The sequence below is a fragment of the Manis pentadactyla genome, chromosome 4, assembly GCF_030020395.1.
Source record: "Manis pentadactyla isolate mManPen7 chromosome 4, mManPen7.hap1, whole genome shotgun sequence".
Taxonomy (NCBI): domain Eukaryota; kingdom Metazoa; phylum Chordata; class Mammalia; order Pholidota; family Manidae; genus Manis; species Manis pentadactyla.
In genome coordinates, this window is record NC_080022.1 from 180,495,635 (window position 1) to 180,567,723 (window position 72,089).

General features: G+C 39.6%; 1 protein-coding gene across 2 annotated transcripts; it reads left to right on the plus strand.

Annotated features, from left to right (window-relative positions):
• The first annotated feature begins 2,868 nt into the window (after positions 1-2,868).
• On the plus strand, positions 2,869-58,838 carry KCNJ16 (potassium inwardly rectifying channel subfamily J member 16). 2 transcript variants are annotated; one of them, XM_036900138.2, is made up of 3 exons: positions 2,869-3,170; positions 51,314-52,598; positions 56,378-58,838. In XM_036900138.2, exons 2-3 carry the CDS (start codon positions 51,407-51,409, stop codon positions 56,392-56,394), a joined length of 1,209 nt encoding a protein of 402 aa, XP_036756033.2. In that variant the 5' UTR covers positions 2,869-3,170; positions 51,314-51,406; the 3' UTR covers positions 56,395-58,838. The 2 variants fall into 2 exon arrangements, with proteins under 2 accessions (XP_036756033.2, XP_036756030.2); XM_036900135.2 differs by lacking the exon at positions 56,378-58,838 and having other exon boundaries at positions 2,912-3,170; positions 51,314-53,562.
• The last annotated feature ends 13,251 nt before the right edge of the window (positions 58,839-72,089 follow it).

Genomic DNA, 72,089 nt, shown 5'->3' on the forward strand with positions numbered 1-72,089 from the left:
TGCTCTGCTTATCCCACTCACCACCCTCCCATCCAATCCCTCCCTCCAATCTTTTCACTCTCTCCATAGTTTTGCCTTTTTCAGAATGTCATATAGTTGGAATGATACAATATATAGCCAGGCTTTTCAGACTGTCTTCAATCACTTAGTTAGTAGCATGCATTTAAGGTTCCCACGTGTCTTTTTGTGGCTTGACCACTCATCTCCTTTCAGCACTGATCCCGTTGTCTAGGTGGACCACAGTTTACTTAATTCATTTACCAACCAAAAAACATCTTGGTTGCTTCCAGGTTTCAGCAATTATGCCTACAGCTGTTCTAAACTCCCATGTGCAGGTTTCTGTGTGGACATAAGTTTTTAACTCTTTTGGGTAAAGAACAAGGGATGTGCTTGCTGGATCACAGCATAGAAAGATAGCATTTTAAATTGTAGAAGTGCAGTTGACTTGGAGTTAACCATGTGTGAATCATTAATCGGAAAAGAGGAACATTGTCTTTGGAGAATGAATTGTATGGTTTAGCTAGCTCGAGGATTGGCAAACATTTTTTTCTGTAAAAGGCCAGATTCTGTATATTTTAGGCTCTGCAGAGCCACATGGTCTCTGGGGAGGCTGTGAAATCCACTGACCTCTGCTGCTGTAGATGAAAACAGCCATTGACAATATCTAAATGAGGGAATGTAGCCGGTCCCCTGATCAGACTTGTTTATGGACACTGCAGTTTGAATTTCATATAATTTTCCAATGTCACAAAAATATTCTTCTTTTTTAAATTTTCCCCACCATTTAAAATTCTTTGCTCAGGGGCCTCGCCAAACCAGTTTGCCAGGGACAGAGCCACAGTAGTAATTCTTCACTTCTATATCATAGGTGGTCCCTTTGTAGTCTCTTTTATAGACCAGTACTAAAATCATTAAACAGCAAGAAAGTACATGCTATTGAAAGAGCAAATTATGTATCACTTAAAGTATTTCTACATTTTATTAATGAATTCTTTCACCATCTTGTAATGTGACAAATCTTCAAACAAACTTGCCCTTTCTCTCTGCCCTTCAACTGCAGTTTCTCTCTCTGTTTCAGGGAGGATTACAGTTCACCACGGCTGAACTTCAATAAAGTTAGTTTTCTTAAGGTAGATTTAGGAGGCATAGGCACGCAAGAGAAAAGCCAATCCAGATATCATTTTTATTTGGCTTTAGAAAGTGTTTTTCTACTTACATGTCAGTATGGGTGTGTCTGGTGTTCTGGGAATTTACTTCAAACAAAGGAATGAAGCCACGCTGTGATGATCTGACTCCACTGGAATTGGGAAGCCATCCAATTTCACCATCTTGCCTCCTGTCCTGCTCTTCTTTGTGGGATTTGAAAGCTTGGTTTAGGTGTCTGTTATTTTCAGACCAGTCCCAACATTCACCCCAAAACCATCTTTCCTGAAATTGTCCTTGCAGAGCACAGGGAGGTATGTGTGTCATTGTGTGTTTTGAAAAGTCCTTTAATGTGGAACACTACTAAAGGGAGCTCAGCTTTCAAACAGGCAGTAAGCAAGCGGAGGAAGTGATAATTGCTCACTGAACTACCAAGTCAGACTTACTACCGATAAACCACAACAAAAATTGCCTTGTTCGTGGGGAAATGTAGACAGTTCTCTAGTCTTCAAATTTCTACACATAAAAGCCAAACTTTGGGTCCACTGCTTCCTTCACATTTACTTTGGAAATATGATTGACAAGATAGGTCCCTGGAAGGGTGCAGCCTTCTCTACCTGTTACTGTGTAACAGATTGCAAATCGTGTGCTTCTGTCAGAATGTCCAAGCCTTAATGAGAGCTGACGGGTTTGGGACACTAATTATCAGCCTGAGGTAGGAGTTGTTTTCTGCTTATTATTCCCATCTTACAGATGAGGAAACTGGGGTGCAGAGAGGTTAAGTAGCTCCCAGTGTCACAAAGCTAGCAGGCGACAGCACCAACACTGAAATCCAATCTTGCTTCCTCACGTATTCATGCTTTTAAAAATGGAAACAAAAACCAAACACCCCCAAATAGCAACTGTGGTGGGAATTAGAAATGGCCCCTTAAATCTGGGGGGGTCAACAAAGCCAGATGGGGCCACCTACATCCCTGGCTCCTGACGCTCTTCGGAGTAAAGGAATCTCTTAGCTCCTTGCCAGCACAAGATTCCCTTTGAGCTCTCCTGGGTGCAGCTCCCTCGTGCTCCGAAGAGCTTGGGGCTGTTACTTCTGTCGTGTCTTGTGGCTGCCTTTCACATTGGCAGGCACTTCCTCTTGGCTTTACCATTTTAAAGCCCCCTCCTTCACTTATCATTCAATTTTCTGACTCCTCTTCAGCCAGCTTAACCTCATGTCCACTTTGACATTTCATTTAGCCCCTGGGGACCTCTTGATGGGGCAGAGAAACTATCTGAATTCATTCTGGATGTGGCCCACAGCTTGTATTTTATTATTATCTTTATCTTAAGCTCTGATTTTGGGGGCTAGAGGATGGAGGATCCCGCCTCAATTTCCATCTTCCTCTTATCAGGGCTTATTCAGCTGTGGATGTAGATCTTTGGAATGCGCTGCCTCGGGTATATAATCATTAAGCGCATGTTGAATAAAGGAGTGGAAGGATGCTTACCTATTTCTGGCTGCCTTGTCTCAGTTTTCATTGGCATGTAATCTCCACCCTTACCTGCTAAGGTGTAGACAAAGAATTCTGGTAAAAAGGGTTTCTTTGCATTGCTCAAAGTCTGAAAACCAAGGAGTGTTTCCATAGGTTAGCTCTTGACAACCCTGTTTGTAAATATTTGAGTACCTTGCTGGCATTGTTGAGCATGTTTCTGGCCCGGGAAATCTTCCTCCTTTGTATCCCTGACCTAGTGAGAGTGTAGTCGGGGTGTGCTGAATGACCTTCACACTGAACCTCCTCTGGAGGCAGAGAAGCGGTGAGGTAACCTCAGTCTCGGCTGACTGGCTATCGCCTGCTTTATAAGATGCCAAGGGCTACCTATGTAGATTCCCAGGTGGACCTGTAGGAACAAACGTGTCAATGGTTAACTCAGGTACTTGGTGTCTGGAGCTTTTCTCTCCTTTATTATTAACTAAAGAACATTTTTACCATGGCCTGGCTGTGAGCACCCAGCTCTTAGGTCTTCTATGGGGAGAGTGAATAAAGGTAAGCATTGCTCTATTTTTTCATTATGCAAAGTCATCCAGCCTATGTTTTGTCTCGTGTAGGCTTTTGTTTAGGGAGCAGCAGTGCTCTGTGTCCAGTAGATAGCAATGTTGAATTAAATGTAATTAAGTTAATATCTTATCCAAGTGCTATAAGGAGTCAGTGATCATATCCCATGATTTCTTCTGAAGCTTTGGTCAAAATAGTCTCAAACTGGTCTTTACAGAGTTTATTTAATAGCTCTTACATGCCTCTATATAAGTAGATATCCAAGAGTGACTTAATCATATTTTATATTGACTACCAGATAGAGTGTTCTATAATTCCTTTCAAAAGCAAATTATTGCATCCTATATGTGAATATATACACAGATTTATGAATGTATAGCTCTAAGCATTGAAATGTGCATTTATATATCCCTATAAAAACTTCAAGAAAAATAGATTAATTTTTTCTGAGAATTGTATGTAATGACATGAGGGGAAATAAAAACATGCCATTTGTAGACTTACTTTAACATAAATAAAAAGTAGAGAATTTCCCCTATTGAGTTCACCTTTCTCTCTAAGGCTTTTTTCTTGACCATTAAAATCTTAGAAATTTTGTCCTTTAGTATTTACTCAGGAAAGTATGGACTTGTCGATCTTTACTCTCTGGATACTATGAATTCTCTAACATATAAAATTGAACTGTTTCCCTTATCAGCAGACATACATAGTAAATAAGAATTTTTCTATAAGCCAGATGGATTTTGATCATGTACATTATACCTTCAGGTAGTTATATGAATGGAAAAGTCCTTAGGAAATTAGCACTGGAGTATTTCTGCTGAATATGACCATTATAGCTGGGCAAGAATCAGATCTTTAGGAAGAAAGAGTGTGTTAATGTATATTTGCCACTTGAATTTGGAAGACATAGGCCAATTACTCTTTATGTCAGATTTTAATCAATAGAGTGGCATCAAGTGCCTAAACCACAGTATTTTGTACAATACCATTTAAGGAGTTCCTGAAATTAAGCCAAAAAGAAGTTTAAAAGTGAACAAGGTCCATAGTTCAATTCACATCAGCAGAGAGAGAGAGAAAGAGGGAGAAAGGGAGTCACAGAGACAAAAACAGCCAGTGAGGGAATTAGAGTAACTGAGAGATGTCATTCTCTGTTTTTAGAACCTGAGAATTATGATAAATCCAAGACATTTGTCTCATACAAAACAAGGCCATAACAACATTTGAAACTGGAAGGCAAGATTTGAGTAGGAGGGGCACTTCAATACATTATTTTAATTTATTTTCCTAAATAAGTGTATTTTTGGCTTACAGGAGAACAAGGGTTTTCATTATACATATTAGCAGTGAGTCTGAGTTAAGACTTGGATAAAAATTAGTTGGAAAGTAGGAACTGGCAAAAAGTGTAGTTTGGGGGAAAATATTAGATATGTAAGGGGTATTTAGAGTAAATGTTTGGTACTAAAGCAACCTACATACTTCGTTGAACTTTCCCTTTTTTGATTTTGTAAAACCCATCATTTGAAGAAATTGTTCAGCTTTTATCCCAGATGAGTTTATCCTTGAATATTCTCTGTCACTTACTCATTCTAGGAAAGGTGGCCCCAAATCTAACTTTAGGAATAGCAGATCAAAATCTCATTAATTCAAGCAACACTGGGACTATAAATATTTCCATGGTAGTGTGGGGAGATAGTCATTTCAGTGCTTACTATGTCCTGAGTGATTAAATACTATGTTCATTGGATCTTCACCTCAACTTTGAAATTTATAGATGAAGCTTAGATTTTCCACTTTCTTAAAGTCTAATCTTGGGAAAGTCACGTAACTTCTTTGAGTTTGAAATGGAACTCAGTCTTGTCTGCATTTCACACTGTGTGTGCTTCCAAGTATCACATGATACCTTTTCTAATATGGTACTACTGAGAGTTACTGGGCTTGCTACAAAGGGCAAAGAGAAAATATCCACAAGATATCTCTCATGAGGGTGTGGCTGAGAATGCAGATATGTTACAAATACCCTCTTCCTATGAATCTAGGAGTGATGTTTCTCCATGGTTACTGGTTTCAACAATCCAATCGGCTGTCTGTCGTTGTAGTTCTATCACTCTACATGGCTGAAGGCTTCACCCTCAAGAATCTACCCTGATTCCTTTTATAAACTTATGACTGCTGCAGGTCTTCTTTTCTAGGCCAATATAATTAAGTCACATTGATAAAAGCAGTTCTTCCAGAATGGAGGAAATTCTGTTGAATGTGTTTCCTACTAGTATCATTTTTTGAATAATGAGAAAGAAATAAGTTAATTTTCTTAGGAGGGCAATGACCTACAGTTTGTTTGTGAAAAAATAAAATCTAGAATTTTATTCTTTTTTCTTTTCTTTTTTTGGAGCCATCGTAGTCTCAAGTCCTTGACCCCTGTAAGAATACCGACAGTTGAGATATTGGATCATCTAGTCACTTGTTTGATTTGATGGGCACTGCATTTAGCAAGAGACATTTTCCTCTGATTTATCTATTAATTGATCCTGTCAGCAAATATTTCTTAAATGACAAAAAAGTCCTAAAGCCTGAGGGTTGAGTGGGAGATTATTATAATAAAACCATTTTCTTTAAGAATTTAAGACTAGTGAAGTAGTTAAAACAGATGATTTGCCATTGAGTAATATAATATATCATGGATTCAACAAATATTTATTGATTGACTACTCTGTCCCAGGCATTGATTAGACATTAAGGATATATTGGTGAAAAGAAAAAGACAAAAACTCCTGCCTTTATGAATTTTACACTTTAGTAGATGTTAAAGTAGACTATAAATAAGTGAAATAAATATTTGATGGTGATAAGTAGTGTGGAGGAAAATTCAATGAGAGCAGGATCTACATTGGGGGTATGGAGGAGCAAGAGCATTGTATTAGTTACCTATTACTGTGTAACAAATCACCCCAAAATTGTTTCTTAGAACAAGAAACATTTGTTATCTAACAGTTTTTGTGGATCAGGAATCCGGTTTATCTGGGTCTCTGACATGCTGCAGTCAAGTGTCCACTAGGACCACAGTCATCTCAAGCCTTGCCTGGGGAAGGATTCTCTTCTAAGCTCAGTTGCACAGTCCTCGGAAGGATTTGGTTCCTTTGGAGCAGTTGAGTGGGTGGAACTCTCTTCTCCACTAGTTGGCTGGGGTCCTCCCTCAGCTCCTTGCCATGAGGGCCTTTCCATAATACATCTTAGAACATGGCAGCTGGTTTCCAATAGAGCAAATAAGCAAGTAGGCAAGACTGAAGATGGGGTCTTTTTCTAACCTAATCTTGAAAGTGACATCCTCTCAATTTGACTGTATTCTGTTCATTAGAAGCAAGTCACTTATTCCAGCCAACACTCAAGGGGAGGGGATTGCACAAGAGCATGAACAGCAGGAGGCAGGGATCACAGAAGCCATCGTTAAAGCTGTCTACATTTTTAAAATGGTTTACACTTTTTAGTAGGATTGTCAGAGAGCTTCTCTAAGGAGGTGATATTTGGTCAAAGACCTGGAGGTGGTGAGGAAGTGAGCAATGTGGCTACCTTGGAGAAGAGCAGTTCAGGGGCTGGAACAGCTGTGCCTGGCATGTTCTAGTAATAGCAAGGAGCCCAGTGTGGCTGAAGCAAAGGGAAAGTTGCAGAGGGAAATGCAGGAGTAGTAGGTGAGGTTGTGTAGGTGTGCCAGAAATTTTTCCAAGACAGTTAAGATTCAGCAAACCAGATGTTTTTGAGATGTTATAAAAGAACAGAGGGAGGTGTAGATTTGAACAGGTGGATGAGTATTGTAGATGGTAGGAGAGTGATGTGGATGAACAGAATACAGAAGTGGGGTTGTGAGTACATGAAGACATATCTCCTCTAGCTTGACCAATGGAATAATGAAAAAGTGTCTTAATACCATGACTGTGCTGAGGCTAATGACCTGCTCACCAAATGAGTTATAAGGAACACACACATCTCATCAACACAAAAACCAGGCCCTCTGGCTCATCCAGCTTTTGCCAACACAGAGGGAACTACGAAGCAAAAATAGATTTCTCCAGCAGTAAACAGTATTAGAAGTTCTCCAAATGCCTGTCTTCTCTCAGATTTTAGCAAGTAATAATCAGCAAGCCACCCGCTGATCTTCCATCTGCAAAAGGTCCCTTTGTTGGAGACCATGGGAATAAGGGATCTGAACAAATAGTTCTGAGATGCATATTGTCTTGGTCTATTCCCATTGTTGTACCAAAATGCCATTGACTCGGTGGCTCAAACAACAAACAGTTATTTCTCACAGTTCTGGAGGCTGGAAGTCCAAGATCAAGGTTCCAGCACATTCAGTATCTGTTGAGAGCCCAGTTCTTGGTTCTTAAAGGATTCCCTAACATTTAGGATGTGATGAGGTCATGAGGGTGCAGCCTTCATGAACGGGATTAGTGCCTTTATAAAAGGGACCCCAGAGGACGTTCTCACCTCTTCTGCCACATGAGGACCCAGAGAGAAGAAGCCTTCACAAACTTCAATCCCTAGCATCGATTAATATTGAAATAAATTCAGTCTGTTTTTGGTTTAAGTCTCTAAGCCCAAGAGCTCAGCTATGGGGGGAAAAAAACGGCTTATCTGCACTCTGAAATGCATTGCACTGAGGGATTCCTATGTGGGGATAGTTGCATCCTGCTTTCTAAGCTGACCAGTTTCAGCAGACTTCGAGGAGAATTATTTTTCATCATCATTCATTAAGCCATATGTACCCTAGACTTTGTAGTTACTTAAATTTAAAGCATGCTCGACTTTATTTATTTATTTTTTATAGCTGATCTTAAGTGAAAAAGTGGGATCAATTTTTTTCCCCTGTCTCTCCAGGGTTTTCTGCTCTAAAATTATGGGTTCAGATGCAAAGAGTATCTTTTTCACTTTCAAATAGGGCCTTTTTGAGTCACTTTCTCTCCATGTTCACGCTTTCCCAAAAGTAGACCTGAAACTGTCCACATGGGCAAAAGAAAATTGAAAAAGTCAATCATTTAAATAAGAAACAGCCTCCAATTAGATTTACCCAACAATTCCATAAAGAAGGTGATTTTTACCTTAACATGCTCCAGAACTATCACCTCCATTCCTAATGTAATCTTACTTCAATGAGTATAGTTTTAAAGACTTCAAATGGTTGCATGGATTTAGATTATATTCCATAAGATTTGCTCTTTAAGCTTAAAAACAAACATTCAGTTATTCCTTTTTTTAAAAAAAGGAAGGAAATATGTTATAACAAAACTTGACCCAAGTCATATTTCATTATGGTGAATTTTGATATTTTGTTATATTCCATTTTAAATTAGAACCATGTACCCATGCAATCAATAATTATTTATTGAGTCTGGTTGCAAAGATGATGAAGACCTGGTTCCTGCCCTCAATCTGGTAGAAAAAGAAAGATCTGTAAATAACAAAGGGCAATTTAATGGCCTAATACCACGATAACATAAAACATGATTAGCTCACCAACCAATTGAATACTTTTTTTTTTTTAGGAAAGCAATAGGGTGTTAGCCAAATTTTTGGCATGCTGGTATTGTCTTGGGTGTGCTTTTGGAAGTCAGTACTTTTAGACACAGAAATATTGTTTTCACTGTGAACTCTTTTACAAGATTTTCCATTGCCAGAGGTTGAGTCTGACAGTTACCTCACAATTGTCTCCTTCCCCCTAAAGTTTGGTAACTGTATTAGTCAGCATTCTCCAGAGAAGCAAAACCAATAGGACATACAGAGAAGCAGAGAGAGAAAGAGATTTACTCTAAGGAGTGGGTCATGTAATGGGGCGCTGGCAAATCTGAAATCTATAGGGTAAGCTCGCAGGTCAAAATGAAAGGTAAGAATCAACATTGCAGTCTTGAGCCCAAAATTTGTACGTCAGGCCAGCAGGCAGGAAATTCAGGCAGAGTTTCTGTGTTGCAGTCTTGAGACAGAATTGCTTTTTCTTGCTTCTTCTTTGAAAAACCTGTCTTTGCTCTTAATACCTTCAACTGATTGGATGAGGCCCATCCACATTATGGAGAGTCATCTGCTTTACTCAAAATCTACATATTGTAAATGTTAATCACATCTAAAAAGTATCTTCACAATAACATCCAAACTGTAGCTTAGTCCAGTTGATATTAAAATTAACCATTAAGTAACATAGGGCATTTTCACCCTGATTGTATTTTGCTATCAGTTATTAGGCATCATAAATTTGAAGCTTCGGTTTATATATATATATGTCCTGAATTATTTTGAGCTTGGGCCAAGTAATTTGTGTTATATGCTCAGATCCCCTAGGACTTTGGGTAGGAATAAAGGAAATATACTCATTCCTCTTCAGTTTTTTTCAGGGCTTTTTTAATGGAAAATTTTGAGAAGCACTATTAAAGGATGATTTTCATGAGACCAAATTCTTGGGTTAGGTTACTACTTGATTAGTTAGTTGGCTTTGACCCAGAAAAATATCTACTCACCCACAAACTTGGCCAGTCTTTTCCCAGCTATGTACTCATCTCATGTGAGACTGTTCCAAACAATGGGTAATTCAGGACATTCTGTCTCTACTTTAGGAAAATAATCCAAAGTAACCTCACAAAACAAGGCACCTGGCATAATGGCTGGACCACAAAAATTGTTCAGTAGATCCCTGATTCAGGCTTCTCCTGTACAGAAACCAGCACACTGAGTTTGCTGAACAAGAGCTTAAGAGCCCTCACCAACTAGCTCTTAACGGAAAGACACACTGAGCCGTCCCTGATGAGCTATTAGGCTATTAATTGAACTATTGAGTTCTATTTATAGATAGCACAGAAAACTCTTTCCCCAGACTTGCCACTAAAATTTGAGAAAGGGCCAGAATATTAGTGACTATGAGCTGGACACATTAAGAGCCTGTTCCTTTTGTAGGTTTAGTCTGCCTTTTGTTTGGGTCAGATTTGCGTCAACTTGGATGCGGTTAGATAACACTCAAGGAGAAAGTAGTGTGGCTAATTTGAGCAAATTATCTAAGGCTTATGAATTGCACATATTTAAATTTAGGCTTTGTGGGAACAGAAGGCGGTTTCACTTCCTTATGACTAAAACTTATTCAGCTGTATGAGATAACAATAATGAGCTGAAGATAAGATTACACCATTTGCATTAAGAATTTAAAAGTGAAAGAAACATTCAGAGAAATAAAAATGAACACAGCAAAATCACAAACACCCAAACAAAACCAAACAGAAGGAAAATATTGTGCTTTACACTCCCAGGAGTTAACTACAGTATAAATGAGGACAGGGTTCCCAAGCATTATACTGCTACAGGCAGAATATTTCTGTGTGCTTCTCCAGCACAACTGTGTCAAGTCAGTCCTGTTCTTTGCTGGTATGAAGAGTGGACACCATCCCTCCAGTTGTGCATGGAATTTGGTTATGATCTGTTGGAGCAGTTTGTGTGGCGGAAGCACAGAGGTAGAGCGAGTAGATCTAGGAGGGGAGGAGAAATCCAAAATTGTGTCCTGTAGACATTAGCTTTACATGACACCCATGGCTGTTTTTGCATGAAAGTGACTGCATATAATTATGTACAAAGTAACAGCATAGTAATCACTATATATTAGTACATTATGGTGGACCTGGTTATTTTAGTCATCAGAATAGTAGTATTTGGTAACCCCATTGCCATTCAATAGACAGAATTGTGTCATCTTTTACACTTTGGTTTTATAAATTAAACAAATGGCACATCCATTCTTCTAAGTAGGTGTACTATACCCATTCCATTGGGGCAGTAGACTATATAGTTCTAAGACTGAACAAGTTCCCCATTATCTAGGACTGATTCTGGGAAGGGAGGAGGATTTAAGACAAAATCTGGAGAACAGAGAAGGAATAGAAGCTAATTAGTCATGTTTTCTTACTTGGTACAGGATTCTTTGGTTCTGATGTGAAGTAAGTTTTTCAAATAAATAGAACTATCTCTAACATAAAGAATGTGGTAATTTCTTACTAGGGTCCTAATTTCTTTAGAAGTTGTCCAGCCCCTCTGCTTTATGGTCCTAAACTGCACAGATGTTATCTGGATGCCACTCTGTTAATGGAGAGAGTGGTCAGAATATCGTTTCACACTTGAATGGAGCACTTAAGGAGGCATTAGGAATTCACCTACGGAAATCCAGTTCCTCTATATTTACCAAGGGTGAGAAGATAGACTAAAAGAGAGCTTCTGATGGAAAGAACTCTGGGCTCAATATGGGAAGTCTTCAGTCTTACTATCATTACACCTTTATTATTATTTGACAGTAAGTAGTTCTCCAACATCAGTTATCTCATCTATGAAATAAGTATGAATTTTCCTAGTGGTTCTGGTTTTCTAATCAAACCCTGGGAACTGAGCCTATTAAATAAATATATATATATATATTATTACAGCCTTTCAGCCTCCACTGAGATAATGAGGGTTGCCAGCAGGAGAAGCTAATGCCCCCTTTCATGTCACCTGGATGGTCTCACTTGCTGTCCTGGGCCAACACAAGCCAGAGGATCAGTGACAACCTGAGTTGCCACAGTGCCTTGTGCCCTATGCTGACATCCTGATGTAAAAAGAATATGGCTACTGGTTACCTTCTGCCTTGCAAATGTCACGTAAAATATCTCCTATGGTCCAGGCTAACCTGGAACTATGAAGGGACTGGAATTTTGGGACATGTAGTATTGGCTTAGCTAAATTAAATACAGTCCAGATCTACCCTCTCTGGCAACCTGCCATTGAGAATATTAAACAAATGACTGAGACACAGTTCCTGCCTCCAAATAGTTAACTGTATGGTGGGAGAGAGTCTTAATTCACTCTGATATGTGTAATAATAGAACTACTTCGTCTCTTTTACAAGTATAAAGTGAGATCAATACATGTGAGCAAGCTTTGGGAGTCTTTAATTTTTAGTGGATTTTCAGATTCTTACTTTGGCTATTGAACATTAGATTACATCTATTTTAAAAAGTAAATACTGGGAATAAATTCATTCTAGATATTTTAATAAGTTTAGACCCCCTGGTTTTCGCCATTTCACTTGGTAGAGTGGTGGTGCTGAACGGATAGCAACCAAATCATGCCTTCACCCAGATTCTTTCATTCATGTAATTATGGCTGCTTATTTAAGTCACCAAACATGTGTCCACAGAGATATTGCCTTTTCTGTGTTAGTATTTATCCACCTTTTAAGCTATGAAAAGTAAAAGACACATTAAAAACTGGGAGCAAAATTCCTTGGCTACTCATTTTTAAAAAGCCTCGAAATGTGATGCCAACCCTGCATTCTGAAAGCTCTTTTTTATCAGCACAGTCTCCAAAGATTTTCCCTACTATTTCTTTATTACATTATGGTTGACTAGCTCTTTCACTTTTAATCATCTACCTCAGTTTCTCCTCTTCAGATATTATCCAGTTGGGGAGATTTTTCAAAGACTTCATGTTTTTTCTCTGTATTGTGAAGATAGTGTCACAATGATAGGTAGCCTCATCTTTTCATTGAAGGGTTTGACTCCACATCCCAAATGTTCTGTTACCAAAGTCATAGGAAGAAGATATTTCTGCTGAACCTTCAATGAATGATATGAGACTACATGGAGAAACTAATGAGACCTTTCACCCACCCAACAGCAAAGGAACATGTGTTACATCACAGCAAGAATAAAATTTTCAATATACTGATCAATACTTATTTAATAACTACATGCTAGGCATCATTCTAACTGCTTTACAAATATCAATCTTTCCATTCCATGATGAAGTTCATGTTTATGGATCAGGAAACAAGGGGCACAGAGACGGTTCCCAAGGTCACACAGCTAGTAAATGACATAGTTGATTTTGGACCAGGCAGTCTTCCTCAACAATATGTGCTTCTTAACCACTAATCCATGCCCTCTAAAGATCCTCATTTCCCCTTCAACTCATATCAGTGTGGTTATAAGGGATGTTAAATTATATTAACACATAATTTGGATTATACACTCAGCATGCAAGGAATCTTTATACACAGCTCACAGGGAAAGGCTGAGAAGTGCTCAGGCATTGAAATGATAACATGGAATCAAATGCTACCACCTGAACCCTGCCCTCTGCTCTCTGATTACTGATGTCTGTGAAGTATTGTATTTTGCACACCAGCCATTCAATTGCACCTTCTCCAAGGCATTTAAAGAAAACAAGCAAATCATAAACAAAAAGAAGATATCTGCTCTTTATTTAATGGGTAGAAGCCCAGCTACACCAACATGGGGATTTGTCATTTTTATCAAAAGCTGATAAGCACAAACAGAACTTTAAGGATTTCACTTCATGGAGCAAGTATAATATACAATGGGGCGTTGCTCTTTATAGTCCTAATGACATGGAAGTCTGTTGGCTTTAATACCAAACAATGAACTGATACCAAATAAGCTATTTGTTTGAGGGGAAAATGTAGTTAAAAGTAGAGCCCAGTGGGCCTTGACAGATATCTTAGGAAAATGTCTCTCATTAATTAAACCAATACAAAACAACCCCATTCTTTGTTCCAGGGATTATCAACTTAATTAGAAAACACTGCTCTTGATATGCAAATATTTACAATGAGCATTTTCATGGAGAAAGTAGAAGCAGCCTTAGTTTTTACTCTTGTATTAAAATTGCCTAATGAATATTAACAGCGATCGGAAGTCACCTGTGTTTACCATTTGTTGCATAGCAAACCCTGTATTTCATTGGTTCAGCCATGTATTACAAGTGAAGTCGAACTAACATGTTCAGAAAGAGTATCAGACAAAAAAAGCCAATGATCAGCATGATAAAATTGTATTTCTAAAAGTAAAATAGTTCCACTATTCTGTGAAAGAAAAGTACACTACCTAAGAAAGCTGTTAGCATAAAATTTTTACTCTTCAAAAATAACTACATCAAAATAATTGTTTCTTAATTATCTGTCAGTATTCATTAAAAGAATGTCTCTTGAAAAAATTAAACAGGATGTGTATTTTTTAAGTTAAAAAAAAAAGCTTTTGGAAAAAAATTGGCAGTCACCCTACCCTTAAGACTGTTAGTGCATTCATTTTAAAGATCACCAGCTCCTTACAGGTCCAATAAACTTTGCTGTTGTGTTTGGCATTTCCTTTTACGTAGTCTTAGCTTTTAAACTAAGGACCAGATCGTTCACAGGCATATTTTTGTTGTACTTGTTTAGTTTGTCTGAACTTTTTTCTGATGGGATCCCTAATGAAAAGAACAAACGACATTTGTGGTAGTATTTCAAAACTTAGAAAATTCCTTTATGGCTATTATCACATTTAATCTTCAAAACAACTCCGTGAGAGTGGTGAGAGTAATCGTAGAGGAATTTTTATTATAAGTGTTGGAAATACTAAGGATCAGGTAAATTAAGTGATATGCTGCGACAGGGCAGACAGGGTTTGGACTCCAGACCCATTCGTCTTTCACACGGCAGGCAGCCCCTGCTATATGAGTGCCTCCTTTCCTCTTCCATCACCGCGGTACAGAAATCTTGAGGGTGACAAGTGTCTTCTCAGTGTGCCATTGTTTGCATCTCAGAATCAGACACACCTCGGTTTTAATATAGGCTCTGCCGTGTATGACTTACATGATTTAGGCTAGTGGTTGTCAAACTATGGCCCAGGACAAACAGCATTAAGAACCACGTGGGAACTTGGGGAAAAAAATGCACATTCTCAGGTTCCACCTCAGACCTACTGAATAAGCCAGCTCTTGGGATGGGAGCCCCTCCTATCTGTTTTATTAAACTTAAAAATAAAAGTAAGTTATTTCACCAGCAAAAACAGGTTTATTCAGGAATAGGAATGCAAGCTGCAGCAGAACCATAGGGATATCTGGAGGACACAAGAGAGGAATGCTCTTTTTATAGGGGAAGGGGCCAAGTTGGAGGGCTGTTCTAAGCAAATCATCCACTGGAGATAATTGGGAGTCCCACGTGTGGTGGCTTCTCATTGGCTGAGCTGTGGCGGTCTCTCCTTGGCAGTTGAGGGGCGGTGGAGGTGGGAGCCTTTTTAATTCCTGCTCATCCAGTAGCTAAAATAGTGTGGTGACCATCTCGTATGATAGGGTCTGAGATTTACGAGGAGTGGTGGGCGTGAGCATGAGAGCTCCCCTGCCGACCTCCAACACCAGGTCAGTGAGGTTTCCCTTAATTACACAGTGTCTAACCAACCTTCCAGCCGATTCTGATAGACCTTCAGGCTTGAAAACCAGCGGTCTAGAGGCAAGCCCTTCGCCACTGTCACAGTTGCGTTTTCTCTGTCAGTTGGCTCAGTGACAGCTATGGTGCAGAGCTCTTCGGAGATTTGGGGCAATGAGTGTGGGAATGAACACGTAGTACATTCGCGCTTTAGAAAACGCATTCCCAGGGGATAGCATTTAATTGCAGTTTTTTAAAGGCAACTTAAAACAACTGGGTTCTCTGTAAGAACAGAAGTGATGGCCTTTCTTGAATGCAGCACTATTTTTAAACCTGGAAGAGAGGATCAGTGCTAATAACGTAGGGGCAAACTGGACGGTATGCGTTGGCTGTAGTCGAAGTGGTTAGTGGCTGCCTTTGGAAAGCAATCAGATGAAGCCAATGATTTTTTTCTCTACCTAGGAATTTCAGTACAAAATCAGAGAAGGGGCATGACTGCTGTCTATGTCACCACTATTTTATTTGTTCTTTATGTGAGTCTGGTAGCTGTGACATAACGCCTTCGTCCAACAGCCAGTTTTAGTCCCATGGCTTGATTTACTTAAAATTTGTATACCTAACTAGGGCTCAGTGATTTAAAACCCCTCAGTTTAAAAAAAAAAAAATCTACACATTCAGTTTAAAAATTCAATGAAAAAAATTTTTCAGCCTGTGTCCTCTAAAATATGTGGATGCTGGTCTTAGGTAGCTATGTGGAGTACAAAGATCGGAACAAGCAAATTCAGACAGTTCCTTTTTGAGCCCCCTGTTGCTCCTCTTCCTAGACCTGCAAAAGTAAGGGACACTTGTTAAAATTTTGCTGCGTGCCACGCACTGTGCCATATGCTCTGGATCCCCCATCCTCATTTATTTGGCTTTTTTTATTGGGGGGATCGAGATGGGAAGTGGTCTGTAGCAGGAATTAAAGAATTTAACCCACATCAGTGGGCCACCTAAGTTTTTGGTTTTAGGCAGAGTTAAGAAGTCTTGCATAATTTGTACACGAGTTTTAACTACCCAGAGAACAGTGGTATGCCAGCTTTCTTTTAACTGTCAGCACGTTCAGATTCCTAAAGTTTGGACAGAAACAACCCCCCCAAAGTCATGTTTTGTGTTTTTTTGTCTCAGCGGTTCCCAAAGGTAGGATTCCTGACCTGGGATAGACAGTGAGGAAAAAAAAAAAAAAGAAAAGAAAAAAGCCTTATGTTACTAAAGTGTAAAATTACCGGATTTCCATAATTATGGTAGTCTATAACCAGAGGGCTCACAAGTAAATTAGCTTAACTCACTAGGAAGAAGGGAAAATATTTAGCTGTAAGCTAGACTTGCAACCGCATGTAACATTTTTGTTTTGAAAGTTTACCATATCTCTGTTTACCAAATCTATATGCAGATAAAAAGATTGAAAGTTACTACTTCAGTGTTTACAGAGAACACAGGGCTCTGACTAACTCCGTCTAGGATCTCTGGCTCCTTAACACCCAAGATAAAGGCCGAAGGTGATATGCTAACACTTCAGAAACCTGGCAATAACTGCTCGTCACCTTGGGTCTAGCAAGGATGCTCTGGGGCTTTAAGCAAGGAGATCCTGACAGGGAAACCGGTGGTATCCACTTCAGTTCAGCCTCAGCCATCTCATTGCACCACAGGAAAGCGGTTCAATCATTTGCTCAAGCATTTATTTTTTTAGGCTCCACCTTTGATTTAATCACTTGCTTATCTTCCTGCCAAAGTATTTGTGCTGGTAAAACAGGGCAACCCGATCTAGGCAGAACCTGCTCTTTCTGCTTCTGTCCAAAAGGTCAGTGGTAGAAAGGCTGATCACAGTGATTTTATAATTGAATGGGATCATTGTTTCAGCGTTTTTGTTTTTCCCATAAAAGAAAATTCTGCAGACTTGAGAGCTCTCAGATAAGGGGAGAAGTCTGCCTACAAACACTGTGTGCCTTCTCACAAACCTTTAGCCTGTAGAAAAGAGATCATCTTTGTTACACTTTGCTGGATAAAATTGCACACATTGTATCAGTAATTGAGGTCAATGAAAACACTAGGACTTCTTTCCCCAGGTACTTTTCTTTTCTGTGCTGAGTTATGGACCTAATTAAGGCACGTAGCCCTACTCACAGACTGAGTTTAATTCATTGAGTGCGCTTTGCATAATCATATGCTATAAACACTTAGAAGTACATAGCTGTCATTTTGAGTGATCAAATTCTATATGTTCTCTTCAGTAACCTATGATTTATCTACTTAGGTGACCAGGAATGTATAAAGTAGTATATAATCTTGCTAACTCTGCCATTTTTATTTCCCTTGACTGCCAGAGATGTAACCCAAGCCTTGTCCAGAAATATTCTTTAGAAGATTCATGGCTACTAAAGAAAGATTCTAAGGCCATAGGTAGGCAGGTAAAAACTTTGCCATTCTGTGCCCAACTTAATGTTTTGGCCTTCTCTGTCACCGTATGAATCCTGCTTTCCTGCTTTATAAAAATGCTGTGTACTTTCCTCCCACCTGGAGAATAGATGTCCTCTCGCACTTGACTCTTATCCTTCTAAGCACATTTCTCAAAGTGATAGCCAAAACCACCTTACACACCACCTTTCCAGATGAGTGAAACCAACAAAGAGCATGGCCTCCTTTGAATTCATTCATGGTTTCTATTTCCCCTTATATTTACTTGACCATAAACCATATGACCATTTCCCTCTCTGTTAACCAAAATAAAACTGAAATAAAAATACAATATAAATGATAATTTCCTGTTTGTTGTATCTTGCCTTCTAAATAGTTTACAGATTTACTGTGGACCAGCATTGTGTCCTACAGATCATAAATTTGCAAATCGTCTATTACCCCCTTTGCACAGTCAGCAGGGGAAGACCTACTAAATAGCATTTGTTTCTTTGGGGCAAAGAATCAAAACTTAGGCTTACAAATGATGTGTGACAGTATGTGCGCTTTGGTGGGATATGCTGTCAGCAAGTAAAAATATGCAGTATTTATTTGGGGCCCTCCTCCCCCTTAGTCCCCAACTCTGTCCCCCAGTACACACACACACACACACACACACACACACACACACACACACACACACACACACACACTGAAGTGGAGTAGATCGTCCTAATTTCAAAATCTGGCATCAGAAATAAATCAGTAGTAAGTTGGTTAGCTGGACTTCCTGTCAAATTAACAATTATTCAATTTTTAAATTGAACAACTTACAAGAGGCTTCATAAGAGTTTCTGTTTGGGTCTTTTTTCTTTCCTGAATCTGAAGGAATTGTTTTTCTGGCTGGTTGTTGTATCCAGTTCCCAAAAAGCACATGTTACAAAGATCCTCTAACAATTGCTTCATGAGACACTTGGGGACCACTTTGTTTGCTTTTAGCCTGTACCCTTGAACCATCCTCACCCCCCGCTCTTATGAAGAGTCACTTCTCTTTCATTTTACCTTCTCATGTGATATTTACATTTAATTTGAGACTCTTGGGTGCACAGACCTACAGTGAATAATGCTTATATGTCAAGTACTATGATGGCCTTTCAGGGTTGGGGAGGTGGATTAATTTGGGGCAGGTGGAAGGGGTGGTTACTTGCACATTTTAGACAGAGACTCATAAACAGGCCAGGAAAACAGGTGTTATACAATACCAAAAAGTCTAAAATTTAGACTGCATCACAAATAATGGAATCCTAAAATACCTATTTAAAAGCATATTTGGAAGAACCAGAGCAGACTTTTAATTTTTTTTTTTTTTAGTTTTAATTGTTTTTTGAGTCTGTCTCCATGTGGGATTAAAATAACTGAAACACCTTCCAAAGATGGCTAAAGGCTGCCGTTTAGCTTGTCTATTCAGAATAATGGAATAAATTATATATACAGATTTACCGTTCAGGAAATAGATATCTAGGGATCTATAGATACCACATAAAATGCAGAGCAGCGCTTTTCTATAACCTGTTGATAATGTGATATGTCACCACCTAAAAGCAAGCTTACTATCTAGAAGGGTATGACAAAGTCAGAACCTGACTTGTGTTGGACAGCTGGTTTTTCTGGTCGGAAATAATTGAACTCTTCTTAGTGCCTCAATTTGCAAAGGCCCAAAAGGTAGTAGAAGATTCGTCAGAGAGGAAGAAAATTCTAAAAGATGTAAAATAACCTTTCAAATGCAACTATGAATGTTGCGTTAGTTTCCTAAGGCTGCCATAACTGGGTGGTTTAAAACAGAAATGTTTTCTCTCACCGTTTGGGAGGCTGGCAGTCTGAAATCAAGGCTGCTTTACTGCTAAGGCCTTTAGGGGCAGATCCTTTCTTGCCTCGTCCAGCTTCTGGTGGTCCCAGATGTTCCTTGGTCTGTGGCAGCTTCACTCCAATCCCTGCCTTTATCACGGGGTATTCTTCTCTGTGTATCTACATTCCTTCTCATTGTAAGGACACTGGCCATAGTGGATTAGGGCCAGTACTCACACCATAACTTGAATACATCTTTAAAGACCCTATTTCCAAATAAGGTCCCATTCACGGGTACCAGGGGGTTAGGATTTCAAAATATCTTTTTTGGAGGACACAATTCAACCTATAACCAATGATGATGGCAAAGAAATGGGGGACTCCACACTTTCCTCAGAAAAGAGCAGAAAATACAATAATATGAAGAAAAACGTTCCTTTTCTGAATAATTCTTTCCGCTGTTGTGCTTCTGGTTTATGTTGGCCATTGCGGACTGATAAGATAATACTAGATGCAAGCATTTATTTTTCCACTTACTGTTTGGAACCTTTATCGCAGCCTGACGGGTCTTAAGTAATTTGCCAGGACTATTGGAGTTTGACCAGTTGTCGGTAAGCAGGCAACTTTAATGCTGATCATCAACAAATGGAAAGACATTTTTCACAAAGAGGAAGGGAAAGACCAAATAAAAAGGGGAAATAAAAGGAATAATTAGCTAGACTGAGGAAAGGTGAAAGACATGAAGTATTCTCAGAAATAGTTACCCTATAAACATGGAGAAAATAGGGACTTGGTATTGACGCAACGGCTCATGACTCAGATTTTCTCCCCTAACTTCTCTTGTGCCCCAGACAGCCGCGTGTTCTGAGGCTTCCTCTGTATTTTCCACACTTTGGAGCCTAAAGAGAAATAACAATAGTAACATTTGCATTTACTTAAGGCTTTGGAAAAAAGCAAAGTGAAAATAAAAGTAACCTTCCAGGGGACCCTGCGTGGAATAATTGAGTCAGCTCTTTTGGCCAAGGCTGTCTTTTTGGACCTTATTTCCATGGCAGTAATCGCCATGTTTTCAAGCAGTGGGGGATGGAGGAGGGTGGAATGGTGAGAATATCAAGTGAGTCTTTCTATGAAAGAAAACATCCACATGCTGAAAACACTATTGATTAGTTAGTGTTGTGTTTGTGGCTTTGAGTAAGTTGCAGAACACTGAAAAACCTCGAGCTGTTAACAATTAGTGAAAATATGTATTGTGTACACCATTTAGATTTAAAGAATGGGCTGGCAAAATATTTAAATTACCACACCCATCCACTGCACTTTACTAGCTAGAGGGGTCAATAACAACCCAGAGATAATAAGCTAGAGAAATACGAATGGCAGAAAAAGTGGGAAAGAAGGTTAAATACAGTACACTTTACTTTTGTTTGCTAAAACAAATTTGGATGGGTGGTTTTGACAAGGCTACCAATGTATTATACATTATCCCACCCAAGGTTTAAAATACGGTTAACCCTTAAACAACACGGATTTGAACTGTGTGGGTTCACTTATATGCAGATGTGTTTCGGTACATACTGAATGGTACTGTAAATGTATTTTCTCTTCCTCATGATTTTCTTCATAATTTTTTTTTGTCTAGCTTACTTTGTTGTAAAAATACAGCCTATAATCCATATAACACACAAATATGTGTTAATTGATTGTTTATGTTATCAGTAAGGCTTCTGTTCAATGGTAGCCTATTACAGTTAAGTTTTGAGGGACTCAGAAGTTGTACATGGAGTTTTGATGCTGGGGGGTTGACACCACTAACCTCTCTGTTGTTGAAGGGTCAACTGTAATTTTGGGTGGTTAAAATAGAGTCGCCCTTGAAAGTAAATGCAAAGTGTGTTTCCAAGTACATGATATACCCAGCTCACTGAGTTTACCAGTCTGGGGAGATGGCAGGAACTGTTGTTCTCAAGATCCTACACTACCAGGAAATTTCTCCACAGGAAAACCGTTACCATTGCATGTTTTTTCCAATAGTTTTCATTAAGATCAGAGAGACTCAATTACAGTTAAATCAAAGCCAGCTACTCTATTGGCTGATAAATAATTAGATTTCTAAGAAACCCAAGTTGCCCTGAAAAACAGTGATTAAATGCATTTTTTGACTCACATAGCAAAAGAGTCTGAATGCTTTGTTTCAGGGATTTTATTCACGTATGATCCAATTTATACTATGGATGTGGAGTCTATAGGTTCATGAAGCACGTTTGTTAAAGTTGCTGTCCCATATTTCATGTACTATCATATTACATTGTTTATTTGGGGAGGCTGAATGTATAGACAATGGCCAAGACCATGTATAACACTACAACTCTGACCCACAAACTCTATAGCAAACATCTGGGGAGACAAACCACAACCTTTGTAGCAGTGGACCCCAAATGGTCAAGACTTGGTCACTGACTTTCAAATTCTCTAATATTTTTCCTTACTTCTAATTTAGAACCAGCCAGAGAAAACAAAAATGCTTCCCAGACCAATCACAGAGGATGTGTTTCTAGGTAACCTGAGTCAGGCTTCCCCAGCAAATAGCCTCTGATCAAACCATACCTGAAGCCTTCGTTTCTTCATTATAAAGCTTTCCCACTCTTCTGGGAAAAGTGGAGTCTCTTGCCAAACACAAGTTTGAGTCTCAGCTAAACACAAGTGATGAAGGCTGACTCCCTTATAATAATTTCTATACAGAAACCTTTTAAGTGGAAAGATGAGCCCTGTCAAGCTTAGAAAATTATTTATGGCCATTAGATATTAAGCACAGTGCCAGTAATTTTGAAGACCAGAAAAACTGTTAGAATTGGCTCAACCTTGGGTCACGAGTCCTTTGACCCAGCTCAGATCTGTGAAAATTTGGCATTTGTATTACTCAGTCCTCCTTCCAAGTCATTGCAGTAAAGGTCTCACTGCTTGTGAGTCACCTGCATAGTCTAGATTGGGTGGTTTTTTTTTTTTTTTGAGGGATTACTGAGGTGTAATGAGACATTTCCCTATGCTTCTCTTCCTTTGAGAAGTTCTGTTTTGCCCTTATTAACTGAAGTATGTGTGGTCTTTGATATTAGAAGCTTTCAAATCTAGACCTGCTGATAACTTTTATTTATCATGTGACTTTGGGGAGAGTCTATTAACACATTTAAGTCTCAGTGCACTTATTTAAAAATTGCTAGTGACATTAGTACCTACCTTAGGAGGCTGCTTAAGAATTAAAACAATTTCTGTAAAACAGTTACTAAACTCCTATTGTCTATTATGTATTCAATAAGTAATAGCTATTATTATGACATCAAAATAGATGCTCATATTTCCAAATGAACAGTCTTTTTTGTTCCTGATGTGACAGCACAAAAGTTTTGGAGCTGGAAGGATTTGGAAATTGCTGGTAATTTAATAATTTTTCATATTGTATTAGGGATCAGATAAACACTGCTGGAGACAATGTATGCATTACATCCTAAGGGGAATGAAGGCAGTTGTCCTCACAATGCAGAAGGTGATATTTACCTTCTGTTCTACTTAACACCAAGCCTGCCAGAACTCAGATGATCCGTATGAGGCAATCAAGAGTATGTTCTAACTCTCAATGGCCTCTGCTGGTGGAGCTTTGTCAGGTCCCTTGCCTGTCTCTGACCCGCAGATGAGGGAAGAGACGCGATTGGTCGTCAAAGACCTGAAAGGACCAGCCAGGGGACTCAAGGCGTGACAGCGCAAGAGTGGTGCCAAGAAGGCATCTCTCATATTTATTGATTAAATGGTTGTTAACCACAGTAAGATTCTGTATAGGGGTCTCCATGCACAATCATTAATCAAGTCCAGCTCTCAACAGTTTCCAGCTTTCTGAAATGTAACAAACAAGTCCTCACGGTGAACAATACAAGAGCACTCGTGTCACAGAAACTGTCTCTATCTTGGCTACTAGTTTCTGTCTTGACTATGAATCATCAACTATAAACCAACAATCAAGTCAGATATGATTATACATATGATTTTTATAGTTTATATATAAATTCCCACAAGCATTACTACAGCTAGTAACTCGGTTAAGGTTTTTGGTTGTAAACTTTCCTTTTGTAGAGTGTAGACAGTAAACAAAACTTTCCTTTTGTAGAGTGTGAATCTGCCTTTAAAACATGTGACTCCAGAGGTGCAGTGAGGTACATGACATGGCCAGCTGAAGAAGGTAGAATGTTCTCGACTCTTTTACATCCTATTACAATCAAAGAAAGCATCAGACATGCTGAAATGCTCATTTTGCAGATGTGACGTATGCGTGTTTAATTTCTGAATCAAACAAAGGAAAAATTCCTGGGCATTTTATATGCATTTTTCTTCATATGATCACAGAATCAGAGTTAGCCGTTTAATCCCAAATGAGACATGACCTCACTGGGGTTTGTTCCTTGACTAAATTTCGGACTTCCACACAAGGACAGCGTCAATCGTGCTGCCTGAACGCTCCTGTCTCCTCACTGATGTCAGGGATATTTTTGGGGGCGGGGGAGGCCCCCAGAAAATGTTTTCAGACCAAGTATCTGTGGGAATGTCACTGTTTTTGTCACAAAGGCCATTTAGTGGTCAATCCGGAAACCAAGAGCGGAATAAGTTACCTTGTTAAAATTCTTAATTCAACAAACGTTTTTGTTATGTTTGGTGGGTTTCATTGGAAATTATAGGGAAGTGGGAAGACCTGTCGGGAGCATCTGGAACACTTTTTTGAAATACGCATATGCTATTAGGTTCTTGAGGAAATGTTGCTAAGTATGGGCACTCCATGCGGCCCCACATAACATGTTTTTCAACTTCCCTACAGTGACTACTTCAGATGTTTTCCGTTCTCTTTAAATCTCCCATCTTGTCACTTCTATCCACCATCCCTTTATTTAACCAGGAAATAAAATCACAAACATCTTGTCCCCCAACGTGGAGACTTGATGGTAGCTGTGCCCATTTTCGGAATCATCAGTGCTCTTCCCCATCCCTCCACCATGCACCTCCTCCTTTCCCTTCTCCACTCCCTCCCTGATGGGCTTCTGATTATCTTGAATTCAGATCCTCAAGTATCTCTTGAATCATTCCCTTTACGTTATTCCCCAAGGTTATAGAATACCGTCGTTACTGCCCTCCCTCCTTGTTGTCTCGAGGACCCTTTCTCACCACCAACTGCCAGAATACAGTCCAGCGAATACCCATCAGATTGTCTTACTCCCTTCATCAAAGTCCTTTAATGCTGCCTTAGAATAATCTAAATTCTTTAACCTGATTTACCAGGTGCTGCTCCTCACCCAGGCTCTATCTCATACCTCTCCGCCTCCTAGATCCCATGATCAAGCCAAATAAACATTGTTATTTTTCCTGCTAACTCCTCTTCAGTGGTAACACAGTTTGTGTCAACCAGTTGCATTCAGTATGAATAAAGTGAAGGTGTAAATTACACCCTTGGGGCAATGTGACTCACAAATTAACTCCTGCAGAATGGATTCACTGAAGAACGAAAACAAGCGTATCCACCGCTTTGAAGAAAGTCGGAGCCTATCCAAGCGTGAAAAAGGCTAACCATGAAACCAAGTTAATTCATTAGCAGAGTTTTAAGTTTGAATGTAGAGTTTCCTTAATGCATGGTAAGGACGTAACAAACACTTACTTAATTATATGGAAATATTTAAAACCTTAAATCATTTTTTTTGCAGTATCCCTCTTAACAAGCCAGCAATTTAAAGTAAAACAAAACCAGAAAAACCACAACTTTAATTAAGGCTTAGAGGTATATAATAATTGTGTAGTGGTATATATAATTTAACGAGACTCCCTAATATATTAGCTTTGTAATTGATTTTATCTTCAATTTTATTTTCAGCATTTAATTTTATTTCCAGTAGAGACACTAAAGACTAATTATTTTTTCTCACCCAAATATTAGAAGCTAGAAGCTTTCTCTGTGACATGGCATATACTGCCTCCCAATTCTTAGAAACTTTGACATGGAATTCTGAGTGACAGCTGGACTGATTCTGGGCTGGCCAGACACCTCAGCCATTATGAATGGAAGTATATCATATATTACAAGAAACATTCAGGGAAAACAACCAGGACATTGAGCAAAGAATAAAACATGGCTTTTCACGCAGCACTGTTCTGCAGCAAGTTAGTACCAGCTCTCAGGGTCCAGTCATGCACACCTCTCACCCACTCCATGCACTGAGACATCACACCTGTAACTTGAAATCCGCCACGGTTACAGTATTTGCACCACAGCATTTGGCAAACTTTACCAATCCGTCCTATTTGTCCTCAGAGGGCCCATTATTAAAATTTGCCAGCCCTCCACTGCCCGTACCCAAGTTGAGGGAATGTCCCTGCGGTCCTTTTCGACACTGTTGTCATCCTTTTAGCTTCTGTCCCTACCTTTTTCACTCTCAAAAGCGACAAGTTCAGTAATTACCGTGTACATCAGGGATAATAGGAGGCTTTGGAAATTTTTCACTGGAAGAAGTGAAGGCTGAGTTAGGAGGTAAGAAGCAACTGTAAGCTTCTTTTTTTGTCTGCAGAACTGGCTGTCGGAAGTAGTACGAGACTTGTTTTGCAGAGGGACAGCACGAGGACAGGAAAGTCTTACGAAAGCTGTGGGGAGACACGTTCTTATCTGCACTGACGGAAGGACTTCCTTATTCGTGGAGCTGAGTCATCATAAAATGGGAACAGAGCACGTGATGGGTCAGTGAGGTCCTTGTCAATGAAAAGGCTCACTCAGAGACTGAGAGCCCCTTGAGGAGCATGGGAGAGGGACTCCGGCCATGGCTGCTTGTGTTAATGACCTTCTGAGGAGTCATAGTTTGAGTTGAATCCTCCCCTGACAGCACCGGACTCAGACATTTTGGCAATTGGCACAGGATGCTTGCTTGTTAATATGTGTGTTTGGGAGTTGGAGCAACAACCAGCCAGAAAAATAATTCCTGCAAATTCAGAAAGAAGAAAAGAAGTCCCAAACAGAAACATTTATTAAGCCTCTTATAAGTTGTTCAATTTTAAAATTAAATAATTCTCATTAATTTGACAGGAAGTCCAAATTACCAACTTAACTACTGATTTATTTCTGATTCTAGATTTTGAAATCTATTAGGATAATCTACTCCACTTGAGCACAGTTTGGCCAGAGAAGAAAATAAATAGGCCAGTTTTAAAAAACTTCAGGATTCTAAGTGGTGGGAGAGGAACACACTGTTTAGCTATGAGCACGACAGCCACTTCCTCTGTATCCTACAGTAGCCAGGCCGTGAGAATAACAGGAAGACCTCAGGCCAGCAGAAATGGCACCTGTGAAGTTGTTTGAGTCTCTCTGAAGGCACAGTTTCATCGGGCGCTGAGGCTGTAGGAAACAACTGAAATATTTCACTGGGTGCAGAAAATCAAGTTCAAATAAATAATTCTTTCCATTCCCTAAAGTCAGATATTTGATCCCTTTTTCAAATCACATTGCTGATCTGGGCAGTTTCGCTAGCATATAGCATGGTTTGCATGGTTTTTCTCCAAGACCATTTGCCTTTCATTTGCATGCCATTAATCTCACCCAACACTGGGTTGGGTATAAAAGTCATCTAAGAGCTGTATGTATATAATACTGTATATAATCTGCCCTTTCCTCCAGCCAAGCTTTCCACCTTCTGTTGGACTTTTCACCACCCAGAAACCTTGAGTCTCATCCACCAGCTCATATGCATCTCTCTTCAAATTCTACCAATCAGGCTGTTACTGACCAATGCGGAGATAACAAATATTATTGCCTTGATACTTTCTAAGTGCATTATAGATATTAATTCCTTTCCTTCTGCGGAGAGCTATATAAAATAGGTATTTTTAACATCTTTGTTTAACAGATGAGGGGATTAAGGCACAGTCTGGCTAAATAAAGGAGAGACAAGATTCTAATCGACGGAGTGTTCTGCATCTCAGCTCTTAATCACTGTGCTGTCTCTCACTTTAAAGATAAGATATTGAGCCAATCTGAACACGATTCTCTGAAAAATCAGTGTTTGTATTTATCCCTCCATCGAAATGTGCTTTATCCCTGCATATCTTGCTGAAGTGTGGCTTTCTTCTCATGAATATATATTTTCACAAGTTTTGCCATAGGCCGTATTAAGGTTGATGTTACAAACACTGCATCCTTTCACGCACACTTTACATATATGCATATGTTCTCCTTAAATAATCCATATTTATTGCATTTTATGAAAGAAATCACACTTACATATTTTGTGACTCCATATTCTATTGCAGATTCCACTAACCAAGAATAAGACTAATTTACTTGGTTCTTTGCGTCAAGGGCAGTGGTTCTCAACTGGGGGTGACCTTGTCCCCCAGAGGACATTTGACTATGTCTGGACAAACTTTTGGCTTGTCATACTGAGGGTTGGGGTCATATAGACGTCTAGTGAGAAGAGTTTAGGGGTGTTGCTAAACACCCTATAAGCATACAACATTCACCCACAACAAAGAATTATCTGGCCTAAAATGTCTATCAAGGCTGAGAAACCTAGTACTCAAATATCCTGTTCATATTAAAATGATTCTGTTGAGGACAATTTATGCACCTTCTCCACAGTACTGTAAAAGTTATATAAGAACTGTATGTCTGTAATACTAATCTATCCATCATCATTAATACATCAGACTGTCAGATTAAGTAGCCGCAATTTAAATGTCGTATTTTGTTTTCTCTTCTCAGAGGTTTGCATTCAGACTTGGATTCAGAGCCTAGTCTCAAAACAAACAGAACTCTTAAGAAAAAATGATTATAACAACAGGTCTCTTTTGTGTTGTGTTACTCACTCATTCATGCATTCATTTTTTTCAGGAAAGAAGTATTCAGCATGAACTGTGTACCAAACAATGTTCTACGTGAACAAGTAGTTTAGGAGCAGGCAAATATTCATTTGTAGATTAATGTTAGGATTATTTTGGTTGATGTTTATGGAAAAGTTATTCATATGGGTTGTACATATTCTATAGTTTATTTGCATTGCTCTGTGCAATTGTAAAAACAATGTTTTATTTAAGATGAAATCAAGTGAAGTATTCTACATAATGTAGGGGGAAAGATAGGGGAGAAAAAGATTGAAAGAATATAGTTAATTAAACGATAACCTTTTCACCCAAATAGTTGGTGGTTCATACGGTAATATACACAAAGCAGATCCAGTTGTTGGTCCAGTAACAGTATTCTGTGCTCTCCCCAGGATTTTGTAATGAAACCATGAGACCAAACAGGACACCTCCTTCAAGTCTCTCAAAAGTACTTATTTTTTTTTTTTTATTGAAGGGTAGTTGACAACAGTATTACATTACATTAGTTTCAGGTGTACAACACAGTGATTCAACATTTATATACATGATAATTCTAGGTACCAGCTATCACCATACCAAGTTGTTACAATATTTTGACTATATTCCTTATGCTATACATTACATCCCGGTTACTTATTTATTTTATAATTGGAAGTGTGTTTATATATATATATATATTTTGTGAGGGCATCTCTCATATTTATTGATCAAATAGTTGTTAACAATAATAAATTTCTGTATAGGGGGGTCAATACTCAATGCACTATCATTAATCCACCCCAAGCCTAATTTTCGTCAGTCTCCAATCTTCTGATGCATAACGAACAAATTCTTACATGGAGTACAAATTCTTACATAGTGAATAAGTTACATGGTGAACAGTGCAAGGGCAGTCATCACAGAAGCTGTCGGTTTTGTTCATGCATTATGAACTATACACAGTCAGTTCAAATATGAATATTCATTTGATTTTTAAACTTGATTTATATGTGGATACCACATTTCTCTATTATTATTATTTTTAATAAAATGCTGAAGTGGTAGGTAGATACGAGATAAAGGTAGAAAACAGAGTTTAGTGTTGTAAGAGAGCAAATGTAGATGATCAGGTGTGTGCCTGTAGACTATGTGTTAATCCAAGCTAGACAAGGGCAATAAAACATCCACGTATGCAGAAGATTTCTCTCAGAACATGAGGGGGGAGGTTCTAAGCCTCACCTCTGCTGCTCCCCATTTTCTCACCAGATGGCCCCCCTGCGACTGTGCCTGTCTTAGGTTGTTCCTCCCTTGAGGAATCTTACCCGTCTCTGGCTAACCAGTCATCTTCCGGGGCCATACAGGGAAATGTAAAGTTGATAAGTGAGAGAGAAGCCTTATTGTTTGAAAAGGTTAGCTTTTTACTTCTTTGCATATTTATGCCCTGTGGCTTCTATGCCCAGCATTTGTCTTGAGGTGTCTTTACCACTTGGAAGAATTATGATACTCGGTAAATTCGACATGTGGCACGAGTTTCAAAAGTGCTTATTTTTTAACAGAAATCACACTCAGGAGTGATTGCAGGACATTTACTTAATTAAAAAAATGATAAGTTGGTGATTTCTTATGTGAAAAATCTCCCATATTAAAACAAAACAAAAAAACTCTCTTCCTAGAAAATAAACCCCTCTTGAGTCCCATATTCCTTTCCAACCGTCATCACATTTTTCTGCTCATTTGACAGCAGAAGTCCCTCCACATGGGACACATAGCATCTTCCCTTCCTCTGCCCCTGTTCCCACGTGTTCCCAGTCTCATCAGTGAGGCATGTGACTCCACAACTCTACCAGGACATCTTTCCTCGGTCACCAGTGAGCTCACATTGCCAAATCCAATGGCCAATTCTTAGTCCTTGTCCTGACCTACCATTCGTCTCTGAAACAGACGATCACCCCCTTTTCCTTGTCACTTTATATCACATCTCACAATTTTCCTTCTACTTCACACGATTCTCCTTCCCGCTCTCCTTTCCCCTTTCTCACCTCTCCTTTGTCGGTTATCATCATCTTCCCAACTTCATATTGGGTGGCAAATCCACGGGCATCCTTCTCTCTAACCATGCTCACTTCTGTATGGTCTCATCCATGTTCATGGCTTTAATTGCCATATGTGCATGTACTGATGACTTGCAATCATATACCTCCATTTCCGGACCTCTCCCCTCAACTCCAGAGTAATACACTGACTACCTGACTGACATCTTCCTTTGGGTATCAGAGAGCATAGTCAATGACTGCAAAACCTCGGCTACCCAGTCTCCCACTTCCGCCTTCCTTCTCCCTCTGTTCCATCCCCCTAGTAAATGTTCTCTCTATTTCCTATAAATGTTCACATTTTCACGACTAATGTATTCCAAATTAGAAGACTTCCCAATAGACAAATGGACGTCAAGGAAGAACCTTCTTCCCTCCCTTATCCCAAACTTAGAAGATGCTAACAAACAAGCCAGAAAACCAAACCGGTTTCTCAGAAAAAGAATATTTAAGCTTTGTCTGTGGAACCACTACTGTGGTTGCCAGTGGTTTCCTATAAGGGCACACACTTGAGTGGAATCGAAATGAGACAATGTTGGGCAAGAGGCTGTGTGCCTTGGGTGTAGGATTACAGTCAGACAGGGTGTGCGTTTGCCCAGAGAAATCTTTACAACTGATGGAGCACCCACACTGAAGAAGATCACATGGGGAAGAAGTGGTACAAGTCCTGGAGGTGTTAGTAAGAGAAAAAATTGCAGCCTTCTGGGACAGGGAGAACTTTTAGCTATTTTATGCTTTGAGGAGATCCTCTTTGTCAAATAAGTTCACAAAGGTTTGATCAGAAGACAGTGTTGTAGATGGGCAGGGAGGAAGGCTATTTCTTCTGGATTCTTGTTTTCGGAAAGCCACCACTGGCAGGACTTTCTGCGATGTGTAGGCATGGGAACCAGTTAAAGAAAGTGTTGATTCACGAGAGGGAAGCTCAGCGCTCAGTGGCCTTTGTGTGCAGTGAATGGGTCCGGAAAGGCAAAGAAGGGTGAGATTCCCCGGTGGGGTTTCTCATCTCCATGGCGGTAGGTGCTGACAGCCTCAGAGAGAACATGAAGGGGCAAAGAGGAAAGAGTCCAAGATGTCTAGCTGCAGTGCTCTTATAAGGTGAAAAGACACGGGGTTTTGATCTGAACTTCATTCTCTATAACTAAGGTAAGACCATTTGCGGGTTACGAAGTGATCCAAGCCTCAACTAATTGCTCGCCTGCTCTCTTAAGCGCATTTTTTTTCAGGCACCTGCCAGCTAAAAGGCACCTTTAGGATGCTTCCTTGGACTCAGGAGTCATCCTTTATTGCTGCCCAGACCATGGCTGGGAAGGCTTTCTTTCTTTCATAGGCTCTCTGGGGAGTGCTGAAGTGAACAGATTAAGAATTCAAGTGCCATTTATAGATCAGTTCAGGGAAGTAACATTCAGAGAGCAAGAGACGAAAAGCATAAAGAGACTTAGCCAGCAGAGCATTACTTACTGACGTGGGACAATGTGGACAATGTGGAAAAGGACGCGTCTTTAATTTCCTGTGGAAACAGTCATTCATACAAAGCCTCCGTGTCACCCCTTCCCTGTTCCAAAGTGACAAAATGGCATTGAGAGTTTGAAACTGTGGGATAAAATATGCTGTCATGGGATCTGTAATTAATTACATCCTTACAACTAAAAATATAGACAGAAATACTATGAAGACTCGCTAGGAAAAAAAAAAACTGCTGAACGGTAACTTTAATAAATAAAGCGAGAACCTCAAGCATTGAAATCTAAGTATAAAAACACCGGGCTTTTTAATTTTCTTTTTTTTTTTTCTTTTTTTTTTGTATTCCATTATTGTCTTCTTTCAATTTGCAATCTGGACCGCTGCTGTGGAGTAAATAACATCTGTTACATTTGGGCCTTCGGGTTCCATTTCAGTGGTGGAAGAGCAGAGCTTGTGATAACGTGGCTTGCTTCTCTGGAAATTTCAAGGCTGCATAAATGTATGGCCATGGGTTTAACCATAAAAATGTCTTATTTATGAAACTCTTTAGGCTTTTCTTTTTTAAAAGCCCTCCCCCACCCTTGCTTCATTTCCTGTGAGCTTTGAAATAATTCAGAGAACTCCGAGGGAGCAAGGGGCAAGATCCCCAGAGATTCTGAAAGCCCACAATTTTGAAAGTATTGTCCAAGTTGGCTACTTATTAGTAGTGTGACCTTTCCGAGTTACTTAGCTTCTCTATGCTTCCTTTTCAAAAGACTTTAATAATGTCTATCTCTTAGATACTATTTCATCTCTTCTGATATGGTAACTGGCCCATAGTGAGCACAGACTAAATGGACACAATGATTATCAGCTCTGTTCGAGAGAGGAGAAAAACTCTGATATAGGCCATGATCGTGGGTTAATAGCTAAGCTCAGAGTAATATCTCAAATAGCTCAACTCCAAGGAATGTAAGTGTTGTTGAGAAAATTCACGGCAGTTGCAATTTTGTCATGAGGAAGGTAGAATCTTGTTGCAATATCAAAGGTAGTTCTGGTAATTTACAGCAGCCTTGACCTGCTTCTGACATGGTTTCCTGACCAGAAATATTCCACTTTCAGCTTTCAGATATCCACATTCCATCCCTGGGCCTTGCCTCTCTGAGGAAACCAATCGCTGCAGCCAGCGGTTCGGCTGAGGTCCAGGAAGATGTGTTGGGATGCATTGGCATGAGGGTTCATGAGGGTCAAGAAAAGAATCAGGGCCAGGGACATTCTTTTGTGTATACATAGTTTAATGAAGACGAATCAGTCATTTTACATTTTGGTCTTGTAATATCAAAACATCTGCCTCTGTCATTGTCCCAGTGGGTGCTTCAGATCCCCCAAGGCAAAGCTCCTGTTTTATCCAAGTGATAAACAACAGGTGAAAACCACTGACGTGTATGGAACACCTAGGATTTTATAATGCTATCTAATTTAATTCTCATAATTACCTTTTTTAAGGGGATATGGATGAAAGAGGTAAAATAACTGGTCTCCATTCATATAGGTAAATGATAGAGATGAGATTCAAACAGAAATTAGTGGGACTCCAAAAATCAAATCCAAATGACTAAGGTAAAGGCCCTATTTTGTTTATACTACATAAATAATGTACCTGGAATGACAGAGTGTGGTAGGAACCTGAAAAAGCCCTTCTGGAGCCCAGACCATAAAATCTTGAATTTAGTTTGCTTTCAAGAGATGGTATGTCCAATCTCACCATGGGATTCAGAGGCACCTGGACACAAGTGCAGCTGGTCTAGAAACGTCTCCTCAACTGGGAAACTTCTCTGTCAGTCTTCATCCTGGGTTTTTCCTCATTGTTCGCTAAGAAAATCCAGGCTTCAGCCTGAGTTTTTTAAAGTTGAGGACATGCACCGATAAGCTAAAATAAAAGTCAATTCAATGAAGAAAGGCACAAATAATACCAAAATTTGGGTCAGTATGCCTTTTCTATTGACATGGCAATATGACTCATAATTGCTTTTTTAAAAAATTAGAAGACCCAAGTGTTTTTTGTTTTTGTTTTTATTTTGGATTTCTGTCTCATTTTATCTCCAATCATTAAAAAAGAAAGTTATGATAACAAGTGGCACAATAAACAATGAAGACGTCTACAAGTCTTGATTCTTTTCCTATGTAGTTGCTGATGACAATAATGACAATTTTATGATTTTTATTTTTATCAAAGTAATAAATACTTAGTTCATAGGGGTCATGTAAGAGTTTCTACTGAAAACAGTTGTTTCTTATCCTACTTCTGTGTTCATCCCAACAGCGATTCTCTTAAGGAGATTAAAAGTCTTAAATTGGTTTCTTCTGATATCTGTCTGTATGTTTATAAATATATGCTTATGATGCTATTTCTTTATTTTTCAGTTTCAGTATTATCCACTTACTTCTCATGAGGGAAAATAGGCTCTCAGTTCTCTTGACTCAAGTGTTTTTACTTTAATGAGAAGATGAGGTCTTCCTGATGCTGTTCATTTTTAATCCTCTGGGACCGCCATTCCCCGTTGTTCATCTCATTAAAATGGAGAAAAGGTTCATGAAAAATGACAACATAAAACCTTTACATCGTTGTATGAAAAGTGACCTTCAGAGTTATGTAGTTCAAGTTCTAACAAATTTAGGAAACTCTTTTATATATCCAATTTCTGAGTAGAGAGCCCCGACCTTTGCTAGATTGCTAGAGATGCCAGTGATGAAACTGTTCTTCTTGATAACGAATCAGATATTAAATCTACTTCGCTCTAAATTTCATACGCAGACCCTAGACCCACCTTCTGCAGCATCATCGTGCAGTGGGGTCACTATCTGTACTGTCCATTCTGCATTCGAGGGTGTGAACTACTTGGAGCAGGGGGCGTGTTTGAACGATCTCAGCACATCTCATTCACAGTACAGGGAATATAGTTGGTGTTCGATAAAGGCTTTGAACACACAAGTGTCTGTCTTCTTTACTGTTTTCTTCTCCTTCAGCTCTTCCTTCTCTGCTGGCCTGTGTTTTTTTTTTTTTGTCCCCATTACAGGGACTGCTCTTCAAAAGTAGGATACACAGAATTGAACGTTACGTGTCCGAAGTGAAATATCTCCAATTAAACAAACATTTATTACTTCCACTGGGAATTCTGTGTGGATGAAAAACTATTTCTGTTGAATCTTTGCCTTGATTTTTGGGAAAAATAGAAATTCGTAAACTCGTTGATCAATTCTTCCTTTTCTTTGCCTATCTTTGCTGCCCTTCTGAGCTTGGGGTCCATCAGCTTTCAGTGTAATCATGGGCTTAAGTTTCCTTGCTGTGAATTTCTCCAATCCTTAGAGCTAAGGGCATTTTCCCCCCAACCCCAACCCCCATGTAGGCCCTTCTTCCCCCAGTTTAGAGATGGGTAAATTCATTGAGCACCTAATTGGCTCTAAAACACATCTCTGGGGCACTGGGCCAGTATCTTTTGCAGTTCATTCCACTCTGAACTTGTGGCCCAGTCCCAATGTTTGAGTTTCCTCTTTTATCCTGATATCTGATCCAAAGACCTACCTTTCATCCTGATTCTGCTTCCGACTGCTTCTCTTCTCATTAAGGCTTAAAACTTTAGTTATGGAATGCAATGATTTTCTTGTAGTCCTTTTCCCCCAATGTTTGCTATCTGTCTAACCCTGGATAAATCTACCAGACTAGTGAAGTTTCAATTCTTCATCCTTAAAATGGGGATGATACTGAAACCTGGTTTTTCAGGGTTTGGGGGAAAATTAAACAAATTCATAGATGTAAAATACCTGGCCCTTAAGAAGTGTTTCTTTTCAGGCTGAGATCTGTATCTGACCCTTATCCTCGCAGTCTGGTGCCCAGATCCTGAACCCCAGCTCCGCAGTGAGGGCCCACTCACTTTTGGCCGTGCCCCTTTGAGGTGGGTTGCTTGCCTGCCTGGACATCTACATGCTCTGCCTCTCACTTCTCATGCACCCCCCCCCCCCAGCCCTGGGATTCCCCGTCCTTCTTGCCCTATGGTCTCGCGCTGGAGGCTGTTCAGCGGGTCACCTGAAGCCCTGACATTCATTCCTCCAGCAGCTTGGCTAAACTCCACCTCCACATCCATGGCTGGACCTGCCTCCAAGCACAGCAAAAGCCCCACTCCAGGCTGTGTTCTTCGGATCCAAGCGATAGGAAGCTTTATCCTTGCCACCTTCCTCAGGATACTCTGTGACATCATGTACACTGGATTGTTTTTCCCTTTATGTTCAAACACGTTGGCTTAACTCCAAAGGGAGTCCGGAGTCAACAAGCCTTCCGTCCTGCCCGCTTCTTGGTGGTGCAATCTCACAACTGGAAACGCTCTTCTCCATGAAAAGGCATTGCCCAGTGAGAGAGCTCACTGACAGCATTCCCCTGCCCCTCACCCACGTCCAGCTTCCCTGGGCCTCTTTCCTTAATGACTCGTCTTTAGATTCCCGATGGTTCAACCACATGGGGTTTTGCCGGTTGACATTCACTTGTAGCTGTGTCTGGTGGATGTGCTCATCAAGGGCTGATCTAATCCGCACAGTAGGTAGCTGTATCCCAGGAAAGCCTGAAAACAACCACAGAGGCTGAAATATTTCCCTGCAGCCCTGGCATCCAGAGTTTTAAGAATAGCATATGATCTCCTTAATTTTAGAAAACCTGGTGTGAGCCTTATATACAAGAGATAGGCACACCTCAGAGCACGGCATCGACCATTATGTGCCATTGATTATCTAGTTACTGAGACCCGGGTCGCAGTCCTAGCTCCATCACTTTCCAACTCGATGCTGTGTAGTGAACGACTTCATTTCTCTAGGCCTTAGTGTGTTAATTTACTGAACATAATGCACACTGCTTTTCAGGACTATTGTTAGGATTGGTGGGGGGAGTAGAACGGCACTGAGACCTTGAAAGAAGAGACCCAGCTGCACTCAGGAGCAGAGGTCACTAAAAATGATCTAGGAGCACAGAGAGAAACCCTGATTACCTATCAAACTGCCCAGGGGAGGGACCTTCAAGGATGCACCACACTGAACACTTGGTGGTGTTTTCTGATGTTCTGGCCACCTGTTTAGATAGCTGTGATTTTGATTCGTTTCCTACTAGGGAACTGACAGTACAGTCTCCTTGGGCAGAGTTTGGGGAAGGGGACAGAGGGAATATGCCCACAGCAAGGTCACAAATCCTGTGTGTTGCTTCCATAGAAGGTTAGAGGTCACGAATGGCCCTGTTGGGGAGAGGCAGTGGAATTCAGCTTTGCTTGATGACACAAGCATAGATATTGTGTTTCCAACCCTGGGATCGAGAACCTGAGGACCAAAGGGAGATTCTGGCTTGTGATGCTGGGGACCGTGGCGTAGGATCTTACACTTCTTTGGTTTTCCAAGTTTTTAGTGCCACTTAACCAAATCTGAACGACTAACAGGACAAATATTCCCTCAGCCTATTATCCCGCCTCTCTTAAATGTTTGTGGATATGGAAGCTGACTGGCATATTCACAAGTTGTTGAAAATCTCTATGAGGATCAGTTCCTAATTTTTTTCCAATGAGGACATCGAATCTGTATTTCTACGGGAAAGTTACGTGAGAATCGGGAGTTCAACTGCCAATGATGTTTACGTTTCTCAGTTAAAAAGCCAATCTTTCTTACTCTGATCCTAAACTCTATGAATGGAAAAAGCTATTTTAGTTCATGGCATATTATTTCCCTTAAGATGTTAAGCTTCTGCAGTATTGCCAAGGCTCATCATTTGAAGGCAGTTTTCATAAATGTTATCTACCCTACACGGGTGCAAAGTGGCATTTGGATTAAGTTGAAGCAAAAAGTAATTTTATTACCAGAGAAAACATTCCTTTTCATCCCCTCTACCAATCAGCCTCAAATAAAAGGAGGCTATGCTGGCTATAGTTATAATTGTTATGAATAAATTTTAATAAAATCAGTAGCTAAAAAGTGTTGAATTTTCAAAATATAGTGGAAATCTTTCTCCATAGAGCTACACTGTATACATGTTCTTGGCTAAGAATGAATTTTGATTCAGATGTGGGACATCTATTTGTTCAAGCCAATTTCACTCAGATTTCTGTGGGCAGATTATTAGCTGGATGAATTAGCTCGATGAATGAAAAGTAAAAACTCCTAACCTGCCTTTTGCTCAACTACCCAGAATGTTCCCATTGATTACCTCCTGCCAATCTGATAGCTGAAATTCAGGGACCAGAAAATCATTTTAATAATCTGCAATGTACAGAAATGGATCATTCTTTCCAAAACATATAATTTATTTCAAGCCAAATGCAAATCAATTTCTCAGTATGTTCCTGTTATGGCTTATCTCTGGCACTGTCTTCCTTTATGAGCTTAGAAAATCAAGACATGACCACAAAAGTAGAATGCTGGGGGAAAAAAAACTTTGTGTCTTTGATACTGGGAGAGGCCTCAAACCCAACCACTTTCATGTTGGATCTGTAATGTCATGCCACTGTGGTGTTATTCTACCAGAGAAGCTTCCATTCTTGGTGGGTTGTCTTGATAGAAGGTCTCAAATAGTTGGCAAGATTGCAGTCCCCAACAGGCAGTAAGAGTCCTCATTGTCCTCAGTAATAGTCCTCAAATACAGTTAAATGTTGATTGAAGACTACACAAAGACTGTTTCCACAATCCTTTCTGGCTTATTACAAGCCTTGGTGTACTTAGCTAAATGATATAGCCTCTTACAGTAGAAGTTTAATATCTTACCATAAGGTTTAAGAGGAAAGTGCCCCCCCAATCTGCCCCACACTGACTCCTCCATGTCCATCACAATGAATATTCTAACCTAAGAAATGCTGGGCATGGTATCACTTCTCTTTTTAAGAGAATCATTACTAACTTGGGTCCCGTCTGTTTGCATGGGCATGCATAGATAATCAAATCAAAGCTTCCAATTCTGGGTAGGCTGGCTCATTCTTTTTCTGTAGCACTACAGTGAACACAGAAATATAACTGGTGGAGAAAGCATAGAAAATGAAATGCATGGAAATTCAAGAGTCTGTCAAAGGCACTAAATTCTGCCAGCTCCCTGAATTTCCTTTTATCGATGGTAAGCGGCAATGCTTTACAGCCAAGGGCCCTTGAGAAGGCGCAGGCTAATAGAAAGCTAATCTCATGTGACAGGCAACATACTGCTTAAGGTACCGTCTCAATAGGCTATCAGTCTGGATCTTCCTAGTGACACCTTGTATCTCATCTTTCAGGACTTCTCAATTTATCTATATCCACAAGAGAAAATGGGAATTGAGATAACAGCCAATAACAGTTGCTTTATTTTCCTCCCCAAAGAAGATGTCCTGAGTTCTCATTTTGACAGCTGAAAACAGAAACTCAATCATTTAAAGGTCAAAGAAGTTGTAGACACTATCCAGGGAGTTCCTGGTCTACTAGCAAATCACATCTGTGTGCAGTGATTTTCAGCAGATGGAGCAGACTATTAAATAGACTCTCTGTAAATTGCCAAAGAAGACAATTTGCAGGCAGTTCTCACAAAATGGGAAAATAGCAGCAGAGAGATAGGACTTAGTTTCTGTTGGAATACCATAAATGCGAAACATAGAGAAGGTCAAAAGTCATGGCACATATGTTTCCTATAAATTACGTTCGTTTTAGAATGAACAGTTAGGTTCAACCAAAGCAGCTCCCAACCCATACTATGTGGGAGCTATTAAAGGTCAGTCATCGGTAACATGGCATTTAGAAAGCAAAGTGGGTGACTAGTACAAAATGACTTCTATTCTTAATGAGACCTGTGGCTTTTCTGGGCAGCTCTGTCCTGTCTCCCTGAAGGTTATGTCAAAATGATTAGATGCTAGAAGGGAACTTTCAACCAAGTCTGGGAATTTGCCAATCTAATAATTCATGGTGAAAAAGTGATCTCTCCTCATTCAGATCTATACTTGAATGAACTGTCATTACAGCTACAACCATTGATATTAAATTCTTATTAAATACCAGGCACTGTGAAAGGAAGTTTAGAAACACAGCTTCATTTAGTCTCATAGCAGTCCTATGATTTGCATTTTGCAGATGGGCAAACAGAGGCTTGAAGAGGCTCAGTAATTTATGCAAAAATGCAGTTTGTCTTAATAGTGATCAAGCCGGCATCTGAACTCCATCTCATGTCTGTTAGAACTAACATCTCAATTCCTGAAACTCTGAGGAAATAGATCAACTGTGAGTGGGCAAGACAATCCTAATGTCGGGGTGGAACCCAAAAATATACAGATGTAAACTACTCCCCTAGGATCTCAAAGTAGGCTGTTAGCACACTGCACTTTCATAAACACTGCCATGCTGTTCTGCTTGTAGGGGTTATGAGGTCTTAAAGTTCATGAGTATGAATTCTTAAGAACTTAGTAGGGCCAGCTTTTTAGGCAAATCTACGTCATAAACATCTAACTGCCCTCCTCAAAGTCATCCATGTCCAAGAACCATTTCCTTGTCTCAAAAGTCTATTAACATAGACCTTAGAGTGGTAACGTTGCAAAAGAGCATAATTTTTAAACTTCTTCTTTCCAAAGTCATTGAAAAGATTAAGATAAAAGAAACATTGCTAAAACAGACTTTGGTATACCATGCCAAGAAATGAAGGTATTAGGAGCTGAATATATTTTGGAATGGGGAAGGGAGAAAAGGAGGCACTGAAGGAGGGGGGAATTCCATTTGATGCCTGTTTACCTTGAACCCTGCTTTAGGTATCCCTGATTTGTTACCAACCACTTTCAGGATTTCTCCAATTGGTCTCCAGTGGCCAAATCTGACCTGACTCCCTCATCCCCCCCTTTCCTTGTTTTAAATGAGATCTGGTTTTACTTAGATGAATTAAATGTCACTATATTTGTTTCTGTGAATTGTTCCAGCAAAAATTACAGCATCAACGTCTGACTTTAAATGTCTGTAGGACTGTCTGCCTCTCAGGGCTATTTATAGTTGCCTTTTAAAGACTGTAATAAATGCTTTTAGATTACAATTGGTTTTCTTTCTCTTTGTGGACCCTCAGAATTGGTACACTTCAAAGTACCAGTTGAAAATACCTGTTCTTTTTTTGCAAAAGTAATGCATGTTCACTGAAAATTTTAGAAAATGCAAATAAGCAAATAGAAGGAAAAGAATCAGGAAAAATTAATCATACCAAACAGAGAGAGCCACAATTAACATTTCGTTGTATATCATTCTGTCTTTTCTCCATGTTTGAATATATTTAAACTTAAAAAATGTGTATTATACAAGCTGTTTTGCAGTCCTGTTTTTTTTCCACTAAACAATGTGTTTTACGTTTTTCCTCTCATTCTTCTAGTCCATCACTTTTAATGGCAACATTAAAAGTAATGAGAAATAATATGACTGTACCATTTCCAATGAAACAATCCCACATTTATTAGATAGCCAGGCCATAGCTAAAATTTGCTACTGCAAATAGCCCTAAAAATTAACCATGTCTCTATTCACACCCATGACAGTTTCTTCAGTTCAACTGCTACAAGTGAAATTGACTGAATCAGACCGAATCTACTGTACCAAATTCGTAGATTATTGTCACATATACTCAACTTACCTCCAGAAATATTTCAAATTTCATAAACATATAGTATTTTACTATTTCTTGAAAATGACATAATAACATTTCATTAGTGTTAGGAGAACCATGTTTCTAATAATTCAATCACTGCTTTAACAGATTGTATTATATATTTTTTAGGGCCAGGCCCAATTTATTTCCAACTCCAGATTTTCAGAAGGTTCTGAAGCATAGTTACCTGTGGTTATCATACTGAAATCTATACTTCTAGGGAAGCTACTCAGCGAAAGTAAATAGTAAGACTCTCTTTTTTTTTTTTTAACTATGTATGAGCTGGCAGTTATGACAAAGGAAGAGACAGGGTCAATGGAAGTGTTTGGAGACCTGTCAGCATTGATGTTTCCACAGTTCTGGGAAAGCCGATTCTCTTACTAAGATTGAAATCTCCCCAAGGGTACTGTATTGTTCAATTTGTATTATGCAATTCATTAATTATTCCATGAAAGTATAATTAGTGATTGCCTATATCTCACATATTGCTCTAGCTGCTCCGATACAGTGGTAATGAAGACAACAAATAAGTAGGTCAATCAGTGTGGTAATTGTTTTGAAATTAATAAATCACGTTAATAAGAGAAAATAGGGGTGTGTTGTGGGGGGGGGCATGGTTTAAGTTTACATCCCCATTGGCCAAGGCCTCTCTGAAAAGATGACACTAAAGATGAAGCTTTGGTAATGATAAGAAGCCACATAGGCAGTAAAGGAAGTTCAAAGGCCCTGGGGCAGGAACAAGCTTGTGTGTTAGAGCGGAATTTAGCAAACTTCTCTGTAAAGATCCAGGCAGTAAATACTTTTGGCCTTGTGGAGCTCATGGTCTCTGTTGCAGCTACTCAAGTCTGCAGGGGCAGCATGACACTAGGTAGCCATAGACAATATATAAGCAATGATCTAAATGTGTTCCAATAAAACTGTATTACAAAGACAACCAGTGAGGGGGGGTGTAGTTCAGGGGCAGAGCATTGACTGTAAAGACAACCAGTGAGCTAGATTTGGCCTTTAGATTATAGTTTTCTAACCTCTGTGCTAGTGAAAAAGGGAGATACAGTAATGAGTGTGAACAGTGAGGAAGATAGTTGGAGGTAATTGCCAGGGACTAGCAGAGGTCAGAGGTGTATACAGGCTGAATATAGTACAGGTTATGCAGATTAACTCTAATTGCAGTAGGAGGACACTGGAGAGTTTTAAGCAGGAGAGTGAGGTATTTTGCTTTTGCTTTTAAAAAAGAGTAGATTAAAGTATAACAAGGGCAGAAGGAGAAGGTCTTTTAGGATGCTGTTGTCATCCATTGAAGACATGGCGGTTTGGACTACAATGAGATGGGATTAGATTTAAAATGTGCTTTGCAGGTGAACCGACAGGACTTGCTGCTAGTTTAACATGCTGGGAAAAAGGAGAGTGATTAGACTCTTGCATTCAGAGAATATTTTTTAAAATGTGAATTAAACTGAATTTTCAGTGAATTTTGTCTCTTTCAGAGCAATAAAGACATGATATCATCAACCTAATCATTGGTTAACACGAGCAGAAAAATATATTAAAGAAAAGGCATCAGATAGTTTATAACAACAAAGGAAGTATGGAGAGAGAGAACCTGATCTGAGCAGAAGCAAGAGGCAAGGAAAAAGTGAAAACCTTGTTGTAAGGACTGTCACCGTAGCAGCTGTGACTTGTGTCCTTCCCTGGGGAGACTTAGATGCTCCACCACACCACTGACCTCTCGACTCCTAATAGTTGTCTCCTGTAATAGGATTCAGTACCCTTGTGTCACTTCCTCAAGATACAAAGTCTTATTCTGATTGGCCACTCCAAGGTCATGCAACCCTGCTCCAGGTGCAGAATGAGGAAACATCATAGTGAGAAGTGGCTTCTGCCACCTGTGCTGGCATCGTTCTAATCATGGCTGCCATCATCTCCAATGTGATCATTGAAATACCTTCCTGATTAACCTCCCCATGCCTTTTAATTTCCTCCAACCAATTTTCCACTAGATAGCCAGTTTGATCTTTTTAAAATGCAAGCCTTATCATGCTGTGCCCTTGATTAAAATGCTTAAATCACTTTCACCGCTATTGGGAGAAAGACGCAAATCTTCAATGCTACCCACTAGGTCTTTATGCTCTGCCTCTGTCCCTCTTACCAGCATCAACTCCCCCCAACCCCCACCCCTGCCTCAAATTCAGTTCTTTGTAAAACATGGCCTGTGTGCATCTCTGAGTCAGAGAGCCTTTGCAAATGGTGTTTCTCTGCCTGGGAAGTTCTTTTTCTCTTTCTTCTCACTTACTTACCTTGTAGCCATTTTTCAGATTGTAGCTCAGACATCCATTCCTCCCAGACTAGATAAGGACGCAGTATTATTAGCTATTTATTCAAGAGACAGAGAAGAAATATTCATTTAAGTCAAGGGTTAAAGGAAAGACTATAAATAAGGATGGTTTCCCACGTGCTAGCCATTGTACTCTTTTATATTATATCAATTATTTGTCACAAAAATATTTTGAGATGAGTCAACTATTGTCCTTATGTTTTAAATGAATGCAAGGAATCAAGGAAGCTTAAAGACATGTGTAAGATGTGGATATCATATATAACCACCACTAGAACCCAAGTCTTTGATCTCCTTAAACTACATTTCTGTAGGGCCATATCTTGGAGCTTGGACTGTGTGCCCCGGTAGCAGGAGAAAGGATATTTACATTTCAAGTTAGAAAAACCACTCTGAGTGAAACTGGCAAGAGATGAGTGAAAAGGCTATTATGCAAACCAAGTAAAACCAGGTTTTTACCTGATCAGAGAGCCTGGATTCAGTGATCACGTACAGATGAGTTCCTGTAATGATAGGTTTTTTGTGAGAACCAGGCCTTAAAATGAGCTTAGAACAAAGGATACAGCAGCCAAACTACACCTAGAAATAGTGATGGCTGAACAACTAGATAGTGACTGTGCTTCAAGCAAAATAGGACAGAGAACAAAGCCTGAGATGAGGACATTTTTACCTAAAGCAAGAGCCACAGGTGAAGAGCTCTCAGCTTGAGTGTCAGGTCCTGGGCCGGATGCTCTCTGATCACCCGGGCTCAGGCCATGCTCCCTATCACTACTGTATTTTGCTTCCTCCTTGGTACTTTCAACTACCAGCAATTATCCCACGCCATTGTTTTCATGTTTTTGAAAAGCAGACTCCCCAAAGGTGGGATTCTTCATTAATTCCTAAAAGTGAGTGGGTCTGACACAGAGTAGGAGCTCAACTAGAAAAAAAAAAGAAGAGAAAACAAACAAAACAAGAATGAAGACAATCAGTAACGAGGTCTGCACTGGAGAGTTTCAGGGGCCATTGGCAATGTGCTTTCCTTAGAGAACACAGGGACATCGCACTGTGGTCTTTTAAAGGGACAGAAGATCCCACGCTCCCCAACTTGGCTGCCAGCGCGAATCCAGTTCAAGGTAAATTCTAAGCAACTCAAGCTGACACCCAACCAAAGCAGGGATGGGCAGACTGATTTTCAATAAGAACAAGAGAAACCTTGAGAACCATCTTAGGAAAATGTGTACATACCACTTAAGACAAAGAAAAACATGATAATGACCTTGTGAATTTCTTTAACCTGTTCATTTTGCCAGGCTTATCCATCTTGCTTGTTTTAGCTTGATGGCTCACAGTAAATAGCAATAAAATGCTTAAACGCGTGTGTGTGTGTGGAGAAAAAGGAATAGGGGAACTCCCATTTGGTGACAGTTATGAGAAGAGGGAAAACAACCCAGTCCCTGGAGGTTTAGGAAACTTGTAGCAGAACAGAGAAGTGGTCTAGTTGGTTACAAGGCAGGAAGCAATGGTGCCATCCCTGAATTTACACAGAAGTATCTTCTGGGAACCAGATATTGTCTGCCCTGCTGTCATGCAAGTGGAAAGTTGTTTGACAGGGTTAGAGCAGGTGCTCTGATATAACAGAGGGGGAAACTGAGCCCTCAGAGGATTCAGATGCAAGCAGTGGTTATTGAATATCTGCTAGGAGCCTGGCACAGTGAAAGGTCGCTTCCTTTTCAACGATCTCATTCAAGTCTCACAGTTACTTGGTGACATAAGACACTGAGGTTCAGGGAAAAGTTACTGACACAAGCCACTCAAGGAACTGAACCTGGAGTCTGCTTTCCATTTCATGTTTTCTCTATGACACCAAAAAACATCTTATTTCAGACTATTTCTTATTAAGGTAATTTGATTTTTTAAGCCAGAATAATTTGGAATTATAATTCTTCTTGGTGTGATCTTGTCATCCAGAAAAATGGTAAACTGAATCCCAGAGTCCAAATTCTTCTACTTCTTTATGAAACACAGCATCATTTGGGGTGGGGCAGGGTTTATGGCTTAGGATGTAGATACTCTTAAGGGAAAACTGGGCTAGAAAGAGAACCTCTGGATAAAGTTGCCAGCAATGTTATCATGCCGGATTTCTGCTTCTCCTTCTCAGTCCAGCTCTCAGTGTAGCCATAGCTGTTTGCTCATAACCCTTGTCCTATCATAAATGGGCACAAAATTTTCTTAAATTGATTCAGGAGAAGTTGTGGAGCTGTATCAGGAAAGAGGCAAAATCCATGGTCACTGAGAAGTTGGGTGAGGGCTGAGGTAGGGTTGGGAGAGAACAAAGGCTATAGGTCAAACCAAGGCTGATCTGGAGGTGACAGCCGCTGAGAAGGAAACATGAAAATGCCTTGGAATTGGCAACGAAGGAGAACGTGTTTGAAATTAAAGAGAAAGGGAGTGTTTGGAGAGGTCTGGATGGCATCTAGCAGGTGCTGAGTGAAGCACGTGTTCAATGGCTGAATGAAGAGCTCCACCTCAGTCTGTCTGACTGTCTTATGAGGATCCCAGGGCAAGATAAGGCTCAGGCATAATGCCTAGGCAACAAGTTGTGTGACTGGTTTTGAGCAAGATAACCTAACTTGTTGGGCTCTGCAAAGCTCATCAACACCTCTCTTCCTTCCTCAGCAAACAGCTCCCACCCACATGTGCCATCTGACTATACCTTGTCTTGTGGACCCTCCTGCCAAAATCCTCCCCTTCTGCATACCACAGAGCTCCACCTAAAGCCAGTCTTCAAAGACAATGATCTGCACATGGAATTAAGGCCATCTTTTCTACTTTCTACCCTATGGGCTCTCACAGGTCCACTAAAATTTATCTCACCTAGTAGTTGCCAGAAAAGTGACTTGATCAACGGATGACTTCATGTAAATCATTTACATGCTAAAGAAGGCACTTGCTAATCTCAAAGGCCAATGGGCAATAATTACTGAATTTCAGCAAAGAGAGTTTCAACCAGTATTTGTGGTATATCTCAAATTCTACAAAGGCAATTAGTATTATTATTAAAATATTTATATTAAGTAGATGCTAGGTGCAAGAATGAATTTTATTATCAAAGTGACCCAGGATTGTAAAGTCTTAACCACTATGTCGTACCCTCACTATGCTGATGAAAAGATTAAGTTTGAAGAATTACCTACAAGAGTAGTCTGCTTAGTAAATAGCTGAATTTGAAATACTGCAGAATGACAGAGGAATTGCTTAAAAATTGGTGAGTCTGACTGAGGCACTTTTTTGTATCAAGAAGTGGGGACAGACAGGCATGATGCTTAGTTGTTCTGTTGAAAATGCTCTCTAGCAGGTGGATAGCCCATTTGAAATACACTCAGGAAGGTTTCTCCTTGGACTCATACAAAGATCTAGAAAACTGAGGATGAGAATCAGATCCCCCTCATCAAAGTAGATTAGAAAGCTTTTTTTTTATTAAAGTATCATTGATATACAATCTTATGATGGTTTCAAATATACAACACAGTGGATCAACAATAATAGTTATCCATATTATTAAATCCTCACCCCCTCTAGTGTGGTCACTATCAATGTAATAAGATGCTAGGGAATCATTGGCTATATTCTCCATGTTGTATTACATCCCCGTTACCAGCTTCTATTGTGACTGCTAATTATTGTGCCCCTTTATCCCCCTCACATTTCCCCCCCAACATATCCCAATCCCTCCCTCTTGGTAACCACAAGTCACGTCTCAGGACCTATGAGTCTACTGCTGTTTTGTTCCTTCTGTTTTGCTTTATTTTTATACTACACAAATAAGTGAAATCACATGGTATTTGTCTTTCTCTGCCTGGCTTATTTCATTGGGCATAATATCCTTTAGATCCATCCATGTTGTTGTAAATGGCAGGATTTCTTTTCTTTTTATAGCTGAATACTATTCCATTAAAAACATTTTAAAAAATTCTGAATTTAAGAAGATTAGAGACTGTTGAGAATTAGGCTTGGGGTTGATTAATGATTGTGCATTGAGTCCCCTATACAGAATTTTATTGTTGTTAACAACCATTTGATCAATAAATATGAGAGATGCCCTCTCAAAAAAAAAAAAATCTGAATTTAGTACAATGTTCGAAGTTGGAGGAAAGTCACAGTCAGGTCTGGGTCTTCTGACTCTGACCCCTCTGAGTTCCCTCCCAGGTATCTCTGTGGGATGGAGTGACTGTGGGAACCTTGCAATGCCTTCTAAGTGTGTTTGCCAATTGTAATAAGCTTGGATGGCATTCTCAGGAAACGAGCCACCGTCCTCACTGCGTATTCTAGCCTCTTATTCTAGCCACATCTGCAAAACAATTCCAGGTCATGGCAAAGAAATTGCAGCCCTTTTCCTACCTTTGTCATTAAACACTTGACAAAACAGTTCAAAATTGGTTGTAGGGGGACCTTAGAGTCAGCATGTACTTTTGTACTCTATTCCACAGTTTTGTAATCGCAGAGATCAAATTTCTATTGTCACTAAAAAAAAGGGAATTTTGCAACCTATGAAATTACCACCATCAGTTTCTAGAGAGCAGGGAACACAACATCAGAAAGAAACACAGAAGGAGGAACATTTTTTTTTTATGATGAAATTGATGGTAACAAGATGATTATGAAAGCATTAATGTACTTTTAAAGCTGTTTCTAATCCTAAGAAACAAGATATTAAATACAGAATGTCCAGTCAATCAGCAAGCCTTATGCTGTGTCATCAAATGTCCAACAATTGGAAAAGTGATGAAATTATAATATATGAAATAAGGGATGAGTAAATATTTATTTTGTCTATCCATTTTGACAAAAACAGCCTCCATAAATTTCTTGTTCATTGAGTAGGGTAAGATGAGGTTAAGACTAAATAAAATTAGTTTGTTCTTAATCTATCATTTAACTGAAAGACAATTGCCTTTTACAAAATGTATCACATGGTTGGAGAATCAAAGAATAAATGAATAAAGTGTATGCACTCAGAATCTGAAAGCCCTTTTCTGAATAAGTTGAATGATCATAATAATGAACCACAACAGAAAGTTGGTGGGTTTGGGACAGAATTCTCAGAGCTGTAACTTGTATCCCTGAAATTGTTACATTGTTCAGAAATAAATTTTCCACATACTCAAATTTGCTCGCTTGTAGCTTGTATTAATGGAAACTTCATTCACCAATTAGCATACTTTTGAAGGTGTTTTTGAAATGGGTTGTTTAGAGCAGTTGTTGGCACCACTGGAATTCAAAATGATGCCAACTGAATGCCATTTCAAATAACCTTTCTTTTTCCTTTTGGCGAGAGAAAAGAGCAGAGTCACACAGTAGCTCTTGATTTATGAACTGTGCTTTCTTATTCTCAGGCTCCTACGGTGTGTGCAGTTCCCTTTAAGGGTCTGGGTTGGAAGCATTAAACAAGAAAACAACCCTATCTCCAAATGTGCTTTTTAATTTGAAATCACATGGGTCTTTGATTATAACCAGCCCCATTCTCATGCCTGGAATGATCAGGTGAGACAGTGGAGACAGAATCCTTGAACAGCTGCTTCTGTTTGTAAAGTGTCCATGACAAATCAGATGGGAACCTACAATGAATGTTAAATAATAAAATGTGTGGAAACATTTTACATTCAATTTTCCAGTAAGCATTTTGTCTACCCTGGGTCATATCCTGAAATTATACAACTATCTCCCCAGAACATGGCTGAAGAGCTGGCAAAGGGGGGCATGTAACCCCTCCATGCAGATCTGAGGGCAGGTGGGTGAACTGGGCAGGGATGGGCAGATGGACAGAGGGAAACGCAGACATGCCTTGTGGGATTTTGGGTGTCAAGTGGAGTCTGGCTTCCCAGTGGCCCATTCAAACAAAGTGTTTGTTGTAAAGTGGACCTGATCCCTGGAGAAGAAGAAAAGTGATTCCTATTGACCAGAGGGACATTAACTCTTTCCTTCCTTTTATAGCCTGGAAGGCACTGAATAAGTACTTAGTGATTAATTTCCTTGGTTGGTGTCAAAGTGGGGTGAGTCTCAGTGTCAGGAATAGTATTTACTCCAACTGGAGTCTTCTAGTCTGAAGCCTCCCCTCCCCCATGTGCTCCTGCTCCCATCTAGCACAGGTAGACTATGGAGAAAACATATTCTCATAATTACTAAACCATCAAGACTGGGCTGCAGTGACTCTTTCTTTTTGCATAGAAGTATCTAAAGACCATTTAACATTGAATATTTAAAATTTAACTCTCAGACTTGAGCTGGGAAACCCTTAGCCTATACCTATACCTTATTGCTAAGAGCAATAAGAACTGTATGTTCTGCTTTGATCTTTTTAAAGACTGAATTTGGAGGGAGAGAAGTGATTTTTGCCTGGGGTGGTTGTGACAACATCAGGGACACACTGAAGAGCCGGAGAGAAGGGTCCGGTTGCAAGCATGCTCCCTTTAAGAGGCAAACAAGATTAGTGACTTTGGCAGCTTTTTGACTTCTATTCAGACTGAAAGAGAAGAGTTTCCAGTGTCAAAAAAGAATGGATGTTACTAGACAAATGCAGAAGCAATTTTAGATGTTATTGAAAGCTTACCTGGGAGTGGTTTTAACTCCTCTGGGGTTAAGGTTTTTTTTCCTCTCAAGACTAAAGGTGGAGCTAGGGGAAAAGAGTTGAATCTGAAATTGTGTCCCTGTCAGTTCTGTTCTGTCCTGGGAAGTACACAAGGAAGAAGTCCTCCGTGGAAGAGAGAGGAAGGGGCAGGTGCTGAAGGCGGAGTCTACCCATCATAGCAACCGGTATGTAAGGTACATTTTACAGGAAGGTAGAAACTCTTAACTGCATCCTTCTTCTGTAGAAGGAAAACCATCTAACTTAAGCAGAAAACTTATAAGACTGCTAGACAAATAACTGCGTTATGTTTTGTCCATTTATTTCACAGATTATTTTGTTTTCTAAATGCCTTCATGCCTAGAGTTTACAAAAATTAGAAGAATGTTTCATGTCAGGTCAGAAAAGGTAGTGAGACTTCTTTGGGGTTAATCATAGTGTCTACTCTATAAAGATGCATATATAAAAATGTTATTTTGTCTAATTGCATATTTTGTTCCCATAATGACTGAAATGACTGAGTTGAATTCTAAACTGAAATGACTAATCAATACTGAATGTCTCCATCGTCCAAATGAAGTCTTAGCTATTTCAGATGGCATAAAATTGCTTCAAATTTGGTACATTGCTATGAAGATGGAAATTCAAAGCTAAAGTGTGTTTAATTTTTTTTCCAGGTTTTAACTGAACACCCAAACCAATCAGTAGCAAACATCTAAAACTATTGCTACTACAAAGCTCAACTGGATGCCCGAAGGGCATAGGGAAGAATGAGCTATTACGGCAGCAGCTATCCCATTGTAAACGTGGACCCCAAATACCCAGGCTGTCCCCCAGAGCACATTATAGCTGAGAAGAGAAGAGCAGGAAGACGTCTGCTTCTCAAAGACGGCAGCTGTAACGTGTACTTCAAGCACATTTTTGGAGAATGGGGGAGCTACGTGGTCGATATTTTCACCACCCTTGTGGACACCAAGTGGCGCCATATGTTTGTGATCTTTTCTCTGTCTTATATTCTCTCCTGGTTGACATTTGGCACTATCTTTTGGCTAATAGCCTTTCATCATGGAGATCTGTTAAGTGATCCAGACATCACGCCTTGTGTTGACAACGTCCATTCTTTTACAGGAGCGTTTTTATTCTCTCTTGAGACCCAAACCACCATCGGTTATGGTTACCGCTGTGTCACCGAAGAATGCTCTGTGGCAGTGCTCACGGTGATCCTTCAGTCCATCTTAAGCTGCATCATAAATACCTTCATTATCGGAGCTGCCTTGGCCAAAATGGCAACCGCTCGAAAGAGAGCCCAAACCATTCGGTTTAGCTATTTTGCACTCATAGGCATGAGGGATGGGAAGCTTTGCCTCATGTGGCGCATTGGTGATTTCCGACCAAACCACGTGGTAGAAGGCACAGTGAGGGCCCAGCTTCTCCGCTACACGGAAGATAGCGAGGGGCGGATGACAATGGCATTTAAAGACCTAAAATTAGTCAATGACCAGATCATCCTTGTCACCCCAGTAACTATTGTTCATGAAATCGACCAGGAGAGTCCTCTGTATGCCCTTGACCGAAAAGCAGTAGCCAAAGATAACTTTGAGATTTTGGTGACATTTATCTATACTGGCGATTCCACGGGAACATCCCACCAATCCAGAAGTTCCTATGTTCCCCGAGAAATTCTCTGGGGCCATAGGTTTAACGATGTCTTGGAAGTTAAGAGAAAGTATTACAAAGTGAACTGCTTACAGTTTGAGGGAAGTGTTGAAGTATATGCTCCCTTTTGCAGTGCCCAACAATTAGACTGGAAAGATCAGCAGCTCCACAACATGGAAAAAGCCCCGCCAATCCGGGGATCTGGCACCACAGACCCCAAGGTCAGAAGAAGGTCATTTAGTGCAGTTGCCATTGTCAGCAGCTGCGAAAACCTGGAGGAGACCACCACCTCTGCCATGGATGAGTGTAAGGAAGCACCTTATCAGAAAGCTCTCCTGAATTTAAATAGAATTTCTGTAGAATCTCAAATGTAGTCCTAAATTGTAATTGCAAGGGCTACCACTCAATCATTTTACTCTTTAGCCAGTCACCTTGAGACAAGTAGTTATAAACAGGGCTTTTACAGAATGTTATAGCTGTTTGATGGTGATGGGGGATAAGAAGAGTAGGTTGAACTTGTTAATCAAAAAGATAATCTAGAAAGAATAGTATCCAATCATTCAAACATTTGTGTGTGTGTGCTAGCAAATTTTGTGTTAGGGTTGCTATTAAGAGCCTAATTGATTAATATAAATTTCATCTCCTTTTATTATCCCATATGCATGTGTCTTCAACTGGAGGTATACTATTCAGTAATGGGGAACAAAGGGAGGATACTGGAATCAATAAAAATAGGAAGACAGGCAGCATGAATAACAACATTTTAAATATATCAAAATCGATAGTATAATGAGTGGTTTCCTATAAGAATAACATGTCGTCTAACCAAGATATGCATTCAGTAGATTGTAATGTTGAGATAACTAACACTGTGGAATCAACAGGCAGGTTTGCTGTTTGCCCCTCAGAGTGTCTTGGTATCAGCAGGCAGAGGTCGTGGCTGTAAGAAATAGGCAATGCCACCCAGTCAGACAGTTATATTTCACTTGCCCTGGTAATGAACAATGAGTGCTAGGAGCTAGTTTTTCTCTAATCCGTAAGACAGAAGAAAAGTTGACATCATTAACCAGGGCTGTATTTCTCTCTTACATGCCTTGGTTGACTCCAACAAACAGCTTTATGTAGAAGAGCAGAAATAAGGCAAACATGACCTTTCTAGATTCTCTGACAAGGGGGCTTCCTATGCCCACCTCCCAAGGACAACGCGAAGGAACAGGTTCATAGAGACAGGCTGAGGAGTAGATAGCAGTGATATCCATTTGATAGAAAAGTTTTATTTGTGTCCTGTAAGACTGCAGCTTTGGCTGGCTACGGAAAAGATGGACACTTTGGAGAGCAAGGTGTCCCAGAAGCAGTTATGTCTGCTTCTTGTCTTGGACACTTTATAAGACATAAATGACTTGAATAGTGGATTTTAAGAAACTTTTCCAATGAATTTGGAACAATCATTCAAAGTGAAGGTTTTGTGAAACATAATTAAGGTGATTTTAATGCATATTAACAAGAGGATAGGCTGAGTGCTATAGAATGGCTTACATTTTAGGACAAGAGATTAATTCTATTTCCATATTTTAAAATGTTAATCATAATTATTTTAAGCACAAAGCCAATCATCTGTGAATAAAGAGAAGTTATTAGCTGCATTCAGAAATATCTGTTTCTTCTTTTTTACATTATTGCTGAGTTGGCAATAAGTATATGTCATGGTTTTATAATTTGTTTATTGTATTTAAATGTATATTATACATATAGTTTTCACTTTTTCTGGAAAAATTCTCCCTCCATTTAAATTAAAGCACACAAATAAGTTGTACTGAATCACATAGTCCAAAATTATCAATAAAAGCAAAATATGTAGGTATGTAGGGTGTTTTTGTTTTTTCTTTCTCCTTCCCTTCTTTTTCTCCCTATCCTCTTTCCCTCCCTTCTTGCTTTTCTTGCCCTCTTTGTTTCTTTTGCTTATGAGCAATAAAGTCACTTTTTAAATGCACATGTGCAAATCTTTTATTCCTACTTTTTATAGGTACAATATTTGTTCAGGTCACAAGTTGTAAAACTGTCCTGAAGTTTATTACCGGAGATCTCAGTAATGCTTTTCTTTCTGTCTTGTTTCAGGAATGCAAAACCCATTTTAAAAATTGCATACACAATGTAAATTTGAATTTTGTAGCAGCAATTACTCAGCTACATTAGAGTATTAGATCTACTACCTAGAAACAACCACCACCCCCATGAACAGAGAGAGATACCTTCCCCTGACCCTTTTTCTTTTTTAGCTTGTTTCTGTCTCACATCTAGTTTCATTTCCCTTTGCTTTACTTCCTGGACAATGCTGATCCATAATCTTGCTTTGTTAGTATTAGAATAGAAACATCAATGTCTAATAAATATATTCTGTTGTGTAATGTGCCTCCACTGTCAAATCCTCTTAACAGCATAGAATATAAAAGTCAACATTCCCATGTAATATTTCCATCTAATTTTCTGTTTTGGTTTATAACGTACTTTGGCACTCCAAGTAGTTACTTAATACTAAAGATCTTAATACAAAAAGTGTGTGTGCATGTGCCAATATTCTAGTTAATGTAAACTGAACTTGGAGGTGGTCAGCACCAGGTATAGCACACCAGAATTCAAACAGAGGCAGAATTGTAAACCATGTTTACGGGCTTCTAACAGCTTGTAGAACAGCTATATCTGAATTAACAATTAAGTGCTTCTGTAAGCATTTCAAGAAGGCTGTGTGCAAAATGGCACCATTTCTAGTTTTGATGCTCTGTCAATGATGAGAAGTCAGTCAAGTATTTTTTCTTATGGCATTTATTTTCCCCCTAGAGATGAAATTATTCAGTGATTTAATTAGATGGAAAACAAGTTGTGGCATCAAGGCTTTGCTCCACCGTGTGTGCCCTTTAAGTGTGAATGAGCACAGGGACAGAGAAGGGAGTGCTATATTCATGTGCCATCTGTCCATCAAGCACTCTGAGGGGCTTTGCACAGATATGCTTAGTCCCAGCAGCAGAACAAGAGAGTGGATATTTTTAATTGCCATGTCATTGAGTATCTTATTCTTTGATTCTTCCTGACTAACGTATTCCCATTTAGGAAAACAGTGTATCCAAGTTAAAAAAAATTAACAGCTATGCTTTCCAGTCTTCCTTGCCACTGAGGGTGGGGTGTGGAGTACCCTTGTGTGGCATGATCTGGTCCATGAGATATCAGCAGAACTCTTTGGATATGACCTCTAAGAAAGCTCTTTTACTGGGGCTGTCTTCGCTGACATATACCCTTGTATTCCCTGCATTCACCTTCTCCTCCCCTGAACCTCAGATGAGGTGGCTGTAGCCCCTGCAGCCATCTCGTGAGCATGAGTTATCAAGAACACCCCTTACAAGGGAAATTGGCTAAGTAGAAAAGAATGCAGCCTTTGATTACCTATCTCCACACTTCTCCTGCATAAGCGGAAAGAAATGTGATTTCTACCTGACCCAATGAGCAATATTTCTGAAGGGAATTATCCAGGAAACAAAGGCTGGAAAGGAGAAAAGGATGTATAGTTAGGTCCCACCTGTGCAGGACATCTGATGGGGCTGCTCTCTGTGGAAAGCACATATCTTCTGGGGAGTTGAGGAAATGCCACTATTATTGTAAAACAAACACAAAGAATTACTGTTGGCTTGGAAATCCCTCTGAGACATTGATGGCTGAGTGACCTTAATAAGAGGATTGACCAGGCCCTTGATCTTCTTCCTTTTCTCCCCTCCCAAAGAATTACATGCATGGGACTTCCACCAGGGCTCAGGCAAGCCACCAAGTACTGTACAGCTTGGCAAAAAAGTAAAACTGCTACTGGTGTGTTTCAGAGCCCCCAGGGTATTCCAAGGCACCTAGATCTTACTTTATTTGTATTTCATTACTTCTGAGCTGGCCAGCCTATGTGCAAAGTGGATTCTCTAGACCACTCCTATTGAAATAATTGGGCACCAAATTCTACTCTGTTTACAATGTTTTATTAGTTCCATCCATTACAAGCATTCATGGCATATAAAGGGCTTGCAGAAAGCTGCCGTGTTTTTTTTTTTTAGGTACACCTGGCCTGTAGACCTCAAGAAACCAATCCTACTACTTACACCCTTGGGACTCCATCCATCCCAGAGCCCAGCCTCAGTTCTAAATCTGGTGTGGCCTCTCTCTCTTCCTTTCGCATTTAAAGGACCCGTACTCCAGAGACGGCAGCTCTGGGCTTCACGCACGGAATGCAAGTCCAATAGCAGAAACACAAGGGACAGCGTACGCAGCAGGGGAGGCGTTTGGCAAATTCTCTGCCGCAGTTCTCCTGGCTAGGAGGTCTTTGAAAATGAAAGCTAGTAGCTAGGACTCAGTTCAGATGAATGTGTGGGCAGAGAGAAGGAAGGGCTCCTGCGGGTCATTTTCCCAAAGAGACCAAATCTTAGTGTTGCTGGGGAACCAGCCCCGGGTCTGCATTGTTTTGGAGCTTTTCCTCAGGGAGGAAAACTTGACATCCAAGTGAATCCCCTAGTTCCTCCTTCACGGCTCAGAGTTTATGAAAGCAACTTAACCCAGCCTCTTAAGAGTGTGTGCCTGGGTCATGAGATCCGGCTGGGGTCAAGTGGCATCTTGCCTCCTCCTGTGCCCCAGAGCTCCCTTCCTTAGGGAATGTCCCGTGCCTGGGGTTGCAGATCTTTTGTGCAGTTTGGAGACTTAAATCGACATGGCTAAATGTTTTGAAGTTCAATAGACTCTTAGTTGCTGAATACCTAGTGGGGAAAATTTGTAAATGAATTGAATTAAATAAACCGTCACCTTTTGCTCTTTGGGCTGATTGATGTATGCTATTGTATAAATACTGCAGAGTAAAAGAATCCTGGGTCTCGAATCAGTCTGTCATCTCAATAAAAAGCAGCTGGCCTGAGATGGAGAGTCTTCTCAATAAACAAGGCAACCTGAGCTGGGCAATCACTGAACTCGGGGCCTTCGATGCAAACTTTGGAGCCTCCACGGGCTGCAGAGAAACAGGTTCATCACAGAGAGTTTTCAGCAGGCCCAGCAGATGAAAACCCAAACAGATCAAGTCTCGCTAAATTACATAGCCAAAGAATGCTCTTTCTCTATGCTATCATTTACCACAGGGGCCTATAAAACATCCTTAATCACTGTCTAAGGAACTTGAACTTGAGACAGAAAGAGCCCCAAGAGGTTTAGACCCTGTGAAAACTTCTTTACAGAAACTTGTCAGAAACCCTCAGATTTCCACATAAAATACTTGAGTCACATGCGCTACATGGCGTGGGTAAAGGCTCTTTATTTGAATTAGAAGCACATGCTGGAGATCAATTATTTATTAGGCTGCCTGTTGTTTCTTTCTGATACCGGTTTGCCTGGGGAAGGGAGGCGAGCCACAGGGGCCGAGCTATGGACAGAGCTAACCTCTGCCAGCTGCCAGTTCCAAAACCAAAGATTTTGAGGACGTCAGAGGGATATCAGCTCATTGAATCAGATTCCATTTTACCTATGAGGAAACCCCCAACTTAGAGAAGTGATCTGCCCCAGAGGGATGGCAGAGGAAGAAAACACAGCTACCAGTGACCAGGCTTCTTAGGAATCCCCACAGGCAATACATTAGCAGTCCCAACACTGCTGCAGGTGGAGATAATTTTATTCTGTAACCATTAAATGGGAGAAATGACCGCTTCAAGGCTTAAATAGAAGCACGTTTCTTTTTTCTAGAAATGCTTCTGAACTGAACTGTTTGTTCATCAGTGATTATTTAGAGAAGCTGGAGTGTGGGCAAGGAAAGCAATGCAGGAGACGGCCGGTAAGTGCAATGATGAATGTTGGTAAATTTTTTCCAAATGTAACAAAAATGATTGCATTTTTAAAAAATGGCTCACCGGGGCAATGCTAACGCACAGTGGGGTTCACCTCTGTGTACCGGTCACCATCACCAAACCCTTCCCCTTGGAAGTAGGAACATTTAGCCCTCTGGCAGAGCCGGCCATAGGGAATAAACAAACACAATGAGTAGCGGGTTTTTCTTCCAGGAAACTGATGGGGTCATTTTTGAGGCGGGACCCCTACAAGGAAAGGAGCCGACCAGGGACAGGTGCGTAGATCTGGGCTGACAACAGCTGCTCATCTGATCAATCGTGCAACTTGGAGCAACTTAATTGACTTTTGTGATTCTTAATTCCCCTCCCTATAGTTCTTCTTGATGTATTAAGAAGGCAGACTTAGAGCTGGACTGCCTAGGTCTGGATCTTAGTTTTTGCTGTGTGACTTGGGGCAATTTAGGTACTTTCTTTGTGCCCCAGTTTTCTCAACTGTGAAGTGAGGAAAATAACAGTACCCACCTCACAATTGTAAGGATGAAGCAAGATAATATTTGTAAGGTGTTAGAGCAGGCTGGGTACATAATAGGTGCTAATAAAGTAGGAGCTATTATTTATCAGCAGCAGCAGCAAACTCTGTCCATGTCAGTATTATCAGTTAGCTTATATTCCTTGACTTTTAACATCGGCTTAAGCCAAGACGGAAAAAAATTAAAACGAGTGATTATCTGGTGGACGGAATGTAAATTATTTCCACCCAAATGTAAAGGATTTGTGTTCTGTCTTACCAAAACCACTTTGGATTAGGTAAACCACACTTCTCTCTGTTGCATGAGGCATCGGGATTCACTAAAACGGTGCTTTGAGAATGAAAATACTACTCTTCTCAGATACACGCCTTAGTGAATGGTACCAAACCTGGGAGAAATTAGACTGCGTATTATGCAGGATACCCCCCCTATGAAAACTATCTCATGGGCATTACATTTAAACTGTTTGAATAAGCATTAAACTACTTTATGTTGTAATACTATGTATGATATTCATACTTCTCAACATGTTCTAGCAAATTAACAGGGTCCTGGGAAGAGCAGGCTTATTATCCAAAAAATGAGCGCTCGCAGCCCAAACAAGCCGCTGCTGATTGAACATGGGAAGACTTGCTGCCCCACTACGTGCTGGTCGGCCCCATGAATGCGCAAAGCACCCAGATGGCTGAGAGCCACACTTCAGGTGCCAGAAAAGAAAGCGTAGAACCCATGGGATGGGGAGAGCCGCCCTCTTTTTCTCTAATGTACGCTATACATTGTGTTAAGGTCAAGAGGTGCTTCTTCAGATTGCTGACTGAGGCAACAAACAACTGGCTGAACAACTGTACCTTGCCAGCCTGTGCTTTATCTCCATTTGAGAGGAAGTGGTGGCTTTTTTATCCCCTTCCAATAAGTGTGACTCTGTGATGGCAGCACTTAGATTCCCAGACACCATTGGTCTCCTAGTCCCTTGAGCACGGGGACAGATGGTCTAATCCCAATACCAAACATCCATAACATAAATGGACAGCACATTGGAATATCCTGGCTGCCCTTCCCAATCTCATGTCTGGTGTGGGACCCACAGAAATAGCAATTTGCAAATACCAAATCTGATCTTTTACTGCAAACCAAAGCTTCCAGAAATGGCTTTTATATTCTTGTATACTATGAATGAATATTTAGGTAGTCATGGAGTAACGAAAACTGAATTGAGAACAACATCCTATCCACAGAGCAAAGTAAAGTTTCGTTTATCCTTCTCCAGTTAGGTAACTTAATTGCTCTTTGTCTTAAAGAGCTTTGGACAATAAATAAGATGAAAGAGCTGCCCACCTGATTGTCCTTTCTGGGGCTGGGGGTTGGGGGAGAGCAAAATATGAATGATTTTGAGGGCAGAAGGAAAAACATAAAAAAAATAAAACATGTATTCAGCAAAGGCTAGGGTGATATGTTGGTCTTCTGAAATATCCTAATGATAATAATAGCGACAGGTTATTAATAATAGCAATTATGTAAAAGCCTCTGGTAAGTGCCATTCTATTAGGAGGCTGCTGAATATTCTTGGTCACCATTGTGCCACCTTGTGGTTACAAGAGAACACATTTTTTTTTCCATGAAATAAATCATTCAGTTTTATTTTCCACCCCCCTGATTCCACGGGATCATATTTGGAAGAATAAGGAAGCGCGTTGCCAATAAGGCCTCTAAACAAAGTACATCAGGCACCACTCAAGTCAGAGAACAGCCCACTCTGAAAAGCAATACAGGGCACTGGTCTGCCTATGGATCCCATGGACTAGATTTTCCCTTGGCTCCCTCAACATGGATCATATATAAATCGGAAGATGAAATTGGAGCTCATTTAGGTTGCCATTCTCAGTCTACAAATACAGACATCAAAGTCTGGGCATGTCCGTTGAGAATCTAATGCATAATTCAACAATCTATTTTTAGCAAGAGCAAGCAGCCAGAATTTAGGTATAAATTACCAATACTATACAAGAATAACTCATTAATGCATATATAGAAACAGCTTCATAAACAGGTTTAATAATGAGTAAAGAGTTGCTTTGTAAATATATATGTTATAATCTCATACTTTTTATGCCTTTCAAACAGTTATGGTATTTGTTGGAAGGATTTTTTTTTTTCTAAATTCCGCTTATGTCAGCATCCAGATGTGAAGCACAGAGAAAGTTAAGATTGGCCACCTTCCCACAGAGTACAGTCTGCTAGGGACTAAATAGTATATTTTGTAACAAATTCGGAAATTGAATGGCCCCTGTTTTATATTATTGGTGCTTGTTTGATCAAGGCTATAGTTTTATCAAGGATGAAAGTATTAGAAATACATGAGGCTCCAGCAATTCTCGCATTATTAGTAGTGTGTGTGTGTGTGTGTGTGCAGAGAGTGAGAGAGAGAAAGAGTTCAATCAAGTCTCACATGTTTTGCCATGCTACTATTGGCTTAAGTCTCTGCTTCTGCCTCTTGTCTCTATTTCCCTGCCTGTTTTTATCTCTTTTTTAATTCTCCGTATCTTAGACTCTCTGTCTCACTCTTCCTCTGTGTTTCTGTTAACACTCTCATTTAATTAGGACTGAAATCTAGTTGGTCAGCTGCTGTAGGTGGAATCCTAGCTCTGTGGATTACAAGCAGGGTGCCCTTGGACAAACGACTCATACTCCAACTCGGTTTCCTTATCTGTTAAATAGAGGCAAAAGTACTTACCTCATAAAATTATTGTGACAATTAAATGTCACATTGCATGTAAAAGCACTTAAGACAATACTTAGCACAGAGTTAATGGCCAATAGGTGGTGCGCATCTCTACTCTTATTGTCTGAAGAACGTACCCATTCGTAATATTCAAACCCCTGTCATCAAAAGATGTTCCAATACTAACTCATTTCAAAGTATAAATTAGAGATGTTTCTCATAGAATTTTTAAAACAGAAAAGTCTCTCATGTACCTCTTCTAATAACTTTATTAATGAAACATTAAGAATCAGAAAACATCTTGCCTACAATCAAGTAGCAGAACCCATACATGAATTCATATCTTCTGCTTGTACATCCTTACCCAGAGTTCTTGTAATGAAGAATAATTCTCATTCTAAACCACGACTTTATTTTTTTATTAAAGTGTTATTGATATACAATCTTATGAACAACATTGAAGTTTCAACATTCACCCATATTATCAAGTCCTCACCTCCCCCCGCATTGCAGTCACTATCAGCATAGTAAGATGCTATAGAGTCATTACTTGAACCATGACTTTATTTTTTAACTAGTTTTCCTTCCTTCTTCCTCCCTCTCTTTCTTATCTATCATCACTCTATTTGTCTATTTGCCAGGACTAGAATGAATGCCGCCAGCGAGATAAGAATTTTCTGTTGCAGTACCTGATTTTTCTAAAGTGATTTAAGTCATGCATTCATATATTGAGCATCTACCTTGGGTCTGGTCATTCACAGGCATTGTGAAGGCAATAATGTACTAAACAGAGAAATGATATTGCCTTCTTGGGACTTACAATCTAGTAGGAAAGTCAGAAATTAAAGAAACAAATTGTAACTTAATACCAGGCACAGTTAAATGCTATGGAAAGAAAGAAAGGAGTGTATCCATGCACAGCATGACGGGTGCCATTTGGGGTGTTTCAGGTAGTCAGGGAAGGCCTCTTAGTGGAGGCAACATTTGCTCAGAAACCTAGAATAGAAAGAGTAAACTATGTGGATACTCGGGGAAGTAGAGTTCTAAACCAGCGCAAAGACCTTGAAATAGAAACAAGTTTGCAAGTCTTGGGGAGAAGCAAAACCTGAGTTCAGTTTTGTCCATGATAAGTTTCAGGTGCCTATTTGACACCCAAGGAGGGGGCTGAATATATGAGTCTGGAGTGCTGGGAGCAGGCCCGACCTGAGAATGTAAATTTAGAAGCCCTCTGCATAGATTTGGGCTGAAAGCAGTAGGCTCACACTTGATCTTCCAGGAATTGAATGGACATGGGATGGCATGATACTAGAGCCAGAGACACGGAACACGGTGCAGGTAAGACAAATGAGAAACTCATTTAAAGGAAGGTGAGAAGAAACACTCTGGGAGGTCTGGTCATTTAACAGCCAAGTAAAAAAACTAGATCAAGTGCTTGAATCAAAAATGTGATCAAGTGATTGACTATCAAAGGCTGCTGAGTGACCATGTGTGAGACCAGCACCAAAGACTTTCTTTGGAAAGAATGCCTGGGGTCATGGCCAGACTCAAGGAGATTCAAGGGAGAATGAGCAGGGAGAAAGTAGGGGTGATCTGGGGAACATTTTGCTATGAAGGCAAGAAGATAAATGAAGTAATAGCTGGAGGGAGATATCGGGTCAAGGGAAGCTCTCATTTTTTTCTTTCTTTCCTCATGTTTTTCTTTCTTTGGTTAGTGGGAGGGAATTCAGCATGCTTATGAACAGATGGGAATGATCCCATAGAAAGGAAATAATAGACAATGTAGGAGAGAGGGGATAATAAAACAAGTAGAGTCCTTGAATAGATGAGAAGGGAAGGCATCTATTCTACCAGGGGAGGGGGGATGACATCTTCGCCTCAGATACAGGAGGACAAAGAGCACACACAGGTGGAGTTCACGTAAGGACCAGAGTTTGAAAGACACTCTTTCCTCCCAGCCTCTCCTCTTTCAGTGTAATGAGAAGCTGAGTGTGAAGGTATTAGAGATCTGAGAAGAGAAAGAAAAGGTTAAAATACTCACCTCAGAGGCTAGGGGAGTGACTGGACTAGGAAAATAAATAGGATTACCAGGCGGTCCCATGTCCCCTTTAAGCTCTGTGATCAGACATTACAAGTAACATCCACCACATGGCCACATCTTTTTCTTTATCTTTGACATTTATCATAATTGCAGTTCCCTAGAATTGGCCAGTTAAAAGAAAATCCAGCTTTCCAAATTACCGTGTTTCATTTGTGTGAGTGGTGCACGCACTCACACAATCAAAGAGATAACTGATTTTTTCTGCCACTGACACATTGAGAAGATCCAGAAATAAGTGGCTAGGTCACCATTTTGGCTCAGGAGGAACATCTTAATCACTTAAGTATACCAGAGAGGAAAAACGTCTGACTCTGCAATGGGCTAGCTCTCTGTTTCTCTCCCTATTTGTTCGCATATTACAACCAACTGTTGAAAGGAAATGTGTAAAGTGTGTTGGGACTCTATCCTAGCCCATGGGTCTGTATTCTATTTCATAAGCTTTTCAGTATATCATATTAAAGCATAGTAAACGGGGCCAAGTGCTGACTGCAAGAGCTAAAGAACCAGGAGTCTGTTTTACACTGAAATGGTTGTAGAACAGTGGCCACCTGGCCACTGTGGGTTGATGCTGAAGCTCAATAGCAATCACTGAGAACAAAAATTTTCAGTCAAATGTTTGTTCTTGTGAGAGTTTAAGTTATATTTTTTTTCCACCATGGGATTTGATTTTTTTCTTGCACATTTGTCTATATCAAAACTGGTCGTGTCATTAAAGCCAGCCCCATGCTCGTGCATATACCCTCTATTGCTCTTCACTTCCTCTCCAATGTTGTACAGCCCTCCCATGCCCTCCCCCCCACATTATACATGCTAATCATAATGCCCCCTTTCTCCCCCCCACCCACCTAATCCCCCCCTTCCTACCCATCCTCCCCAGTCCCTTTCCCTTTGGTAAATGTTAGTCCATTCTTGGGTTCTGTGATTCTGCTGCTGTTTTGCTCCTTCAGTTTTTTTCTTTGTTCTTTTACTCCACAGATGAGTGAAATCATTTGATACTTGTCTTTCTCTGCCTGGCTTATTTCACTGATCATAATACCCTCTAGCTCCATCCATGTTGTTGCAAATAGTAGGATTTGTTTTCTTCTTATGGCTGAATAATATTCCATTGTGTATATGTACCACATCTTCTTTATCCATTCATCTACTGATGGACACTTAGGTTGTTTCCAATTCTTGGCTATTGTAAATAGAAGCACAAAGTTTTTTAAAACTACTTCTTCTTGCTTTTAAAACCACTATTATGGAGCACATAGCTAAGTAATGCTAAAATTTAACAGGGCTATTTTCAATCAGTCAAGAAAACATCAAAACTTGAGAAGTTTGCTTGTCATTGAAAATGTTGTAAAGAGAGTGATGGATTCAAGTCTGATAATAGGTTTTTAAGTGAATAAAGTAAGTATTTGTCAAGCTGTGTTTGGCTGTGGATTAGGCATGCATTACTGTATTGACTCATGAGACATGGTCAAATATATATACTCAGAAATATTAAAAAATAGGCATTTATGATGTAAACAAAACTAATGTATATTTTGTGGTTGTCATTAAAAATTCAGTTGTGAATTTGAATGAGGCTGTGTTCATAATTAGTTTATAGTAAAGTTGCTGTTTATCAGGTTGCTGCAGTAAATCATTGATTTTTATTGACTAACATAAATGGGAAGCTCACAAAAACTTGTTGGTATGCTTGTTTACAAATATTTACAAAGGAAACATTCTTGAAAATATCAAATGCACCTCTTATTTTTTGATTATTTGCCAGGATAGCTCCCCTCTATTTAGTTTTCCCAGGAGCCTGGGAAAGAAATCCATATTCCTGTAAGACATTCCCTTTCATCAGATTCTGAAACTCAAAATTCCATTGAAATGAGTTGACTGGCTTTATTTCTTTTAAATGTTTGATGAATTTTTTCTTACAATTTCTGGTAAAATGCAATAATTTATTGTTTTTAAAATCCCATCCATCTTCATATTTGATCCCCACCCTCTCCCCTGGGTTGTGTTCCTCTTTAATAGACTCCTAGAGGCCGTTCTGAAATGTTTACCTACATATGCCACACGATTTGAACGGCCAATTATTCTCTATGGAGGCACAGTCATTAGGCTACTAATTCTGTTTAGAAAAAAAATTAATGTCAGGTAACAAACCTATCAGAAACAAGCTTGCTGAAAGTGAGTACTTGCAGGAAAATTTTCATAAGTTACAATTTGGTTTTCAGGGTCTGCCTGTGTGTTTAGCATTTTATATTATTAATAAAGACCAACTAGAAGCAGAGGAGTTCATGTTGGGATGGCCTCTCAGTTCCCTTCCTTTTAAAGAAAGAATTCAAATGAGAAGAAGTCCAAAAGCCTTATTTAGTTAATACCAAGATTTTGATATTAAAATAAACTGGGAACTTAACTCTTACGGAGTAGGATTAAATTAGGTTTTTAGGTACATTTAATGGGCTCTGGGAGAAAAGACCTCATTCCTATTAAATCTAAGAAATTTCTAGAAGGAACAAGTCATTAATGCACTTCAATTTTGCACATTAATACACGTAATTTTGCACTACACCTTCTAGAGGAAATTTACCATGATTTGCCCTCTTATGAGGCACAGCAGTAAAAGCTGCTCAGTGAAAGATGGTGCAAATGTGCATTCTACTTTTTCTTTCTTTATTGTTACACACAGTGAGAGAATTTCCCTCAGCCTCTTCTGCCAGTGAATGTGTAATGGTTTAAAACTATTCTGTATTCACTCATTTAACCATTAAAATACAAAGTATTACCCGAATGATTTAGTTGGCGTTTCTAGACAAGCAAGTGATGGTTCCGCTAATGAGTAGAGAAATGGGATTTTGCAAAGTCTGCCTGCACTGGAAAGGCATTTACCCAGTCTCTGTAGCCCTCAGCAAATGAAAGATCAGAATTCCACCTCAGCCCTAATAAAGAAGACAAACTGTTCATCAAAACAGAATGGTATCTTCTTTGTAGTCTTAAAGTTATATAGAATATTAGGTTTTGTTCTTTATGATGAAATAAATATTTAGAGAAGAAGAAGAAAATGTCAATAAACCAACGTAAGAAAATAAAAATAAATCACAGTAGGTCATTTAGGTTATTCTATAATATATATAAATATAGAAATAATATAAATCATTATGTCATGTCATATCATATCATATGATGTTATGTAACACAGACATGATGTCAGAGTTGAGATATGGGAGCCCAACCCATCAAAAATGCCATGGGGCCACCTCTCTACTGTGTGTAAGGTACCTATCTCCAGATGTTTTTCTAGGAGAGAGAAACGTGTATGTTAGTTGAAATATTGACATTCTGAATTTTTTTATTATAGGCAATCCCAATGACTCCTAGTTTATACATATATATGTATGTGTGTGTATAACTAGTTATAATTATCACAGATTGCTTTGCATTTTTCTTATTTTAAAAAATAGTGCATTAAACTACCACTTACCTTGATTACTGGGGTGTTTTCATTGCCTCTTAAAGTTCACACTTGAGGTGTGTGGTGCCTTACATCACAACCCTAGCACTGAAGACAAATGTAGAAAGAAGTGCAGATCTAGAAATTGATATAAACAGATTAAGATTTTTTTTCTCAAAGAAATGGAATCATATGATATAATCTGCGTTCAAAGTTTAAAGAAATTCTTAAACATTTTTGCAGGACATAATTCTTCTGTTGCAAAATAATCCTATTTGTTCAATTATTCTTTTTTGGTTACTAAACACTCTTAAATGCAATACTTAATGATCGCTAATGAGATCTAATTCAAGATTTGTTGAGTGAAGATACCCAATGTAAACTACTTGGCTGACAGTTTCACAGACTCTCAGATTTCTCTATGGTTCATCAAGCTTAACAGTCTAGCTATAGATTTTCAAAGATCAGTCTCTATGGAATCAGTTTTGACATTCAGTGATTTGTTTTTTAAGGACTGATGTTCATAGTAACCTTAATTCTATCTTATGAACTCACTTGGAAGCCACTTAATTTTAACATGTAGGTGAATTTCATCAAAGTATGTCAACTACAGTTTGAATAGAAAAGAATTATTGTTTGCATATGTGTTTTACAGACATTATGTAGTTAATCCTAGTACTAATCTATGAGCATATTATCTCCATGTTAACAAAGAGGCATCCACAGTTAAATCCTATAATTAGAATTTTTCAGCCTACTAGAATCAGAGATGAGGGCTAGCTTCGGCACTCTTCTTACTTGACATGGCCTTGTACTCAATAGGATGATTCTGGGCCAGGAGTCAGCCAGCTTTTTCTGTGAAGGGCCAGACAGTAAATATTTTAGGTTTTGTGGGCCACATAGGATCTCTGTCTCCACCACTCAATTTTGCCCTTGTAGCACAAGAATAATCAGAGACAATCTGTAAGCAAAGGAACAGGGCTGTGTTCCAATAAAACATTGTTCATGAACATAGAAATTTGAATTTTATAAAATATTCAAGGGTCACACAATATTAATCTTCTTTTGATTTTTTCCCTATAATTAAAAAATACGAAAACATTCTTAGCTCCTAGGCTGTAGAGAGGATGAGCCAGCTTTGTTCTGTGGGGTATAGTTTAAAGACCACTCTACTAGGGCCATGGAAAGTGTGGTGCCCTTGATTTAAAATATTAGAAAGGCCCAGGTTTGAGAAAAAGACTTTATTTTCTATGGGTCTTATAATCTAAGGATACTGACCTATAAAGCACAGGTCTCTGCTCTGGGTCATTTTCTTGATGCACTTTCCTATAAAAATTGCTCAATTTTTTCATGAGTATTGTTTTTTCGTGAACAAAAGAAAGAGGATGTGTTTGGGAGCACCCATTTCAGACTTGGTCCTCTCTGGTGCCTGGGAAGTTATTTCACACCAAAGAACTGAGTTTTTAGGAAATGGATTTTTAAAGAAAAAAAAAAATCTCACAATGATGCTTGCTGTAAATGTTTATTTTTTTCTTGGATTGCTACTTTTTCCATTTTAATGTCATTCTTTATCTGTCCTGCTAATCATCAATAGTATTCCAAAGTCCCCAAGACCAGCTCCTCTAGATATTTGCAGATCTAGATATTTGAGCTCCATTGCCAGGAAGCATCTCAGAGGGATTTGTGTGTGGAGAGCCAGGAGTGGGGAGGAGAACAGAGCAACAGCAGTGGGCCATTGCCGGAGCAGCTGGGGCGGGCCCCTTGAGCATCATGGGCTCTACAGGCAGAGCACAGCCACCTAGATGCATCCATAGCCAAGGTCAAAAGACAAGTTTCTCCCGTCAGTGTGACAGCTGATGTCCATGCTCTGCAAGTGATGGAAAATTCCTAGAGACAGAGAAAAGAGGAAGAGGAAAGGGGCCTCTAGGGCAGCTGAGGGGTCTGAGTGAGGATGGGAGCAGGGATGCAATCTAGCTCTGCACACTTTCTACTGGCCCAGGAGACCCATACTGAGAGCTCAGTTTGCTGCTAACTTGCCTATCTGGGGACTTCCATTGCTGGGTTAGGACAGAGAGGACTGAGGGTTGCCTCATTCACTCTTTGGAGCATTTGATTTCAAATATACAGGATAACAAATGCACGTCCTCTCTTTTCCCCAACTCCTTTTCCCTTGCTTAGACAATCCTCTTCCTGTATTTTGTGGAAAGAAGTCAGAGCCCAATGCTTGATGAAAGGCAATGGTGTGGGGACCAGTTCTTTTTTCTTTTTCTTTTTTAAGCCAGTGCCGTGGCTTTTATCTGCTCGTGATTCTTGCAGAAGCCATGTCCTCTGGCTATTCAAGCCATCCCCTTTCCAAGCAAGATTGGGACACAGCAGTAATATTTCTAGAACTTGACAGCCAGAATCAAACCATCACAAACCAATCAAAGGCTGCTCCCATCAGCCCAGTAGTTGAGATTACTTTTCCGTGATGTCATGGACCTTTTCGATCCTTTTAAAAGAAAACTCACCAGCAAGAACATCTCTCTGTCTCTAGATCCTCTCTCAGCAGAAGGTTGTTGTTATCATCTGCAGTGGGTGAAAACATCTCCTTTAGGGAGGAGGTTTTTTAGACCAGAAGCATTAGTTGCGGGGGTTGTGACTGTTGTTCCTTGCAAGGAAGAGAATAAAAGTGTAATCTTACTAGGTCATGTGTAAATTTATGCTGTTTTTACTGGCTCTTAACCCTTTTCCTTCCAGGAATTGTTAAGTTCCTTTGCAGTCATGTATCAGTCCTCGGGTACATTCTCACCAGGGGTGACCAATGGGTAAGGCTGTGCAGTAGACCAACAGAATAGAAGTTGGGTCATGTAATGGACTTGCTGGAAATTACGTAAGAGAAATAAATACCCTGGTATTTGCACAGAAAGGAAATTATGGAATTCACTTTTAGAATGAACTCATAGACTCTCTCAAACTCTCCTGTGAGAAAAATTCTTCTCGGTCTGAGGGGGTCTTGTCTCGAGTGAGGGCTGGAATCTTTTGCAGGAGAGAGCTCCAGGCCCTATGGCGCTTGAAAGGGGCTGCAGGTCAGGCTGCCCGCTGATGGAGACTCCGAAGGGGGTGCAGGAGTCAGGAGAAAGAACAGAACATCTGTCAGTGCCTGGGGGTCTTTCTTTTTTTGGGTTTATGTCATGGCCTGTGAGTCAGTTCGCAGAGAATTTTGCTTTCCCTCACGGAGAAGTCATTTCAAAACTGACTTTTTGGTGTGTTCTTTTGCTTGATTGTTTGCTGACTGGGCCATTGCACCTGCAGGGTACGAGCTGCTTTTATATTTCCAAGTGTGCTGGGTGCTTTTCCCGCATGTTGCTTTGATACATGATGCTTCTGGATGGAGAGTTGGAGCAAATATTAGATCGGCACTAATTAATTATGCCAGGAATAATTCTGAGTGTTCTGCCTGGATCGCAGGTTATGTCTGGGTCCCAATCCCCTTTCTGTAGGATTTGAAAAAACATGGACCCCAGGGAGGAAAAATGACCCAAGGCAAGGAATGCAGGAGGAAAGAAGAAAGAATGTAGAGAAGAGTAAACTGGTCTCTGTGCTTAATTCACTTAAGGAAGAGCATCGATTCATTCTGAGCCCAGGATTAAGGAGACTGGCACAAATTTCCATTACACTGCCTGGATTCTGAGGCCATGGATGTGGCATTAGTGACCACCTCTTCTGTGCTAAGTCATGCTTTGACCAGGTAGATGTCCAGATCAGCTCACCAAGGAAATACAAGTAATATTTTCTTTGTCTTCTACTCTAAGGGAACTGTTTATGTTACGCGTGCTTGGCAAGTGTTTTAAAGAAATATGCGGTTTAGTTTCAGAGCCTTATAGACTATTCTTTTGGAAATTATTTTTTGAGAGTTGCCACTGTCTACCTTGAATTTTTCATATTTTAATGCATAAGAAATATGCGTGCGATGGGTGAGGAGGTGATTTTTTAAAAAATGCAAGTTGTGAAATATAACTGAACTCTAAATAGCATAAAATCAGAATTACGAAAGCAAGTTACTGAGAAATGGAGTCTCAGTGCTGACGACAGCTCTGCTGTCAGAACTAAGTAACTGTAAATCAAAACTTAGCCGTCTTCAGCCTCTTTGAGGTTTTCAGATGTGTCATAATTAGGTCAATAGATAGAACTCTGTGTGTGTGCGTTGGTGTGTTTGTGCATGTTTATATACACTTTGAGTTTGCTCTCTGCCAACTAATTTATTAAGTACATTCCTTCTTTCACTGAATCCTGTACTAAGGAGACACTCAATTTTTATATAAAAATAATAGACATTAAAAATAGCTCTGATGTTTGGTCTTCACCCAAGTGGGAAATACATCGTTATTTTTCAAGATTTTTTTGAAAGCCCTGTTGCATATATTAACACATAGAAGAGAATTAATCTCAGTAGAGAACCATACAAAAGAACAGATTTTGGTATAAGTACAAGTTTTGAAATGTTTCTTTGTTGATAAGAGAATCAGAAGCTGAAACACTGCTGACAGGATTAAAGTCTGTGTTATAAATTCAGAATTTCTCTAACCATAGAAAATATTTCCTGAAACACTTGTTTACAGTGATAATTTATATGAATTTCTTTAACATTTGAAAAGGGCTGCATACAGCTCAAATCCAGTCATAGGAGAAAAAATATTTGCATTTGATCCTAATTAGTACATGAAGACATTTATGTAAGCATCTATCAAATGAACAGTGATATAATTTGGGTTTGCTCTTAATAATCATGTGATGTTATTAATGTTATTTATTCTGTTATCATTGGTCACTAATATTTCTGACAGTAGGGTATAGCATTTTATTTTTGTAGAGTTATAATACAAATTATTTTACTTGTGACATTTATAAGAGCTTGGAATAGTAAAACAAATTTATCTAAAGTCTAATTAAATATCAGTTCAGTATATGTGCATGCAGAACCCAAACGGGTCAGTGAAGGAGGAAAAGATTCAATCAAAACTTCAGGGAACTGATTACATTTATTTTTAAAATGTAGAAACTCTCCCACAGAAAAGCATGAAAATTGAGCTAAACGTTTAGAATTAGGTCCTGGGTAAGGAATAAGAGGCTAAAGTTTATATATTATACTCAGGGTAGAAGTCATTTTGAGGGAATTAGTAAGTGGC

Bases quoted from the DNA above. Each gene is read 5' to 3' on its own strand.
- KCNJ16 (XM_036900135.2), top strand. From the start codon at position 51,407: ATGAGCTATTACGGCAGCAGCTATCCCATTGTAAACGTGGACCCCAAA.